At 47.2% G+C, this 72,089-nt stretch overlaps 1 protein-coding gene and 1 pseudogene across 2 annotated transcripts; one reads left to right on the top strand and one right to left on the bottom strand.

Moving 5' to 3' along the window:
* Nucleotides 1–12,372: 12,372 nt before the first annotated feature.
* LOC142574088 (uncharacterized) lies at nucleotides 12,373–69,457 on the top strand. 2 transcript variants are annotated; one of them, XM_075683256.1, is made up of 6 exons: nucleotides 12,375–12,685; nucleotides 18,812–18,918; nucleotides 58,664–58,726; nucleotides 60,560–60,619; nucleotides 62,230–62,286; nucleotides 69,300–69,457. In XM_075683256.1, the coding sequence occupies exons 1-6, from the start codon at nucleotides 12,574–12,576 to the stop codon at nucleotides 69,390–69,392; spliced, it is 492 nt and encodes a 163-aa protein (XP_075539371.1). In that variant the 5' UTR covers nucleotides 12,375–12,573; the 3' UTR covers nucleotides 69,393–69,457. The 2 variants fall into 2 exon arrangements, with proteins under 2 accessions (XP_075539372.1, XP_075539371.1); XM_075683257.1 differs by lacking the exon at nucleotides 62,230–62,286 and having other exon boundaries at nucleotides 12,373–12,685.
* LOC142573817 (uncharacterized) lies at nucleotides 37,444–38,345 on the bottom strand (annotated as a pseudogene).
* Nucleotides 69,458–72,089: the final 2,632 nt, after the last annotated feature.

Genomic DNA, 72,089 nt, shown 5'->3' with positions numbered 1-72,089 from the left:
GGAGCGGCGAAATGTACTCGTCGACGAAGTGGAGATGGTGCTGTCTGGATTACGTGCCGAACCGCAGATACGCCTGCGACATCCGCGGCGAGCTCCGTAAGAGGCGTCTCGAGGTAGGCCGGTTTTAAGCGGTCGAATGAGACCAACTCTTCGCAACCAGTCAATAGAATGGTTCCGCACTTCACCGTCTGGTGGAGGATACAATACGGTCCATCGTAGGAGGTTGTAAGAGGTGCCTTTACATTGTCTCGTCGGAGAAAAGCGTGGGTCCTCGACCCATGGTCCGGATGGACAAAGATGCTGTCGTCCGAAGATCTAGGCGGGAAGAGGTGCAGTTGGTGAATACAGTCCTGTAGGCCTTAAAGCTACAGCAGCGCCAGAGGCGAGGGGTCCGAGGGAACGAACAGGTCTCCAGGAAGCCGCAGGGGTGCACCTCGGCCGGAGAACAGCCAAGGTCGCGACGAAGGACAGCTCGCAGGCCGAGAAGCACCACAGGAAGGTGGTCGACCCAGTTGCCCCGATCCAGGCGTGCAGTGAGGGCAGCCTTGAGCTGGTGGTGGAGCCGCTCAACAATACAGTTGGCACAGGGATGATATGCAGTGGTAGGGCAGTCTTTAGCGCCAAGCAGATGGTTGAAGGATGTGGGCACTGTCAAATTGTCGGCCGCGATCAGTAGTCACGATGCTGCGGCAGCCGAAGCGGGAAGCCTATGCTGAAACTAAGGCTCTGCGACTGTTTCCGCAGTGATGCCCGGAATGGAACGGCTTCAAGCCAACGGAAGAAGCGGTCAATGTTTCTTAGAATGTACCGACAGTCGTGCGAGGGACGAAGTTGTATAACCGTATCAAGATGGTGTTCTTGTAGCGGGTCACTTTGGTGGTCTAGCACGACAGGCATGAACGTACCCACTGGCAAACATCAGTGTTAATGCTTGGCCAGATGAAGCGCTGTGTAACGAGGCGCTGCGTGGCTCCGATGCTGGCACGGTAAATGCGAAGGAGTGCAAATACCACACGACGGAAAGCGGGCGGAATGAACGGGCGAGGTACAGCCGCTGACATGTCCCACCAGAGTGAGCCAGGCATAAACGGGTGAGGAACAAGTTGTAGACGGAGGGAACAGGGATAGGTGTGCAGCGCTTGCAGTTCAGGGTCTTCCATCAGCGCCCAAGCTAGATGTTCCTAGTCAACAATTGATGAAGCCCCCCTTACTCAATGCCCCATCGGGTCCTGTGAGGTATGTTCAAGTTGTACTGGAAGAGAACGAGCAGCATACACTGCTTTGAGAAAGGCGACGACGAGTTGTTCGAAGCCTCGTGCCTGTGTTGCCTAAGCTATGTGACCTTCGCTGCGGTGCTCCACTCTCTGAGGGTTTGATCAATTAAACTAAAACGCCTCTTGTTACGTTTCGCCTACGACGCGCGGTTTAGCCGGCGCGACTGCAACAAAGCGGCAGACATTTTGGCCCGTTCGGCGTCGCCGCTACACTCCCCGCCAAGCGCGTCCAGGCATGTTCCGATGCCACGTGTCTTCATGTGCGTGTGTGAGTGTATGTGCCATTGTGCCCGACCGGCGGCGATACGACAGCAGGAGTCACCTTCTCCTCCCCATTGTGCCCGACCGGCGGCGATCCGACAGCAGGAGTCACCTTCTCCTCCCCATTGTGCCCGACCGGCGGCGATACGACAGTAGGAGTCACCTTCTCCTCCCCATTGTGCCCGACCGGCGGCGACACGACAGTATGCGTCACCTTATCCCATTGTACAGTCACGTGCTCGTCTATAGAGGGGTTCCTTCTTGCCCTCAACTGCGAGAGTATAAAAACAGCTGCCCCCGGACGCCAAAAGGAGGGCTCCGATTTCTTCTGTTGAGTAACGTGCACTCCCGTCTCTCTACTTCGGTCAACCTGACCGCCAACTCTTTGCGATGTTAGAATAAACAAGTTGTTTTGTTGTTACCAGTCGACTCATGCTTTGCCGGGACCTTCGGATGCTTCCAGTTGTACCCCAGGCCGCCAGGCCAACGCTACCCTTGGGGCTTGCGACCCAGGTGCAACAACGGGCGTCAGCGCCGAGTTCCCAACAACTCGTACCAGCAGTCCGACCACAACAACTGTCTGCCAGCGGTGAGATCGCGACAACGGAGGCCAGCAGCGAAGATATGCAGTTGACTGTATGCTGAGCAGCTCAACGACGATCCGGGAGCAGTGCAACGAGCCCTGTGTGATGACTGGTTGCCTGCAGCGGAACGACTGCGCTGAACTCTTGGCTGCGAGGTTTGGTGAGTGCGGGACTTTCTTCTTCTGAGCTTTGCCAGGCTTTTGTTAGTGTTAGAAACAGAGCTGGTAATTGTGGTTGTCGTTGCTGCCGGGTTAGTTTGCGGCAAGACAATAGTAGGCAGTAGAGAAAGCAGCATTCAGAGCAGCCATGGATTTGAAGTCGTTGCGCAAACCGAAATTGCTGGAGCTTGCAAGAGAGTTGGGTCTGGATGTCTCAGACAAACTCAGAAAACCAGAACTGCTAAAGGCTATTCTTGAGTTAGAGGCTGAGGATGACGAGCTGTCGGAATGCCTTGAGACTATTGAGGAGAGGTCAAAAAGACATGAGCGCGAACTTAAAGAGCAAAAAGAGAGACAGGAGCGCGAACTTAAAGAGCAGAAAGAAAAAGAAGAGCGCGAACACGCTTTGGAAATGAAGCGTCTCGAGGTAGAGATGGAACGCGCTCGTAATGGAAGTCAGGCACACGGTGCAGGAGAACGCGTATTGTTCAAAATGACTGACCTGATGCGGCCGTTTAAGCTTGGAGAGGACATTGGTTTGTTCCTGGTTAACTTTGAGCGAACGTGCGAGAAGCAGGGGTTCTCTCGGGAAACGTGGCCGCAGCGCTTGCTCACTTTGTTACCCGGCGAGGCGGCCGACGTAGTCGCTCGCTTGGATAGAGAGGAGGCAGAGGATTTCGACAAAGTGAAATCGAGTCTGCTAAAGAAGTACAGGCTATCAGCAGAGGCGTTCCGTCGGAAGTTTCGGGAGAGTGAGAAAGGCAAGAGTGAGTCATATACAGAGTTTGCCTACAAGCTTATGTCAAACATGCAGGAGTGGCTCAAAGAAGAGAAAGCGTTCGGTGACCACGATAAAGTTCTGCAGTGTTTCGGGCTAGAACAGTTTTATAGTCGGTTACGGGAGAACGTGCGGTACTGGGTCTTGGATAGGCCAGACGTTTGTACGGTGGCTAAAGCCGCTGAGCTAGCCGAGGAGTTTGTGACGCGTCGGGCTCGCGGAGCTAAGGACGGTCAACAGGGTGAATTTGGCTCGACGTTTGAGAGGCCGAAGTTCACACCCATGAGAGCAAAGGGGAACACACGTAGTGCGGATGCGAGTGAAAGCAGTGCGACCGAACCTAAGGAGACGGCGGCAGCCGAAGCCGAACGCAGAAAGCGGTTCGAGATGAGGCAAACGCGCGTTTGTTATACGTGCCAGAAGCCGGGTCACTTTTCGGCGCAGTGTCCGGAAACAACACCAAAAGTTGTGTTTTTTTCATTATGCAGCACTGACGAGAACATGAAGCTTCTCGAGCCTTACATGCGAGACCTCCTCGTGAACGGGAAAGAGTGCCGAGTGCTTCGCGATTCCGCAGCTACGATGGATGTAGTTCACCCCTCTTACGTAGAACCCCATATGTTCACGGGCGAGTGCGCATGGATCAAGCAAGCCGTGGAAGCTCATAGCGTGTGTCTGCCAGTAGCAAAAGTGCTTATTGAAGGACCTTTCGGAGCGCTTGAGACGGAGGCGGCAGTGTCATCTATGCTGCCCCCCCCAGTACCCGTACCTATTTTCAAACAGGTCCGATCACCTCCTGCGCGAGAAGGGGCTTTTGTTTGGTGAGGCTAGCGTTCAGGCCTTAACCAGGTCGAAGGTTCGGGAGCTCGCTGCAAAGGCGGTAGTTGCGGGGCCGACGTTATCGAACAATGAAAAAGGGTCAGAGGTGCAGCAAGCTGACGAACTGAATAAAATTGAGCCTGTAGCGTTGAAGGCGCCAGATACTGGAGAGGAAATGCCCGATAAGGGAAAGTTAGAAGAGCAATCTGCAGATTTGCTCATCGCGCCTACGTCAGACGGACTTGATAGGTTGCTAAAAGTCAGCCGGTCGGCTTTGATAGCCGAGCAAAAAAAGGATGGCAGCCTAGAAAACGTGCGCTGCAATGTCAAGGAAGGTGTCGCCAGGAAAAATGCGCGTTTTGTGGAAAGAGGTGGAGTCCTGTACCGGAAGTATCTAGACCGCAGAGGAGTGGAGTTCGATCAGCTGATCGTGCCTCAATGCTATCGTCAGGATCTGTTGCGCTTGTCGCACGGGGGTTCGTGGTCCGGACACCTAGGAGTTAAGAAAACTAAGGACCGTCTCTTGCAAGAGTACTATTGGCCAGGGTGTTTTCGGGACGCAGACCATTTCGTGAGGACATGTGACACCTGTCAGCGGGTGGGCAAACCAGGGGACAAATCGAGGGCGCCGTTGAGATTGGTACCTATCATTACGGAGCCTTTTAGACGGCTCGTTATTGATACAGTGGGACCTCTGCCGGTAACAGCCACGGGGTACAGACACATTTTGACTGTGATCTGCCCAGCGACAAAGTTCCCTGAAGCAGTGCCGCTTAAAGAACTCAGCTCAGTTGAGATAGTCAATGCACTACTGTCCATATTTGCGCGAGTTGGTTTTCCTGCGGAAATCCAATCAGATCAGGGCACAGTGTTTACTAGCGCTTTGACGACAACTTTTCTCGAAAGGTGTGGGGTAAAGCTGTTACACAGCTCAGTGTACCACCCACAGTCGAATTCCGTTGAGAAGCTCCACTCCGTCATGAAGCGCGTGTTGAGAGCCTTGTGTTTTGAACATCAAACTGACTGGGAGCTGTGTCTGCCTGGGGTGATGTTTGCATTAAGGACCGCGCCGCATGCAGCTACGGGGTTTTCGCCAGCTGAGCTGGTGTACGGTCGCTCGCTTCGGTCTCCGCTTCGCATGCTTCGAGAATCGTGGGAAGGCAGGGGCGACGACCCAGTCGTGGTGGAGTACGTGCTTAAGCTCCTCGAACGCTTAAGAAGGGCACAGGAGTTGTCAGGTGAAGCAATGGCAAAGGCCCAGCAGAGGGCCAAGGTTTATTATGATCGGACAGCCAGGGCCCGTCGTTTTGAGGTGGGCGATGAGGTCATGATATTGCGCACATTGCTAAACAACAAACTAGACGTGCAGTGGGAGGGCCCAGCACGAATTGTTCAGAAACTGTCGGACGTTAACTACGTGGTAAGTCTGCCAGGAAAGCGGAAAGCACAGCAAGTTTACCACTGTAATCTGCTCAAACCTTATAGACAAAGGGAAGCAGTGGTGTGCATGATGGTAAACGTTCCTGAAGAGCTTCCGGTCGAGCTTCCGGGACTAGGCTCAGTGACGAACAGGGAAGACACCGGTCAAGTCATTAGTGACTTAGTCAGTGGAGCATCGCTGTCGCGTGAGCAGAAAACCGAACTACACCAGCTCTTACAAGAGTTTCAAGGTCTGTTCTCTGAGAGGCCTGGTAGGACTTCTGTCCTTACTCATGACATAGAACTTACCTCCCCAGAGCCAGTACGATCCAAGGCGTACGGGGTGTCACCCCGCCAGAGCGATATTATGGAGGCTGAGGTAAAGAAAATGCTACAGCTCGGTGTTATTGAGGCAGGTGAGAGTGATTATACCTCCCCTTTGATTTTAGTTGAGGTACCGGGCAAGGAACCTCGTCCTTGCGTCGACTACCGCAGGCTTAATTCCATCACTAAGGATCAAATTTATCCGATCCCTAACATCGAGGAGCGCCTTGAGAAAGTTAGTAGCGCTCAGTTTATTTCCACCCTAGATCTTGTCAGGGGTTATTGGCAGGTTCCACTTACAGAAGAGGCTAGTAGGTATGCGGCGTTCATTTCACCAATGGGAACATTCCGTCCTAAAGTGTTGAGTTTTGGTTTGAAGAACGCGCCATACTGTTTTTCAAGCCTCATGGATAAAGTGTTGCGGGGACAGCAAGAATTCGCTTTACCGTATCTAGACGACGTAGCGATATTCTCCGCATCCTGGTCTGAGCATATGGCACACTTGCGGGCAGTGCTAACCCGCCTGCGCGAAGCGGGCTTGACAGTAAAGGCTCCTAAGTGCCAGTTAGCACAGGCCGAGGTTGTCTACCTCGGTCACGTGATTGGTCAGGGTCGTCGCCGCCCCTCTGAAATAAAGGTGGCCGCTGTGCGAGACTTCTCGCAACCGCGCACGAAGACCGATATTCGGTCGTTCTTAGGTGTCGCCGGCTACTATCAGAGGTACATCCCCAGGTACTCTGATATCGCGGCTCCCCTGACGGATGCTCTAAGAAAAACAGAGCCTCAAACAGTCGTCTGGGACGAGACAAAGGAAAGAGCTTTTAGCGCCCTAAAGAGTGCCCTAACAAGCCAGCCTGTGCTACGATCGCCAGACTATACAAAAGGGTTCGTTGTTCAGTGCGATGCTAGTGAGCGAGGCATGGGCGTTGTACTGTGCCAACGGGAAAATGGAGAAGTAGAACACCCCGTCCTGTATGCTAGTCGTATGCTGACCAGTCGTGAGCAGGCGTATAGCGCCACCGAGAAAGAGTGTGCATGTCTCGTGTGGGCCGTTCAGAAATTGTCATGCTATCTAGCCGGCTCGAGGTTTATCATTGAGACGGATCACTGCCCTCTCCAATGGCTGCAGACCATCTCTCCCAAAAATGGCCGCCTCCTGCGCTGGAGCCTCGCTTTGCAACAATATTCCTTTGAGGTGCGTTACAAAAAGGGGAGTCTCAACGGTAACGCCGATGGCTTAAGTCGAAGCCCCTAACGTAGGAATCAGCCTCAAAATTGTTTGTTACTGATGTTTTTCTTCCTGAGGCAGGATTTTTAACATATTGCTTTTGTTTAGTGTTTCAAAGTGATGACATGCTTTCTAGTGCAATTTTCCAATTTGTAGACGCGTTCTAAGTGCTGCTAGACTACTGTAAGGAACTAGGCAGTGGTATAGAAGGGGAAAGAGCCTGGCAGGGCTTAGTGAGGGTTGTGCCGTGCTTGCTGACTGAGCGGTTGAGTTTCAGCGTAGTTCTAACGCTTGCCGGGAACGAGAACAAAAATGTGAACTCTCCCGAAGTCACTTTGCAGTGTCCTGTGCGAACCTGAACGAGAGAACGAGGCCTTCTCTGTGCGCTGCGCTCAAGAAACGTCGAGGGATGCCCGACTTCGGTTATGAGCATCATCGAGCGACATCCCTCCGGACAGCGGATGCAGTCCCCTGTCCATCGGGATCTCCTTCCCCCGGCGGGGCGGTCTGTTACGTTTCGCCTACGACGCGCGGTTTAGCCGGCGCGACTGCAACAAAGCGGCAGACATTTTGGCCCGTTCGGCGTCGCCGCTACGCTCCCCGCCAAGCGCGTCCAGGCATGTTCCGATGCCACGTGTCTTCATGTGCGTGTGTGAGTGTATGTGCCATTGTACCCGACCGGCGGCGATACGACAGCAGGAGTCACCTTCTCCTCCCCATTGTGCCCGACCGGCGGCGATACGACAGCAGGAGTCACCTTCTCCTCCCCATTGTGCCCGACCGGCGGCGATACGACAGTAGGAGTCACCTTCTCCTCCCCATTGTGCCCGACCGGCGGCGACACGACAGTATGCGTCACCTTATCCCATTGTACAGTCACGTGCTCGTCTATAGAGGGGTTCCTTCTTGCCCTCAACTGCGAGAGTATAAAAACAGCTGCCCCCGGACGCCAAAAGGAGGGCTCCGATTTCTTCTGTTGAGTAACGTGCACTCCCGTCTCTCTACTTCGGTCAACCTGACCGCCAACTCTTTGCGATGTTAGAATAAACAAGTTGTTTTGTTGTTACCAGTCGACTCATGCTTTGCCGGGACCTTCGGATGCTTCCAGTTGTACCCCAGGCCGCCAGGCCAACGCTACCCTTGGGGCTTGCGACCCAGGTGCAACAACGGGCGTCAGCGCCGAGTTCCCAACAACTCGTACCAGCAGTCCGACAAGAACACTCTTGACATGCAAGATTTCGCGCCCTCGGCGGCGCTTATTCGAAGGCGTCTCAAGGAGTTCTACCAAATAGTTTACAGGAGACATTTAACTGATGACTCGGTAGGAACCCTGGTACTTGGAAACGAGTTTGAGTGATAGTTCAGGGCTGGTAGTTAGAACCCAAAGCCAAAATAAACAAATTAGGGTTGAGAGAGGTGCTGCGGGAGTGGTGTCCTTGCTGTGCGGAGTGCTCGTAGTTAAATCCAATATATAGGCCTATTGAGGAACTTCACGTGCGACATACTTGGAATAGCTTGTGCAGAAGACATACGCCTGAGGCTTATGATCCGTTAGAACATAAAATGGGTGGCCCTCCCAGAAGTGCCGGAAGTGTTGGATGGTGGAGTAGATACCGAGCACCTCGCGGCCAAAAACGCTTTAGTGAGTCTCAGCTGGTTGGAGCTTCCGAAAGAAAAAGCCCAGCGGACGTGACTCAGGGTCAATTTGCAGCTGGAGAACAGCGCCGATGGCCACACTGGAATCATCCACTGTGATGCGAGTAGGCACATTATTTCTCGGATGGATGAGAAGCACCTAATCGGCGACGGCTTGTTTAGCAGCCCTGAAAACACCTTGAGCTTCGGGAGATCAGGAAATCGCGGATGAGGAGCCCCTGGTTCTGCAAAGAACGATAGATGCAGAAGCTCAGCACCGTGCGGAATAGAGCGCCGGGAGAAAGTCACTAGGCCTACAAGTCATGCAGCTGGCGTACGCTAGTGGACGCTGGAAAATGTTGGACGCTGGAAAATATTGCATAGCCTGGACGCGGGAGGCCAACGGACAAATTCCCAGCGCCGAGATATGGTGACCCAGTAGCTTAATGTCGCGAACCGAGGGGTCGCAGCCGAGTGCCAGAACCAGAGGAACAGCGTAGCAGGCCTTCAGAACCTACTAGCGCGTGGCGTGCTTGCGCCGCGAGCACGCACCTCCCAACTTCATTCTCGCCATCGTTTTGCATTGCCGACCGAAAGTGCCAGCCTTTAGCGTTCGCGCGTAGCGGCGTCGGTGGGTACTACAACGCTTGAATTGAATTAATTCCTTAACGGGACTTCGCGCATGTTTGTTCATTATTGTACCAGTACGCGTCATCATCGCTATTGAAGATGTGCATAAAAGTAACCAGCATGGCTTCCGACCATGTCACTCATGTGAAACTTGACTCTTTGAATTCACTACTGACCTCCATTTAAATCTTGATTCTCTCTTCCGAACAGACGTAATTTATCTAGAGTTTTCAAAAGCCTTTGACCGTGTACCTCACGAACGACTAATGATCAAAGTGAACAGTTTGTGTCTCCATCCTCTAATCACGTCCTGGACCCGGTGCTGCCCAATTGGCCGATCACAGTTTACAGTGATTGGACACCGTAACTCTACAGTCACCGAAGTATTATCTGGAGTACCGCAAGGTTCAGTCCTAGGACCCCTTTTGTTTTTAATTTTCGTTAATGACCTCCCTACCGGTATTTCGTCATCCATCCGGCTCTTTGCCTTGACTGCATGCTGTCCCGCCGTCTAAACTCATACAATGATCAGTTGCTTTTACAGCGTGACCTCACTACAATTGAAAAATGGTGCACAGAGTGGCTCATCCAGCTAAACGTCAAAAAATATAACTTCATGCCCATATCGCGGAAAGACTCACTCATGTCATACTCGTTGTATTCCCTCCTTATTGAGCTGGTTCAATCATATGGGTACCTTGATATCATCTTCACTAGCAAGCTAACATGGTCAGGACATATCCAAAATCTGGTTACTGCCACTAATCGATCCCTGGGGTTCATAAGACGGTCACTATCATCATCACCCCCTGTGATCCGTCAACTAGCACATGAAACATTTACCCGTACTAAACTGCAATTCGCGTCGGCAATATGGAATCCCTATCAATAATAATATTTGGGGTTTTACGTGCCAAAACCACTTCCTGATTATGAGGCACGCCGTAGTGGAGGACTCCGGAAATTTTGACCACCTGGGGTTCTTTAACGTGCGCCTAAATCTAAGCACACGGGTGTTTTTCGCCCCCATCGAAATGCGGCCGCCGTGGCCGGGATTCGATCCCGTGACCTCGTGCTCAGCAGCCCAACACCATAGCCATTGAGCAACCACGGCGGGTCATCCCTATCAAGCGTACCTTGTTGAGCTACTGGAAGTTGTCCAAAACCGCACAGCCCGGTTTATTACATCCCAGTATGACTATCGGCTAAGTGTTCGAAACATCAAATCATCCCTCCACATCCAAATATTAGCACATCGCCGAAATATCTCACGCTTATGCCTGTTTCAAAAGCTCTATTACAATATCCCAAATTTACGCGACCCACTTCTTTTGCCACCCAACCGTACTTCACGCCGTCTCTCAAACAACCTCAGTCTTGAACGTCTTCATGGTTCTACTAAATCATTCAACAGCTCTTTCTTGCCGGTAGATATTGCAGAAAGGAATTGTTTACCTGACCGTGTAGTAATTGAACATAACCCTACCAAGTTTCGAAACATACTAACGAACTTTCTGAGTATTGATGCTTAACGTATTTCACTTATTTTTACTGCATCACACTTTCTTTAGTGCATTGGGTATTACTTTTTGTGTTTGACAGTGATTTCATTACACCTTCGTTACCCTTCTGAATGTTATTGTTTCTTACTTCAGTCATTACTGTTTCAACGTTTCTTTTTCTTAAGTGTGCCCCCCTTATGTAATTCCCCAACAGACAGGCGCCTTTAAGGGTCAATAAATGATGATGATGATGATGATGAATTACAAGTACCATTAACAGTGCGTAGACCAGCCAAGGCGTCGACATCGTTTTATTATTTTAGTGAGCAAGTACTAGAAAACGGTACAGAAAAGACAGAACAGATAGTCGGGTTTTCTGCCAGTTACAACGAAGTGTATTTGCTTAAAAACAGAACTTGATCGAGAGGTCGGCATTTCTAAGAGCTGGCCCAAAATGTTCTGTTCAAAGCGAAAAAAATATTGGCGACCAGGAAGGGGAGAAAGGAAGGGCTGGGGGAAACGTCGCAGACGGGATTCAGGAAAATGCAACTGAGATTAGAGAACCAATGATGCCTGACAAGATGTGGTGCCTAGTTGGAGATTCAAGGATTGGCTTGAATAGAGAGAAGGGGTAGAAAAGGTGAAGGCCAGCATGTTAACCAGAAACACTTCTGTTTGACTACTCTACGCTGGGGTGCGGGAAACGGGGAATATAAAGATTAGAGAGAGAAAGAGGAAGAAAAATCTCGGTGAATAGGGTGTTTTAATCATAGAAGCAGTGCTGCCAGGTGGTTTTACCTGCCAAAAAATTATAACTTCATTGTCGGCGTCTTTGCATTCCTTGGTAGCCTCTCTGCCATCTGGTATAGGCCTGGCCGATAGCGTTCCCTAACATGTTGTCTCCTATGTGTAGAATCCCGTTATGAACCCGCATCGCTCACGTTGTCCGTCGATCGTCTGCTTATGCAATTTCGTAATATGTCCTCAACTCTCATATGTTGCCACCGATCTTGTTCCAGCACTAGTCTTTGCGGACCCTAAAGTCGAGCGGCTCGCGAATTTTGTTTCCGTCACAAGTGCCAAACACACGAAGTACCAGACAAAGAAGTCAGAGAAAGCATAGGGGAAGCTAATTGTTATGTTTAATTGAAACGTAGAGATATTAGTGCGGGGTAATCTCGTACACAAACGCGCAAGAAAGTTACAGGGGGGATTGTTCCCACGGCAGCTTACTTGGTAAAGCACCACACGCTTAATGCAAAGAAGGGGTGCTCGGTCGCTACCTGCGGCAAGTTAACTTATTGTGCACTTTCATTTCCCTTAATGTTATCACTTCGTCATTTTAATTCAATGCAACTACTTTCTCCTGTGCTTTCTCTGACTTAATTAATCCTCTGTTTCTTCATATGGATGCGCCTCAAGAAAACAAAAATCGGGCCTCTCGGTTCCTCATACTCCACTTGCCCATCAAAAGCGTGGCACACAGGAGGACAGGAATGCCGACTAGCGTCCATGTCAGCCTCAGTAAACGTGGCGACACGGCACCCTTTCTTTTCCCGCTACTGTTTGCTCAGACGAGTGATGTTCCGTGAAAAAAAAACAAGTTAAAAATAAGGACTTCCAGCTCACACTACACGTTTGTCGTCTCTTCGACTCGTGTGTTGGAGCTGCGACTATGTACTCAGGTGCCGTTCAGCTGCGCCTCGTAGAAACGAGAGGAAGCAAAAGCCGACGAATGACAATCACAAACACTATCGAAATCATAATAATGGTCCTTCCGCGTGCAAGTATGGCGACAGTTACATGCCGCGAACATTAGGACCATATACGACTGTCCGGAAAGTTGGCGGCACCTTGGATGCTTCGTGTGGGCCACGTATCCGCATTCCGTTCGTGTTGAGATCACGAACCACAAAACGAGCCGTGCTTCTACGTGGAACGGCTGCCCGGTGGTAGGCGCCATGTTTCGTGGCCCCCTCCCGGAACGGAGGTGGTCTTTCCTGGTTGCAACATTATTAGTGGCCTGCGCCACAACTTCCAGCAGTGAAAAGAGCCTCTGCAACACCACACCCGGTGAGACGCAAAAGTTTCTTCTGCCGAAATCTCGGCCCTGCAGAGTGAGGCAACCGAAACACAGTCTGAATCTGAGTCAACCCCATGCACCGAAGTTGCAGGTGATGATATTGTAGACAAGCTTGTTCAATGAAATTTCACAGAGGCACAGCTTTGTTAAAGAAGCAATGCTGTTGAGAGCGAAGTTTCGTTTAGGGCATGCGAGGTCCTGTGTTTGGACATACAGTAGCTACTGTAGAGTAGAAAAAAATGCCTGCGCCATCGCTCCGTGTTTTGCACAACTCAAACGATAGATACACAAATATCAAGACTCTTCCACCTAATTCATAAAAAATTGGTGGAGGAACTATAGAGAGTTGACGTCGCCCGTTGATGATTTGGAATAGAATTCGCAAGACATGAACTGCCCAGTCTGGAGTGACTCCGCTGTGTGTGTGTGTGTGTGTGTGTGTGTGTGTGTGTGTGTGTGTGTGTGTGTGTGTGTGTGTGTGTGTGTGTGTGTGTGTGTGTGTGTGTGTGTGTGTGTGTGTGTGTGTGTGTGTGTGTGTGTGTGTGTGTGTGTGTGTGCGCGCGCGTGTGCGTGTGTGTGTGCGCGCGTGTGTGTGTCGGTGCGTGCGTGCATGTAGTTTTCTTGCAGTAGTGGGTTGGAAAATTCGTAATTTTTACAGATACTATATTTTTCGCTTCTGGCCCTTTGTTTTTTTTTTTGCAAGTCCTCTTTTTGTTTTCATGGACTATTAGTTACCTGTTTTCTGAGGCTCGCAAGATTTAAGAATGAGCAACACGAAACAGGTTGTTTTTTTTTTCATTATTCATTATGCTTGAGTATTGTATTGGGCGTTTCTGGATGGGTGGCTCTACAAAGAACTGCGTTCCCATTCTTCTACACTGTAAAAAATCGTCCGTTGTTTTTACGGGAATTCGACCGTCAGTTTTGGCTGCCAACTTGTTCCCGTAAAAATTACGGATCTCAGTTATTCTTAGTCACGGGCCTTGCTCGTGAAATTCACACCTTTCCCGTAAAAATAACGCAGACCCGTAATTTTTTTACGGGTACCGTCAGTAAAATTTACTGTTCCTCCTGAAAATCACTCGTCAGTTGTTTTACTTTGCTATTAGATACCACCGTTACGGCATCAATTCCGCCGGCGAAAATGAGGCTAGACACTGCACAACTGCATATTTAATTCCAATATTGAACATACTGTTCCTTAAAAACAATATATTTGCGTACTGTACTTTTAATCGCTTGTTTCACGCGGTCTGACTGTTCCAAATCTGAATGTTCTAGTCAGGGTAGTCGGGATGCGGAACTCTCCCTTTCCTGCAACAAAATATATCGCACTTACTGACTGAAGCTGAAATAGGCTGCAACACAACTAAGCACCAATGCAGTGCAAATACCGCATCAGAGAAAATATGCAATATACTGAGACAGCTGCCAGTAATTTGCAGGTAATTAGGGGCCCCATAATCCTGGCCACTATTTTGTAGCGATGCCTTATTCTTTGCTATTCTTATAATCCACCACAAATGGCAGTCTGATGCTATTGATAATGAGGGAACACCGTCGCTCTGACCACTGGCCAAGCACTAAAAGCCCGAAAAAGTACAGAATCGGAAAAGGCATCGCTACAAAATATCAGCGCTGTCAACGGAACAAATAGAAATAAAGTAAGCGAGCAGCTTAACTTATTGTAATGGCCAGCTCACTTTTTCAAACACCACTGATACAGAATGAAAACTTTACACTGGAAAACATCCAGTGATGTTTTATAATGAACAACAAATATTTCAAGATACTTTATTGTACTTTACGTAGCTTTAAAATAATTTCTTGTCTAGATGACTTGTTGAAAGGGAACCATTCCTGTAGTTCGCATTGCAAGGTTCTGGGCTGCTTGGCAGACGAAAAAGTATCCCTGCGTGTGGTCAACTAGTTCGTGCTGTGGGGCAAAGTAAGAAGAATGACTCAGTGGGCTTCCAAATGCTATAATGACGTGCCTACATAGAATGTGAGTGCTCTTGAAACGAGTGGTTTGCATTTTATGAAAGGTAGAATGACTTATAACATATTTTCAAAGTTAGCACAAAACAGAGAAGGCAGGTATATGGGGCAGACTTACCTAGGTGTTCAATTCACACTCAGTAATGCGCTGCACCAAGGCAAGAACTTTCTTGCTGACCGCCACATTTCCTTTTTTGCCCTTCCTTCCACGGTATGGGTTTATGCCAAAAAATGCCCTAAATGCCCCCCCCCCCAATGAGAAGGCAGGCATAATTGCAATAAAGCCTATATATAACGGCATTAAAGAAATGTTTCGGATAATGTGGAATTTTTTGGAATGCCACAGCTCACGCTGATTTCAAACATGACATGCAAATAATACGATTTTTTTGTTTTAGAGAACACCAGCCTACGAAAGGATTCAAAGTTGGACATGTTGTTTCATGAGCAAGTTGAATAGGAAACAGCGCAAAAGAAATCTAGTAACCGACAAAGCCTGCTGTGTACTTCTCGTCTTGTCCTCGATTTTCGTGCACCGTTTCTCCACCTAACACCCAGGAGATGTGACTTTTGACTTTTATCATACAGGTGCATCTGGTGTAAGGTGCACGTGGGAGGTCTGACTGACTTTCATAATAGAAAAAAGCCACAGATGGGTTTTGCTTGTAACAAATCTCTAAAGTGCTTTTATTCTGTAATGTGAACAAATTTTACTTAAGGATATTTTAGACCTGCTTATTACCTTGGGGGCTTGCAAACTGAATATAAATCTCGCTGCTATAAGCATGGGAGCAGCTTGGCCTTCCGATTAACTCCAATAATTGATGGTAGCTCGAAGCAGGAACCGGAATGCATTACTTTTGTGTAATTTGAAACTTAGGCCGCAACATTTTTCAGCTATACAGACGTGTACTGTGAAGCTGAAAAAAGTGGACTAAGCTTCAAATCGTCCAGTGTTATATTTAATTACACAGAAGCAATGTCTGCTGGTTCCTGCTGCCAACTACCATCAATTTCTTGTATCAAGCTAGGACACTGAATTTACAATATCCACAGCACTGTTAAAGGTGCTTGTATACAGTTTTTTTCTCTTAAGGCCAGTATAATATATGCTATTATTGTGCGTGATGCAAAATACATACAAGCATAAACAGAAAATAAAATATACCTTTGTATGAATTCAAGTGTCCATGACGCCTTCTCTGCATAACAAATGTGGAAGCAGAAGTAATCTGCAAATAGCATGCAGAATGGTTGCTTGAACGTCTTTGCTGCTGCCACAACATGGCCATCAACAAGCAGTAGGTACTCTTCAGGCATCCAGATGTCATCATCTAAACAAAATGAAAATAGTACTTGTCACTTTTACATGATAGGGCTGACTGCTGGATCAACTGTTCTGTACCAGTCGCATGCAAAGTATATGCATTCCAAAAGTTACGTTCTAGGGCACTTTCTAATTTTCACTGAGTGTTGTGTGCCACTTGTTCCTAAACCAGTAGGTCTTTAGCTTTCTTTCAACCACAAAATAGTGTTGCAGGAAAGAAACTATAAATGGCTTTTGAAAACTATTTTGGGCAAAGTTATGAAGAGTATTTAAATAAATAGAAGTGAAACTATAGGCATCCTCGAACAAAAAGAACGTGTACCATGTGCATACCCATTCAAAGACATAAATTTGCGACAAACTTGACCCGATTTTTTTAACCATTCCTGTATATCTGTGCTTTTAAACTTGACTATGACTCATTTGCGTACAGTTAGCGGTTTACAAGCCATTGCTATACAGTTACTTCTGAAGACTGCTGGCACATAAAAAATGCAGATACTGGCTCTCTGGCAGCATACTGAATAACAGAAAGCAACCAGAAAATGAACTGAATATTAAGGATATGTCCATGTAGTTGGCAGACTGCGTAACCCATGGAACTGCTATATAAAATATATGGAAGAACATTAAAACTGCAATTCTGGAAAAAAAGATTTGCATATTGCAAAAGCAACAGGCACAGTGATCAATGGTATGCTCTTTTACTTGTTTTCAGTCAAATTATCTATATGGCATGCTCATACTTCCCTACATGGTGCGTACGACGATCACAGTTTAAAGGGAATAATGGCACATATTGGGTGCATTTTGTTGCTTAACTGTCCTGAGAAAACTGAGTACTAAATATTAATTTTCGCTGTTGAGTAGCAAGCTCTGTCGTTAACATAATGAGACACTAACATACTGGCAGCATAGGATATTCACAGGAAGTCACTAGTTATACTTTTAATCACAGGTTTCATGGCTTATGTGGAAATTATAGAAATGGTGCCAGTGAATGTTTATTGCAAGTCAATATTTGTAAAATTCAAGAGAGAGAGCACGCGGTTTAAAACACTTGTCCTGAAATATCGGCTTCAAGTATACCAACATTCCATATTGGTTTGTAAACCCTTGCATATGGAGGTCTCAGTTGTAGAACCATATGGAATGCTTATGTACTTTGCACCAACATTTCCAGCCAAATATTTCGAACTAGGTGCTTGCGTTAGATATTTCCAAAAATGCGCCTGCCTAAAACAATAACTAGCCCCAATTCTCCGATCACTATACTTGGTGTAAAACAGAGAAATAAAGTTACATATTTTAGTTTATTACACCGTCTTAACGTTCATTTCGCATTAGATTGACTTCTTACCTCAATAACTAGACTGTAAACACTAAATTTTAATGGTCTGCCGTTCCGTAAATAAAAGAGGTCTGTACAACGATGCAATAATCACTACTGCCTGCTTTCTGTAGCATGGCAGTGTAATAGGACAGCCCATAACTGCAAGTGCGTCATGTAATTCCTCTAGGTAAATCTTCAAAACACTCTGGGCTATACGGCTGCTACATTACAACTCCTTTAAGTACTTATCCAATAAAAATTCAAGCTCTTTGGCATCATTTATAGTCAACGAAATGCCAAATATACTTTGAATGCACGTACCTGCTGCGATTATGCAGGGAGAAAGCGGTGTGTCCTCAAATGAAATCAACCTGCTTTAAAATGAGTCATGGCTGCAAATGCGTCGCACACAATCCGTGGTATGCGAGCACACCAAAGAGAGAACGTCCAGAGTTCCTGCGGTGACGGGCGGAGAAGAAAAACATAGTTTTTAGCCGCAACGTGAACCACCTCGACTTCCCCAATGGCGCTGTCACCTCCGCTGCCGCCGCCGCGCCGCGATCTGCGAACAAGGCCACAACGCTCACAACAAACAAAGGCGGCAGCGAGCGCACGAAAGCGTGCAAAAGTGACGAAGAGCACTGCATCACGTCTAGTGCTCAGACTGGATAGCGAACAATTCGCAACAGCACTACCACGTGCGTACGTCAATGAATGTGCCAAACCCGTTTAAATCAAAAGCGGGAGAAAGCAAACATAGCGAAGCCGAAGAGTGGCGCGGAAGCGTTCCGCTGTCGACACCGCGGACTTGGCATGCTCAACCGCTAGCTCAACACTCAAACGAGATCGCATACGCTGTGCAGAACACCATTGACCCGTGCATAATGACTCGACCTACCTGCACTTACAAGGCGACCAACCGTTCTTCTTTGTGTGCACTTGTACGATTTCCACTTGGCTCCAAAGCCGCGGCGCCGGGACGGCCGAAGTTGTTGTAGCATGCGTGTTGCCTGCTACAGCGCGCGCTAATGCCTTAGCGCATGCGCGTTTCGCGCGCTCCGAACGGCCGACGCGCCAATGAGCATCCGCGCAGCTCGTCCTTCTCTCTAAACTCCTCTCTCTTCGTCCCTCTCCAGGCTCTCGAAGCTTTTTAACGGCGGTGGCGCTGCCTTCTAATTTACGGTATAAATTTGGCATATTTTACGGCATATCTGCCGTAAAAAAACGCAACTTTTTACAGTGTACAATACAAATTAAAAGGGCCCACATAAATTAACGCCTGGTGTACTAGAAGCCCTTGCCTCCATCGCAGTTCGGGGAACTATTTTCGACGAAATATGCGCTCTCGCACGGCAAGGCAATCGCACCGCACCAATTACAGCGGACCGTTTCTTGCCTTACTTTTCGGCATACAAACAGTAAAATAACGTCCGCACTCTTTTTACCTTCCTGCTGCAGACGAGTCGACCATGCTGCAGGTAATCAAGCCCGTTGCCAGGACCGTCTTTGTCTGCGTAGACGAAGTCCTCCTGGCCTACAAAGTTCGTGGAGAATTCGCGAGCGCGGTGAGTAGACGAAGGCCTCGTTCACTGCACACTTCGCATGAACGGATGCGCCTTTCGTTACCCGTCTACAAGCACAGTTCGGCAAAACGCCACGGTCTCCCTCAAGCGATAAAAAAAAATTCAAGAGCATGGCTGAGAACGCGAGGCGTCATGTTGAACTGTGCACGCGGTGAGGTTTTGAAAAACTAAATTATTTCATCTACATCAAAAAACCTCACTACCATCCTGTTTACCGTGACTTGCACAGTCAGCGAGAAATGGTTCAGATACGACAAAAACATTATATTTGCGAGCAATTTGCTGTCGTAATCAGAAAGGCCGTACAGCATTATATGCGCACATATTTTATTACATGTTTCAAGTCTCAATGCCACGCCTCGGAAATAGTCCAGGTTCATATTCGCAAAACGCTCTCACGTTACGATTACCCTTAGGAGAAAGACGCGACAATACTGACGCTGGGCACCTCATTAGCGAAAGCGGCCAGCCGAGGGCAAGGAGCACTTATTGACGAAAGGTTTTGTGAATTCGGATCCACCCTTGTCCCATCCCGTGTTTCTTAAACGTTTAGCAGAGAGAGTGATTCCACAAAGCAGATTTATTTTTTAAATGCGATGCATTTCTTTGCCTAGTCACAGCCAAGGTCCAACACGAGGCCGGCCAAGATCGTCGCCGATGCGCGCGCATCCCCATGCATCCGCTCGCTCGCCGCTATTGGTTGGGCGCCTCCTCGCTGGACTCGCCGGCACGGGTGTGCGCGCCGTAAATAGGCGTGGCTCGCTTGTGCTAGGTGCGCTATGTTGCGCCACGGCCGCTCGATCATAACGCATCCAGCAGCCGTGATTGCGCGTCGGCCTATACTTGCGAGTGCAACAATTGATCCTCGAACGTGTCAAGCGGAAGAGGAACGTAAGAATACGGTCTCTGCAGAGACGACACGGACTTGCGATGTGTAGCATAAAGCGGCGAAGCAGCGGGCAAAGTGACGGGACGTCGAGAAACGCGCGGCCGTGGACCGTGAGCAAGGAGAGAAGCAGCCCCTCGCCAGGCAGCGCAAGCAAGAGCAGCGACGCGTGGCCGAAGTATAGCGACACGCCAAACGGACGGCCGCCGAGACCAAGCGGCGCCAGTCGGAGGATCAGCGCTTGCGGGATGATGACGCGTGTTCTCAGAAGCACTTTGTCGTAGACGAATTTCGTCTGCAGTATGGCGTCTGCGATCACCTCTGGTTTCAATCGTGCGTGTCGCGTCCGGCGCATGTGGTGCTCCTCGAGTGCGCATTTCCCGAGTTCATTCGGGCTGTGCGCGAGTTCACTGCGTTCAGTGCGTGAGCCACGCGCGGGGAAAGAATATTGCGCACTGACTGAAACAGTCAGCGAGGATAGTCTCTGCAGTAATCCTGGTCTGGATAGTTTCTGCCTTTTAGGGGATACAGTACTACAACGTGACTGCAGGCATTCAATTTTTTGTCAATGTATTTGAGTGAGTCAACAAACCTTATTAAGCAGACCAAGCTGTTAAAGCCCGAAGGTGAGCGGCCACCCTATTGCAGGAAGCCGTGGCCCTGTGCTTATAGCCTAGGCTTGTTCACCAGCCGTAGCTGGTCCTCAAGTCTTGAGCTTGTCAGTTGTGCCTCCCACTGGTCTTCCGTTGGTGCTTAAATGGGCATTTTCCGCGGGTTCTTTTTGAATTTCTAGACCATGTGGTATGGAGTATTTGGCGTATTTCAGAATTGGTACTACCAAAGGAAGTATATCTATTTTCGGGGCGCCCATTGCGGGGGCAATAAAGAACAAAAATGTTTACTGCACAACTCGTCTCGCGATGACTTTCGATGGCAATGAGATTAGCATTCGAGCGATGTTGCGATCACGGTATTTCCGAAATCACGTTTATTTAACGACTGTAGTGCCGATTCTGAAACTGCCGTTGCTTGGGCCCCTCATATGAGACATACTCCGGTATTGTTCCACTTTACTATGACACTCGCTTGCCAAGGTCGCTCATGACCATGGCGGCGTGACGACGACTATATGACGCCCACGCAGAGACGAAGATAGAATGACGTCGGTTTCTCGAAATTGTGGAAGCACACTGGATTGAAAATGAAAAATGCATCAGCCATCCTTCTGTTTCATCGTTGGATAAAGAAAATTCGCTTCAATCATCGCATCTTTAACGCATTTTACTGTAAGTGGTTGTTTCATGCACCATACTGTTTTTGTGTTGACCGGGCGGCTTTGGTCCACGTCTTTTTGTCACAAGCGTTATATGTGCTATAGACGTGCTCTGTCGACTAGGTCGCGCAGATCTGTGGGTATTATATGCACTATATGCGTGCTCTGTTGATTAGATCGCTCAGATCTGTGGGTATTTAAGCAGGTGGTTGTTCAAAAATGAAACCAGTTGTTCGAAAGCACTCGTCCTTGTGTTGCTCCTATTCTCCGTCCCTGTTTGTTTGCGCACAAAAAGCTTTAAGATGAAAAAGTTAATCGCATTTATCGGGGGGTGGTGTCACAAACGATCAATATTACGTTCTCGCGCTTTTCAAGTGTAGACGTTCGCATGTGCCCGAACCATGATATGCTTAATACAATCAAATGCGGATATCGCAAAAATAGTGGTCTTGCTCATACTCCGTCGATTACCGAATCTTGGTTTGTCTGTGAACGTAAAGGCGAAGGAAAATAAGCGTGAAGTGTAACTGTGCTAAAAGAAGTCGCAGTTTCGCCCGAAAGGCAACTGATCGACTGCGATAGCAGAGAGAGAGAGAGAGAAAGAGAGAGATACATAAATGCAAAGGAAAGACACGGAGGTTAACCAAAAATTGTCTACGTTTTGCTACCCTCTACCGGGGGAAGGGCAAAGGAATGCTATAGGTGAGCAAAAGAAAAAGCATGAAAAAAAGAACGAACGAACCGCACACACACGCGCACACGAACACACTACAAAACTGCTTCTCACTGTCATGGCATCTGCTAAGGCGTTCCAAGAGTTACGCAGCATCACCATCCCGTCCTACGTCACGCATTGTGCAGTCACAGTTTGTCACAATGTCCTGTGCCATTTATATAACGCAGCAGTGCCCATAAACATAAACATATTATATATGTTTGTGTTTATAAACAAATATGTTCATTTGCTGGCGATTATGTTATATATCGAAAAATAACCATTGCCTCTGATATAACTACCCTTCAATATTATTTAAAGAACATATATAATAGGTGCCTCTGTTGGTGCATGGAGCTCAACATTAATAAATGCACATCTACGCGGATTTCTTGTTCTAACGCAACTTGCCCTACCTACACCCTCAAAGACTGCCCACTTCAATCAATTACATGCTACTGTTATCTTGGCGTTCATATAACTCACGTTCTTTCTTGGAAGCAGCATGTAGAATACCTAATATCTAAAGCTAACCGCTCCTTAAGATGCTTAAAGAGAAATTTTTCGCTTGCGCCTCTTTCATTAAAACGCCTGTTGTACACAACCTATGTCCACCCCCAATTAGAATATGCCTGATCCGTTTGTGATCGTCGTCTGGTCACACTAATTAGCGAAAGCGAATGAGTACAAAATCGCTCTGTTTGTTTCATCCTGGCAAACTACAATCGCGCTGCTAGTGTTCCATTAATGAAGCGTACCCTTCAAATACCGTTATTATCTCTGCGCAGAAAGCAATCGCGCATTCCACTTTTTTTATGAAATGCACTACCAGAACGCATCTCTTCGCCCCCCCTATAGGACCCACCCTGCGCCTTACTATTCAGCTCGTCGGAATCACGTACGTGAAGTTAACGTACGCCGTCATACCACCGTCGTGTGCTCACAATCATGCCTTCCTAGGACTTCAATCGACTGGAATAATCTAATTAAATCATTAGTAAGCATCAGTGACCCTACTCGTTTTAAGAATGTGCTAATCAACATTAAATAATGTATGATAGCAAATGCTATAATTGCGTACTTATTTGTAGGCACTGTCTGCTTGGTAAAGTGTGCTCTTTGTGTATTTATTTCATATTGAGTAACTGTCTTTTTTCGGTTGTTATGTATATATTACTAGGTTTTCCAATATCTTCCTTTCTTCCCTGCACTGTGAATTCCTAGAACTAATGCTATATATTTTACTCTTGCAATGTATTCTCGTTCCTCCCCTCTGCAATGCACAACTATATACCTTGAGGGTCTCACAAATAAATAAATAAATAAATGGCGGCGCGCGCTGATTTTCGCGCTGGCCAGTTTCCAAGGATGTTGTTTTCCGTGAGTGGGCGCTTGTCCAATTGGCCTATGGTGGCTGAGAGGGCTGCTCTTTGACAGTTGAAACGACAGCGCTTACAAAGAAGGCGGGCGAATGTTTCGTTGCACCCGCACGAAGTGACAAAGTGGGCTGTTGCACATTCGGATAAGAAAGGAGTACGCATTTGAAAATGCTACTCCGAGCCGTAGACGGACTAGAAGGGTGCAGTTACGTCCTGGAAGGTCGGGCGGAGTACGGAGCAAGGATCCAGGGTACGAAGGCGTGCACTTGAGAATTCGGAAGAATCCCACTGAGCTAAGGTTAGGTCACGCGCAAGCGCCGGAAGATTTTTTCGCTACGTCGGCTCTCGAATCAGGAATGACGACGCTGGTGACACAGTCAAGGGCAGATCGGACAGCTGCGTCAGCTTGATCATTGCCCTGTATGCCACAGTGACAAGGCAACCGTTAATATATTATGTCGTGTCCTTCGCCAACTATGTGACGATGGACTTCTCTGATCTCTGCGACGAGCTGCCCATGTGATCCATGACGCAGTGCCATGTAGGGTTGCCTTGGAATACCAGAAAACCGGCCGTGCATGGAGTGGTTCCTCCTAAATGAAACGAAGAGCCGCACGCAGGGGTACCAGTTGAGCAGTTGTCGTTGATAATACATGTGACGTTCTTAGCTGTATTTTGACGGATCTTGCTGGTATAACCACAGCGGCAGGTGAACTTGTAGATGTGACTGAGCCATCGATGCAAAGATGTACGCGGCCACTGTGCACCTCATGTAAAAGTGCTAGTGAGGCCTGCTTCAGTGAAAACGATGCCATGTTAGCCATACGAAGAAGTAACTATATCGGCCGATTTAAACTCGAAAACATGCACTTACTAACTGAATTAACAAGCATGGTGTAAGCGCGCACAAGCAAGCTTAAACACATCACACTCGATGAACGCGGACAGTTACTGTCAAAACGCTTGTGTGAGCAAGCCCGGCAGCAGCAGCGAGCGAAGTGACCTTCGTGAGGTCTATCGCTTCACCACAAGAGCACTGAGAACACATTGCGCACAAAGGTATGAGCCGTCTGCAGATCCCTTTCGAGATACGACGGGCGCGACCGCGCGCGGCCATGCAAAGCATGCACTTGTTGGTGAGTGGAAGCGCCAAGTGCGCTGCCACCCGCGCTGCCCCCCCCCCGCTTTCCTCCATATATTGCGCGCCAGATTGAGTCGCGATGTTCAGTTCCCCTTGCCCCGGCGGATTCTGTACCTGTAGCAGGTCACTTTCAATACACAGCGGCCGACCACTCCGCCCCGAGTAAAACGCCCCCACCCCGCCTCCCCCGCTCTACCCACGGCGTACCTTGTCCCCGTCGAAGATGGCTTTCAAGACACAGTGTCCTGGGCGCGTATTTCCAATCACGAGTAGGTACAGCGGAGCGTGGCACTTGCGGAGACGACGGACGTTTGCGCGCATGCGCGAGTGAGAGTAGGTGCGAGAGAGGAAATATTGGAACGTTTGCTCCTTGAATATACGACTCTGCCTAGGCACTACGGAGTTTCTTAGCGTGTGTTGTATGCGCTTGTCCCTAGGCGTGCTGGCAGAAGTCGCGGTACTGCTGAACTTAGCATCTCAAGTTGGCGGCTCGACGCTATTGTACTTATTCAATCGTGTTTTTTTTACTAATTAAAACAACGTCTCATTGATTCGCATTATTGGCGGCGCCTCCAGGACACCAAAACGGCAACCGCTTGGGTGCCCCGAAGATCCTGCGCCACCTGCTTTAATATAGCCTGTGGTGCTCTCCTGAGGCCTCCGTTTGCCGGTTAGATGTGCCCCACCTGGAGCAGTGCTTGTAAAAAAAATGAAATCTGTTGTCGCGACTAAAACAAGCAACCCGCGACTTCAGAACACCATTCAGAACCTTGCGATCACTAAATAGGGCGTCCGTGCCCACTGCCCCACCACGCGGGCAGCCAGCGGTGGAGCGTAAACAAACTGGACCGCACTCTGCAATGCCGGCATATACAAGATCTGAAGTGAAGGCGCTAAAATGACGGAGGACAAAGAAACACACATACACACAGGGCGCCTTTGTGTTTCTTCTTTGTCCTCCGTCATTTTAGCGCCTTCACTTCAGATCATGCTTAACCAACACGCACAACTATCCATCCTAACGGCATATACAAGAACGGCACCGCGAGTGGCGCTGCTGCGCCGGCGTTGAGAGTGCCGCATGCGGGGCGAAATTCAAATAGCGGTTGGTACGCCTCTCCAATCTCTAGTTCGCACCGCCTTGATTGCCTCTTGCACTGCGCGTGTTTGGGCACGTTTAGTACCGCGCGCGGTGTGTGCCTACGTGTACGTGCGTGGACGTTATTCGAAGGACGATGTACAGGCGCCCAAATCTTTAACTGGCGTGCGCAAGCGGCGACTCTTCCGTGCGTCAGCGCCGTATGATGGGGCGAGGCTGGAAACAGCTTAGCAGACGATGGGCCCAGCTGAGCGCGCTTTGTCCGCATGCGCTTAGCCTCAGACTCTTTCCAGCCGCGCCCCGTCATACGGCGCTGACGCACGGAAAAGTCGCCGCTCGCGCACGCCAGTTAAAGATTTGGGCGCCTGTACAGTCTGTTTCGCACTTACGGGAAAACTAGGAGCGCATTGCATCGCGATGCGGCGAGCGCTTGAGTCAGGCGGCGGCAGCAGCTCGCGCAGGCTCAGGGGCTCGAGAGGCCGGGTCTTGAACGACGTCGTCTGCTACGGCAGCGCGCGCTGGTCGCATTGTCGGGAAACATTCTACTGTCAGTTGCAGTGCGCCGATCTCATCGTTACTGCGTGAAATGAGCCGGTATTCTTTGCTAAGCGTTGTGCGACGCCCACTGATAAGCCTGAAAGTTAAGTTCATCGCTGAAAGATGCAGGGCATTCATAGACGACGTACTGATTCCATACATTTTTACGGCTCGTTCCTGGAAGGTGACTATACATTCTAACACGATAGGCCGCCGATCCACACTGCTCGTGTTGTGCAAGAACTGCTGGAAATGCGCGCCATCACTCTCTTGGTGTGGCCGCGTCAATCCCCGGGCGCCAACATTATTTAAAATGTCTTGGCCTCGTTGAAAGTATCGCTGGCGCACCATCCCCTCTATCAATCGCCTGAGGATATGTTTCGATCCACCATCGTCAGCGACTGAGACGTGCTGCGAATGAACACATTCCTGATCAAGTCACTCTACACTTCGCTGCCTTCCAGGATGAGCGCTGTCATCGCTGAAGCTGGAGGACATGACGAGATACTAACTGAAGTTCAGAACGTGACGCGTCCAATTCCGCACCGGCGGGCAGGGTCTGTCTGGTGTAGTGAATGATCGTCGCGAAAAATCACTTCCAGCTCACTGCCTTAACTTACAGCATTCCTTTAATCGTATCCGTTTGTTTCATCGTGTTCGACCCCCATAGTTATCATTGTTGAGTGCTTTGTTTCCTTTCGAGTCAAATAAAGACTGAGCACGTTGCGTGCACATCTCGGTGCGTCTTGTCACTGCTTATTAAGGTAGCAAACACAGTGAAGAAATATACGTGCACGCACTCAGTACCCCGGCCTTTCGAAAAAAACAAACGAAGCATGCTGTCAAAAGAAGTTTGCGGAACTCCATTATCGCCAATGAAGGCTCAGAGTTTGGCATCCCACGACGTTTAGTAAAGAATATCAGCTCAGTTCCCGCAGTACCGATGAAATCGGTGCACTGCCCCTGACAGTAACACGCTTCCCGACAATGCGGCCAGTGCGCGCTGCCGTAGCAGACGACGCAGATCACGACTCCGCCCCTCGAGCGTCTGCGCCTGCTCGAAATGCTGCCACCGCGATGCAATACGTTCCGAGTTTTCCCCTAAGTAAGTACACGCTTCTATTTGCCCTTAAGAAGGTCAGTACGCTTGACGATTATTTTTATGGCTCCAGTGCGGCAAAAGAGCAGCGTCTGCTTAGCCATGTAAGTGACGCTGAGCAGGTAAATGGAAACGACATCGTATGTGCCGCCGGAAAATTCGTCGGCACTTACGATGTGGCACATACATACGGCACGTACGAGCTAAAGCCATTCTTGCAGTTTCTCACGAAATGTTTGCTACAAATCCATGTTGTCTCTGATGGCGACAACGGACCTCCATCGACACTCTGCGGAAATAAACAATATATATCGCTGCATAGCACAAGTACGACATGCGCACACAACTTTAGGTAGTACGTCCCCTACATTATATAACAGAGGGAGCAATGTATATAGCTTGGCCATTTTTTTAACAGTGCTCAAGAGACGGAAGTTGAAAGTATCAGTAATCATTTCTGCTTCAGCAATGCCGGCGCGACCAAGACGCGGACATGTACCGTCCAATAACTCGATCGATCGGTGCAGTGGTGATGCAGGAATGAACTCCGGTCATGTTCAATGCATCATGCACATATTCAGTTTCTCGGCACGCGTGAACTTCGGCCACTGCTGGCGCATACAACAGAAGTGGTTTCCATTCTTGGGCAGCGCACACACAAACGGAACACGAGAAAGAAGGTAGGACAAGCGCTGGTCGAACAACTGACAGATTTTATAGGAATAAAAGGATTATATACCGAGTAACCACTAAGTTCATGTGGGTTATATATAAAAACCGTCATACACTCAGCAATGAACGAGCTCGCTTCGTTTGCCAGTTGTTTACTTCGTTCGGCGCACCGCAGTAATCCATGTCTGTCGTCTGCTTTATCGTACCATTTTCTTGTGAATCGGCAGAATTTCACTGGTGGCATCAACCCTTTCGTGTTTACATTGCTGTCGTGACAGTTAACAACACAATAATAATTTCCGGTCAACCGAAGAGGCGCCGTCGCAAACAAGAGACGTTTCGCGCGCAGCGCAAACTGAACGCGGGCGCGATCGTGAAGGGAAGCGGCGGCGGAAACCTACACCCGTTGGAGGGGAAATCGTTCCGCCAGGGGAGAAACGAGCGCTGGCGTCTAGGATGAAACTGGGCGTGCGGACATCTATTAGGAAACAAACGCGTACAACACACGTTAAGAAGCCTCCTCCGTTGTGCCTAGGCCACAAAGCAAGAAACATTTAGGAGTGGAAACTCCGGTGTTTGCGGCGACTAGAAAAGGTCACAAGCCCGAGGAGCCACTATCATGCTGGCGGCGCGTGGCGGCCGTTTCGGTTGCCAGGGCAACGGGTCGAGCGTGTTGCTCCCGTTCGGCCGCGCGCGCCTGACTTTTATTGGCGGCGAGCTCGACCACTGGAAAAGTTAGCGCCACCGTCGGCGTGACGCGGCATGAGGGATCACGTGGACACAGCGGCCGCGTCGGCTGCTGCGGAAGCGCCGAAGCGAGCTGAAAATAAAAGTTTAAAGACCGACCTGCGCCGCGGTTCTGATTAAGTGGTGAGGGTTTACCATCTTGGGTGTCTGCTTGACAACATTTGAAAGCACTATAACAGGTAGTGGCTACCTTTGGAGGCGTGCAGCATGGTAGGCTAGTGCTCGGGCCGCAGTGCCGGACGCACGCAACGGAGCCCGGTGTCAGCCTTATTCACAGGCAGCCACCGGGCAAGGAGCTGCGTGAAGCTTGGCTCGCGAAACTTGGAAACGGCGATATTCGGTGAGTAGCAGAAAACGCGCACTGAGACGCTCGCCCAATCCCGCTGCCCGGCTAATGTCATGATGGTGTGGTCTATGAACTTGTTGAAGCTTGATACTGGCAGATACTGGTAAGACGCACATTAAAAAAGAAGGCACGGCATATGGTCATGTTTGTGTTAAGAATTAATGCACTGGATTACGAAAATCAAGCAGAGGGAAATCGCACGCTCAGAAGACGGGTAAACATACAGTGCGACGCAACTTGAGAAATAATATTGAAATATCCAAGAATTTAGAAGACAAAAAAAGATTGAATCGTCGCGACAGCTCATCACAGTCGCTGTACCTAGGCGTCGAAGTCTCTATAACGGAAATATTTTTGAACAGTTCTGATAGCGTCCACGCAACAATGGTTGCTGGTGTACTGTGAAATGCTTATGTGCTGCGGCCTAAAGCTCATGGCATGGTGCGAGAACGCGCTCACAGCGAAAGCAAAACATTGTGCGCAGACATGCATGCAGACGCGCAGTCGGTCGCTGCGAACCTGTGTGATCGCTGGGTTGAGGCTACATTCTCTAATGCCCCATTTTGTTATACAGACAGTCCACTATAAGAACATATTTCACATAGTGTACTCGCAGCGTTTGCCTACCTTTCACGCAAGAAGCCGATTCCGGAGACTCCATCGCGGCGACCGCGTGCAATGGCGTTCGCGTACTGTACGTATTTGGTGAAGAGATAGCGTCTGTAAACGATTCTGTGCTTTCAGTTTCCCCACATAATTATAATCATCATCATCATCATCATCAGCCTGGTTACCCCCACTGCAGGGCAAAGGCCTCTCCCATACTTTTCCAACTACCCCGGTCCTGTACTAATTGTGGCCATGTTTTTCCTGCAAACTTTTTAATCTCATCCGCCCACCTAACTTTCTGCCGCCCTCTGCTACGCTTCCCTTCCCTTGGAATCCATTCCGTAACTCTTAATGACCATCGGTTGTCTTCCCTCCTCATTACGTGTCCTGCCCATGCCCATTTCTTTTTCTTGGTTTCAACTAAGATATCATTAACTCGCGTTTGTTCCCTCACCCAATCAGCTCTTTTCTTATCCCTTAATGTTACACCTATCATTCTTCTTTCCATAGCTCGTTGCGTCGTCCTCAGTTTAAGTAGAACCCTTTTCGTAAGCCTCCAGGTTTCTGCCCCGTACGTGAGTACTGGTAAGACACAGCTGTTATAAACTTTTCTCTTAAGGGATAATGGCAACCTGCTGTTCAGGATCTGAGAATGCCTGCCAAACGCACCCCAGCCCATTCTAATTCTTCTGATTATTTCAGTCTCATGATCCGGATCCGCAGTCACTACATGTCCTAAGTAGATGTATTCCCTTACCACTTCCAGTGCCTCACTACCTATCGTAAACTGCTGTTCGCTTACAAGACTGTTAAACATTACTTTAGTTTTCTGCAAATTAATTTTTAGACCCACCCTTCGGCTTTGCCTCTCCAGGTCAGTGAGCATGCATTGCAGCTGGTCCCCTGAGTTACTAAGCAAGGCAATATCATCAGCGAATCGCAAGTTACTAAGGTATTCTCCATTAACTCTTATCCCCAACTCTTCCCAACCCAGGTCTCTGAATACCTCCTGTAAACACGCTGTGAATAGCATTGGAGAGATCGTATCTCCCTGTCTGACGCCTTTCTCTATTGGGATTTTGTTGCTTTCTTTATGGAGGACTACGGTGGCTGTGGAGCCGCTATAGATATCTTTCAGTATTTTTTACATACGGCTCGTCTACACCCTGATTCCGCAATGCCTCTATGACTGCTGAGGTTTCGACTGAATTGAACGCTTTCTCGTAATCAATGAAAGCTATATATAAAGGTTGGTTATATTCCGCACATTTTTCTATCACCTGATTGATAGTGTGAATATGGTCTATTGTTCAGTAGCCTTTACGGAATCCTGCCTGGTCCTTTGGTTGACGGAAGTCTAAGGTGTTCCTGATTCTATTTGCAATTACCTTAGTAAATACTTTGTAGGCAACGGACAGTAAGCTGATCGGTCTGTAATTTTTCAAGTCTTTGGCGTCCCCTTTCTTATGGATTAGGATTATGTTAGCGTTTTTCCAAGATTCCGCTACGCTCGAAGTCATGAGGCATTGCGTATACAGGGTGGCCAGTTTCTCTAGAACAATCTGCCCACCATCCTTCAACAAAGCTGCTGTTACCTGTTCCTTCCCAGCTGCCTTCCCCCTTTGCATAGCTCCCAAGGCTTTCTTTACTTCTTCCGGCGTTACCTATGGGATTTCGAATCTCTCTAGACTATTGTCTCTTCCATTATCGTCGTGGGTGCCACTGGTACTGTACAAATCTCTATAGAACTCCTCAGCCACTTGAACTATCTCATCCATATTAGTAATGATATTGCCGGCATTGTCTCTTAACGCATACATCTGATTCTTGCCAATTCCTAGTTTTTTCTTCACTGCTTTTAGGCTTCCTCCGTTCTTGAGAGCATGTTCAATTCTATCCATATTATACTTCCTTATGTCAGCTGTCTTACGCTTGTTGATTAACTTCGAAAGTTCTGCAAGTTCTATTCTTGCTGTAGGGTTAGAGGCTTTCATACATTGGCGTTTCTTGATTAGATCTTTCGTCTCCTGCGATAGCTTACTGGTATCGTGTATAACGGAGTTACCACCGACTTCTATTGCACACTCCTTAATAATGCCCACAAGATTGTCGTTCATTGCTTCAACACTAAGGTCCTCTTCCTGAGTTAAAGCCGAATACCTGTTCTGTAGCTTGATCTGGAATTCCTCTATTTTCCCTTTTACCGCTAACTCATTGATCGGCTTCTTATGTACCAGTTTCTTTCGTTCCCTCCTCAGGTCTAGGCTAATTCGAGTTCTTACCATGCTATGGTCACTGCAGCGCACCTTGCTGAGCACGTCCACATCTTGTATGATGCCAGGGTTAGCGCAGAGTATGAGGTCTATTTCATTTCTAGTCTCGCCGTTCGGGCTCCTCCACGTCCACTTTCGGCTATCCCGCTTGCGCAAGAAGGTATTCATTATCCGCATATTATTTTGTTCCGCAAACTCTACTAATAATTCTCCCCTGCTATTCCTAGTGCCTATGCCATATTCCCCCACTGCCCTGTCTCCAGCCTGCTTCTTGCCTACCTTGGCATTGAAGTCGCCCATCAGTATAGTGTATTTTGTTTTGACTTTAGCCATTGCCGATTCCACGTCTTTATAGAAGCTTTCGACTTCCTGGTCATCATGACTGGATGTAGGGGCGTAGACCTGTACAACCTTCATTTTGTACCTCTTATTAAGTTTCACAACAAGACCTGCCACCCTCTCGTTAATGCTATAGAATTCCTGTATGTTACCAGGTATATTCTTATTAATCAGGAATCCGACTCCTAGTTCTCGCCTCTCCGCTAAGCCCCGGTAGCACAGGACGTGCCCGCTTTTTAGCACTGTATATGCTTCTTTTGGCCTCCTAACTTCGCTGAGCCCTGTTATTTCCCATTTACTGCCCTCTAATTCCTCCAATAGCACTGCTAGACTCGCCTCACTAGATAACGTTCTAGCGTTAAACGTTGCCAGGTTCATGTTCCAATGGCGGCCTTTCCGGAGCCAGGGATTCTTAGCACCCTCTGCTGCGTTGCAGGTCTGACCGCCGCAGTGGTCAGTTGCTTCGCAGCTGCTGGGGACTGAGGGCCGGGGTATGATTGTGGTGTTCATATAGGAGGTTGTGGCCATGTACTGCACCAGGGTGGCCAATCCTGCTCTGGTGAGGGAGTGCGTTACCGGTTCTGGTCACCGGAATCAGGACACACTCCAGACATGCAACATTATTATATCGACAGTCAAAAACTTCCCTTGTTTTGAGAGTACCTACATAAATGTCCAGGAGGGATGCCGCATGGTGTTTTCAATGAGCGCCTAAGCGAAACCTATCAGGAGCGCGCTACGTGATTCCTCATACTACGCAAGTGAGGCGTTTCCGACAGATGGCGACTGCGTAACTCCTCGCAGCCAATATAGCGGTGCGCTACGCGTTGGTTGATCCAACGTTACTAGACTAGCTCCATTTGTAGAACTCGAAGCACACGCGCCTACAGCTGCTGTCGCCACTTCTGTGACAGCCGTCAGATGGCAGCGCCGTTCCATCGAGCTCCACTGCATACGCCTCGCCGCAGCCTTGAGCTCGTGCGGACAGGCAGTTTGCGCGTGTTTTACGCTCGCTGGCTTTCTCCCTTGTGCGAATAAATGACACCATGAGAAATCGGTATCCGCCTACAGCAATAAGATTTATCGGGCGAGTTGGTTCATACTGAAAGAAGGGTAAACTGCGCGAAAGGAAGAAACGCATTTCATTGAAGCACAGAAGCTGCATTTCCAAATGTCTTGTGTTTCTTCCTCTCGTATTAACGTTCCGCGCAGTTTAGGCTCAGGAGCCTAGAGATCTAGCCAAAGTGCGTGATTGTAGGATGATCTTCCCCACCGAAGCTTCTCATCACTCCAAAGAAGCGCTACAAAAAGAAAGATGAGGTCAGTGTTTGAACACACAAGCCATAAAAAAAGAAGTCGTCGTTTTTTCGACTCGGTGAAGATGGTTAATCAGCGAAGCTGAAACATGCGGCCCCTGTGTTTATCACTGGGTTAATCCCGAGGGTTCATTAAAGTAATTCTCAATTGTGAGGTTACACACACAATCGGATGCGACGGAGAGAACGACGTCACTGACGGTATGCCTGCTGTCCACCGTTGTCGCTTGCTTTCGATGTCGCGAGTTTGCTCGGCGGCGTGGTTGACAATGATGTTTATTTGCATCAGTACATGACGCGAGGGGCATGCAGAAAAAGCTGCCACATGGATAGCTTGACGAAGCCGCAGGCGCCCGCATTGGCGTTTGCGCGGCGATAGCGAGCACAAAGGTAGTACATCATTGTTTACAAATGTCCTTTGCACAAAATTGAGCATCGCGGGCCGTGCGAAGCAAATGAAGAAAAAAAAGATGTGCTCTAACAGGTCATAGTAAAAAAAAACATCTCTAACCAATTAGGATAAAAAAACAATGACAGGCACAACGGTATCGCAACTGTTCAAACAAACACGATGGTGAGAAAGATATAATCATAACACAAGCTGTAACAATAGCATTTCTCATACAAACCAAACAAATGAAAAACCAAGAATATAAGCTATACAATGGGACTAGTTGGTTTCGATAAGGAAAAATTTGCGAACGCCAGGGAAACAATCTAGTGCAGGCAGAAATAACTATACAGAGCTTTCAGAGAGGTATTTTCCAATCCGGTGGCTTCGTTGTGTAATTTATTCAGTAACCTTCGCAGGTTCTTGCGAATAGTTAGTAGTCCGTATGTCGCTCTGACGGTTTCTACTTTCCAAAACTCTCCTGACCTTGTCGTATATGCTGTAATGTTGATTTTTAAATCCGCTAGTGTTCTTAGAAAGCCGGCTCCATTATTTATTTCTTGTTTGCACGCTCTACAGAGTCGATAATTGTACACACTGGCAATTGGCATTACCACCCGCCGTGGTTGCTCAGTGGCTATGGTGTTAGGCTGCTGAGCACGAGGTCGCGGGATCGAATCCCGGCCACGGCGGCCGCATTTCGATGGGGGCGAAATGCGAAAACACCCGTGTGCTTAGATTTAGGTGCACGTTAAAGAACCCCAGGTGGTCAAAATTTCCGCAGTCCTCCACTACGGCGTGCCTCATAATCAGAAAGTGGTTTTGGCACGTAAAACCCCAAATATTATTAAAAATTGGCATTACGTTGTATTTTATAAAAACATTCCCGTGTATGAACATATTTTGGAACATTTTCTACGACTCGTAGGCATTTTTCTTTTTTGCAGTACACAAAGTTTTTATCAAATTTCCCTGTGTGGTAGTAGCCCAAACTAAGTGATAGTAGTTTAGACTAGAAAGAAACAGTGTGTGGAAAATCAGCATCATTATTTTTGTTGGCAGTATACGACGGTTACGGTAAACAAGCCCGATTGTTTGAGATAATTTGTCGCCAAGGAATTTACATGCATATCCCAAGATAAGTTTTCTTGAAAGATAAGACCTAAAGTTTTAAAGTGCGGAACTATATCGATAGGCGTTGAATTTAGCAATATAGGCGTATTAATTATTACGCTTTTATTATTGCTTCGAAAAATTATTCCTTTTCTTTTGCTTGTGTTTACTTTAAGACAATTTTTACGTGTCCATTCATGCAATCATTGAAGAATTAAGTTGGCTTCCTCAGCTAATTCATCCGCCGACTTTTTTATCAGGAATATGCTAGCATCATCGGCGTAACATAGTTTTGATACTAATGATATCATTAATATATAAATTAAAGAGGAAAGGGCCCAAAATACTGCCTTGTGGCACGCCACAAGAAACGGGCAGTGGACTAGAGAGTTCATCATTAATACCGAGCCTTTGCTGGCAGTGTTCTAGATAACATGTGATGAGGGATGCAGCCTTCCGCGGTAGCCATATCGTAGGAGTTTCCTAATAAGAACTGAATGATTGACATAATGAAATGCTTTTGTAAAATCTACAAACAACCCCAGAACCAGTTATTTCTCAACAATTGCCCTTGAAATTAACTCTTTCTGAGCAAGTAAGGCACACTCCGTGCTGAGGCCTTTGCGATAGCCAAATTGGCGTTCATTTAGAAGTTTATGTTTTTGCTCAAAATTCGTAAGCCGATTTAAAATTATTGTTTCAAGTACCTTCGAGAACATAGGGAGAATTCATATTGGACGATAGTTGCTCATGTCATTTTTGTCACCTTTTTTATATAGGACACTAATGCGCGCTTCTTGCATTTTACTGGGAAAAATAGCTTGACTGAGACAAAGGTTGAAAATATGTGCAATGCATGGAGCCAGAATATCAACAACGTATTTTAAAGGTTTCATCTGTAACCCCTCAATATCTTTCGCACTGCTGCTGTTTAGATTTTTAATTATGTGGCTTACTTCGTTTTCATCTACAGGTTTAAGGAAAATAGTGTTGCTATTCACTGGAATATTACTAAGATCATTTGGTAGCATAGGCGTATTACCTGCTCTTGCGAAATATGTGTGAAGTGTGTCTGCAAGCCGCTTCCCAGATAACTCTATACCATCAATATCTAATTTAAGAACTTTACAGATAGGCGGATGATGCCTTAATACAGAGCTGAGCCTTTTCCACATAATCTCGGAGCATCCAGCAGCAGTTGAAAAAAAATTTGCAAAATATTCTCGCCTACCCTTTTTTATATCTTTATCGAGGCGATTAAGCGCACTTTAAATTGGCGGAATAATTTGATATCTTTAGTTGAAATAAACTTGCCATAGAGAACATTTTTATGCGCGATTCGTCTGAGAACCTCAGAGTTAATCCATGGTTTCCGAATTTTTTTGCTTGGCTTAACGCGCACTGAGGGAAAGCTAGATTCATATATCGATTTGACAATGTGAAGAAATTCTTCATAGGCCCCATTTGCTTCGTTGGATTTATATACATCTTCCCAACAGGCAGTTTCGATTGGTTCCCGAAATATAGACAAATTGCGCGGGCTTCTTTTTTACATCTGGTGCATTGGCTGCGTTACCTTCTCCCGAACGTGCCCTTTGGCGCAAATAAATATAGGCAAGTGGTGACTGAGGTCATAAGCAAATACACCCGCCTTAACTTTTTCAGGGATGATATTTATGTAAAAATATATGAATTAAAGATGATGAATTTTCAGTAACGCTAGTGGGCAAGTCTATTACATTCACTAAACCACTCATTTTCAGTAAAATATCTAATTGTAAAGTTTGTGAATCGTTTTTCATCATATTAATATTGATTTCCCCGCCAAAAATTAAATCAGGCCGATTTTTATTAAACTCAAAGATTTCTTTTAAACTATCAAAAAATTGCTAACGCTGCCATTGGGAGGACGATAAGGCACTATAATAATGGTGTTATGCATTTTTATTGCTAGAATTTCATAGTTGTTGCGGAAAGCTCGGGCAGTAAGTGACACTCGAATATTTCTTTTACCAGGATGCAAACTCCGCCTCCGCGAGAGTATGACCGATTTAGGTAGAAGGTACTGTAATTTGGGATACGGAAAATATCCGCATCGTTCATTGACCATAATAATAATATTTGGGGTTTTACGTGCCAAAACCACTTTCCGATTATGAGGCACGCCGTAGTGGAGGACTCCGGAAATTTTGACCACCTGGGGTTCTTTAACGTGCACCTAAATCTAAGCACACGGGTGTTTTTGCATTTCGCCCCCATCGAAATGCGGCCGCCGTGGCCGGGATTCGATCCCGCGACCTCGTGCTCAGCAGCCCAACACCATAGCCACTGAGCAACCACGGCGAGTCGTTCATTGACCATGTTGCTGTTAACAGTATCTTATCAAAATTATTTCCCTAGCTGTTCAAAAAAAAAGCAAGCAGGGGTCATTTTTCTTATTAGAAACTGAGCGGATGTTTAGATGAAAGCATTTAAAGGATTGCCGAAATTTTTTCCCTAAATGCTGACTGAATACTTGTGGCAATATGCAAGTCTCCCCACTTGCACAAGCCATCGTTATCAAGAACTGTTTTTAAGCGAGTTTATCAAGATCCCTCTCGGTAGAAACAGCTACTGCGCGTTCAACGTAGACTTTCCGGACAAGAACGCGGCCGTTGCTGTGCCACACATATCTGTAGTTTGCTCGCTTCGCCCATATCTTTGAAAGAGCAAATCGCGGGTCCTTTTCGCGACACTTTCAAGCAGGAATACATCGTCTTTCGATTCACGCAACTTCTTTCTGCTTTTCCACCAGTAATCCCTATCGGCTTGTTTCGCGAAGCGACAGATTATACCCGGTATCTTTTCTTTCTTTGACGGCAGCCAGTGAACTGAAACAACGTCATTTTCTGGAAGCTGTGGAAGTGCGAGCTCCACGGCTAATTCGTTTAGCTTTTCGAGCAGGTTTTCTTTTTTAGAGTGTTGAATCCCACGAAATTCCAGGTTTAAGCGGCGGCTCCTCCATTAAGGTTGGTCAATTTCAGCGTGAAGCTGATTGACGTCACTCTCGTTTCCTTCAAGTCTTTCGGTTCTGCGTTTTAGATCCTTGATCTCATTTTCATTTCGCTCCGTTCGTTGTCGCAGTTCATCGTACTGTTCGCTCTGAAACTGTAAAGTGTCTTCAATGCCTTCAACTACCTCTCGTAGTGGCACCAGCTGGTCAACCTTTCCGTTAATGGTCATTAACAACTGCCGCACGTCTTGCGCGTCAGAATCATCACTAGATTTGTTAGGTTGCGCACGTAATTTCTGCCGTATACAGGACGTGCAGCGCCAAGCCAGGAGGTACGCACCTCCCTTCGACCTAATCGTCGTGTCCGAGATTCCTGAGCATTTCCCGGTGTGAAATTTAGAAGTACAGTCTCTACATTCAATGATAGAGTCTGAAACGGTAAGCGTTACCTCACAAGTGGCGCATATCACATTGCACGACATGGTCACAATTTGGCAGCAGCAGCAGCAATAGGAGAAAAAATAAAGTACTAAGTATAGAAATACTAACCTGCGAGAAGGCAGGTTGTTATTTTGACGATGCTTCTTCGATGCTGCGGCTGCCGCCAATGTGCAAGCAGGCCTCGATTTCCACCACTTTATAGCTTGCTCTGTCGATGGTGGCGCTTGAAGAAGACTGCGGCATGATTCAGACAAAGAAGGCTTGCAGCAAAGACGCTCGCAGAGCTACGCCCACCAAGGTAGAAGCAAGCACGGTAGCGACGCAACAGGACAGCCGGCGTTATCTGCGAAAAGGCAGGTTGTTACTTTGACGACGCTTCTTCGATGCTGCCGCTGCCGCCTTCGCCCGCCATTTGCGCTTGTGATTCTTCGAAATTAAATTTCGTCAAAATTAAATCTGTCCGTAACGTAAGGCAATGAGTGGCTCATACTTCCGTAAGCAATATGGCTCATATCCCCGTAAACGCGGCCTCCCCATTACGACGACAGAAAAGAAGTGAAATTCTACGCTGGAATGATGAACGGCAACGCAGCCTGCTGTGGAAGACGACGACGAACGCGGGAGCAGTGGCACGAGCGCGTGCCGTGGATTTCGCAGAAAGTTCCCGGTCGGCACGAGGAATCGCTCTGTTCCACGCCGAGCGAAGCGTCGCATTGCTGGGAGTACAGAAAAAGTGGCGCGCCGAAATGTCGACATCGTTCCGATAGCCCCCTATGCAGCCAGGTACGCAGCACGTCGGCATCGTCTGCTGATATTCTTAACAAACGCGACGAAGGCTTGCGGATGCAATGCTTGCTGAAATTCGCCGTCAACAACGAACTACAGAATACACCAACGCTGCACTTCGTGCTTAGTCCTGCCCGCCCGCGTAGCCGGCTAGTGAGGAAGGCGTGCGTCTATTTGTCGTACAAAAATCCCTCATGTGACCTGATCCTAGGTGCCTAAGGACAGCATCGTTTAGGGATTTTTGAGAAGGCGCGATGCTGGCGCCGAGCGACGCCGTGGCGTGTTCCTCGGCGTGATCGCTCTCTGCACCGCGCGTTGTTCAACATTGCTCATGTGATTGTGCGTGCGTTGCTTGTGTGTTGGTTGTAGGTTCTGTGTTACTTGGCGGAAAACCGTGAGTTGTGGCAGTGCGGCAGCGCGGCTTTGGCCTCGGTGAGCTCTGGCAGTACAGAAACTGCGTTGTGTGACCCGTGCTTTCTTGAGAACCCGGCGGTGGTGACAATTGAAATATCGAAGTAGCCTAGCGCCTCGGCAGCGAAGTTCTGCGAACCGCGATGTGGCGTCGCCGTGTCCGACTTTGCTTAACGGACATCGAGGGATGTGCTGCTCGCTGCAAGTCATGTAAATGCGACTGCGTCGACCGCCCACTGTTCAGCGCTGAATGTGTGTTCGGTGTGCTGTGCTTGAAACGAGTGGTGCAGCCGTGCAGCTGGGGTGGCGGCGGAGCAGAGTGGCTTAGGGGCTCCGTTTGCGCGTTCGCAGACATGTGCTCCCGTCTTGGTCTCATTCGCGGCTGTCGCGGGATTGTGGTGTGCTAGCTCCTTGCCTAGTATGAAGTTTACGACGCTAACGCACAGCATGTTTCTGCGCTATATGTCATTTGCATGACGGCCGAGTTGAAAACGAGACATATGTCTGTGTTCTTTGCGTTTGTGTGTTGTAAATTACTTTCTGTTGTGCAATTTCTGGGGGTCTTATTACGCAAGGAGGGCGAACGTAAACATAAACACGTGTGTCTGAAATTTTGAATTACCCACAATACCCTTTACGACTGATAAGTGGCCTACACGTTCTGCGTGAATCAGCTACCGTATGTTGCGACGCTCTTCCGTGTTGTAGACTGATGCATGGTGCGCGTTTATTTCTGTACGGTTGTAAAAACCGTTTGTTTATTCACTCAATACAAATGTACGGCTTCTTCGCCGCAGTACATTTTAGTTACGCGGTGAAGCATACTAAAAGTGCGAGGGGGGCCGCTATCAGCCAGCATAGTATGTCCACTTTTAGTATGCTTCACCGCAGTACATTGCTTAGGCTTCACCGCGAAATATTAGTGTATTGCGAGAAAGATAATCTTAAAAATCCCAATTATGCAGCGCTTCTCTTGTAGCTTGCTACACCGCAATACAGGAATGTAAATGAGCATCGTGCAGTAAAGCAGACTCAGAGTGGAAAGAGCACATAGGTTTACACTGTGCTCATTATTTTCAATTGTGACATAATTTGCAAGTGCATCTGTGCTCGTTGTAAGCTTCATTGACAATTCTTTGTAAACTATAAATTCATATTGCAGGGAAGCTTACTAAAGCACATTCGCCATTATGGTACGTGTTATTCACCTTCAATGCAGGAGCACAATGCGGATTCTTGCCCCTGCTTTCGGCTGGACTGCACACGCTCTTTGAGAATTGATTCATTTCATTAATTCATTCTTTGATTAAGCACGATACCTAGCAATGGGTAGACCAAATATAGATTTGAGAAAACCAAAACGAATTCAGCAGTAATAAGCTAAAGGGTTGTTTTGGTGTACACCAGTAGCCAAGTCCGGATATGAAAGAGGAGGAAGAAAAGCCGAGTCTTTCCACTTCAACACTGGGAGGCCCAACTCCCACAAATAAATACGACTCTTACTTATTTGACTTTTTTAAGGAGATTACCGACTTGCATAGGCAAGTGTTCACTTCAACAAACACTGCATGAAGTACGCTTCCTGCGCATATTTCACCAGCTAGTGCATCATTGTTTCACATTATGAGTGAAACTGCAATTTTCTTTATGCCACAACTTGCCCAATGTTGTGTTTAGTATGTTAGTAGTGCTATTAAGGTACTTAAATACTCATGAATAGTAGAGAGAAAAAAATAATAGTAAGAAAGCAATGGCTTTTTGTGCGTAGCCTAGGCATACACCTGGTGTTCTTATGGTCATTTTTCCCTATCCGCTAAACCATTCTAAACAAGAGAAGTTTATACCCACACAAGTTTACCACGGGTATCGTTGGTAAGCAAAGCATATTTATTCGGTGACATTTTCTGCAGCCCTGCTATTGGGCTTTCCTTCCTTCCTTTTCAGCTGTGCAGGAGAAGTGATGAGACAGTTTTAATCGTTGAAAGACTTAGCGAAACCTTTTTCGGGTTTTTTCTTGGTTTCAGACTCTGCACATTACATTTTATGGCGTGTTTTCTGTGTTAGTTGCTTTTTCTTTATGGGTAGGGCATGTCAACATTTTTTACACCATGTCAAGTATGTGGTGCCACAGACTGTTCTTAGATGGAGTCTTGCCCTTTCATTCTGTACAATATGATGTCGGTTGTTTGTGTCCAAGACCGTTATACAGCGTGATTGTAACATTTTGCCAAGTTTGCCTCTGCCACCCAAGCTTGAAAGATTGCTACCCACTGCTGGTGGCATGACACATGTGACATTTCTTTTTCAATAGAAGGAAGTTTGTCACTTATCCTGTGCACTGGTTGTCTTTTGTCTCTGTGAATTGCAATTTGTTGCCTATATTTGCTCTTTTGTTGCATTTCAGATTAGGAATGGCTATCATAATTGACATTTAACCATATTGCACACAATGTGGATATGTAATTACAATATATGGCCACCATAAATATAATAGAAGTTAATAATTAAAGAATAGTGCATTTGCATGAGGGTGCAGAATATAGTTCAACTGTACTATTTTCAAACATCATTGTTTTTATATGCATTTGTACAGCTCCAGTTTCTGTGAACAACACACACCTGGTGGTAAAGTGGCTTGCACCTGCAGTTGGGTCCACTGAATAGCCAAATTTCTGCCTGTTTTCATGTTATTAGCATATTAATAAAGGCAGTCGTTTTTATAGTAGCCTGTTTGCCCAGTGTAGAAGCCGCTTCAGGGTGTCAGGATCTCATACACATCTTCAGCTTTGCAGGGGACACAGCATCTGGCGCATAGTTTGTCACAGGCCATGTATTCGGGGCAAGTTGAGTTTACTCACTAGCAAAGGGAGAACCAAGCTTGTTGGATATGAAGTAAACCGCCTGTATACTCAGTGGCCTTCCTCATTTCCTGTGACATATGTGGTTATAGCGACCCTTGTTTTAAGCACTTCTTGTCCAGCAGCGGTCGTTTGCTTTTGAAACACTCAGGGTAGCTTTCAGCAAGCTGGGCAGGAATAACACTGAAAAACCAGCAGATGTTAATTGTTGCACTTATCATGCGAAGCTTCGTACAGTATGATGAGGGCGTAAATAAATGAGGGTGTTCCTCAAGGCCTTGTAGCACATGTCACGAGTTTGCAGCAACATGATGTATAGTACTTTTTTGATCGCATGCTATAGGTTTAGCAGGTGACGTAGTAGTACTGCGGAATCCCGCAAGGTGGAGAAAAGTAATGAACAAAGAGAAAATCAGAAATCCACCTTAGCAATTGCTACAAAGGAAACCCATATGGGTTCCTCGAAAGAAAGGCCTCATAGTTGAATAAAAATTCGTCCTGGTCCGGGACTCGAACCCGGGACCACCGCCTTTCTGGGGCAGCCGCTCTACTATCTGAGCTAACCAGGCAGCTAGCAGATGGCAGGGCGAAGTTGAATTTGTCGACAACACGAAGCAAAGTCAAGTGTTTGACGTAGTAGTTCTACGGAATCCCGCAAGGTGGAGGAACCCGTATGGGTTTCCTTTGTAGCCATTGCTACGAACGGGTGGATGTCTGATTTTCTCTTTATTCAGGTTTAGCAGGTGTGGCCATGGTTTAAGTGCAGTGCAAGGTCAAGAAAACATCTATGAGCAGAACCCTGGCAAAGGAGACCCTGGGAAAACTTGTGGAAAGCCTGCTGAACATCTCGTTGACCCACTTGCTGGCTCCATCAGGCAAAGTATGATAAAGAGAAGGAAGTCATCAACATATCAGAAGGTTTTTACATATAAACACTGTGCTAAGGTCATAACATGCCAACAAGTCTTAGTGCGCAGGCTATGCACGACCAACTACATATGCCGTCTGTTTGGACATTGCTCATTGTAACTAACCAGAATGGAGTGGACAAAAAACGAACAGCAGCTCCATTAATTTGGCTTCACTGGTATCAACAATGTTTTGTAAGTGTACATTGCCATGCTCCCCAACGCCTTCTTGGGTGACATCAGCAAGGACCAGCTTGAGGCAAGGGGTAATAGACATCTTTATAAGCTAAAAATGCATGCATGCATGGAGAGCACATTGTGTCCAAAAAGTAGGCACTTCACGGGGGCACTGGAGAAGGAACAGATTATTAACAGTGGGCAAAGACAAGCTACTAAACACCCAACACTGTTGCCATGTAACGACCTCTGAAACAATCCCTCTTAAGGAGGAAATCATCTTTGTGAATCCATAAAGAGGGCAGATGGGCAAAGCCGCTTCAGTAATGCTGCCAGCTTCAAAAGCCCACTTTGCACATCCTGAATGCTTCCTTCTGACGACTTTGCTGGGTGCAAGTATTCTACTGTCCAAAAGCTGTCATTGAGAGCACTGTTAATTTGGTGGCGATACAGTTCAGAAGTGATTGCAACAAACCTCCCATCATAGTTGGCCTGGATGCTCACGGTGCTTATGAAGCAGCACCATGAGGCAAGCAAGGTGAACGGATGCCTCCAAGCCCTTGTTCGTTTATCACACTGTTCTGTTAGTAACAACCATGAGACTTTAAACCAACAAGCTCAAGTTCAGCACTCGCGTGGTTACTGCGGAGGATCCATAAAAAGCACAAAAACAGAAAACTCAAAGGACAGGCTAAAGCACCATTTAACACTTAGTATTGCTGCAGCCCACCCCCTGGTGCCTGGAAGAAAAAAAAAAGTCTGACAACTTCCAAATCCGAAATATCCAGCCCTTTCAGCATGGCTGAACTAATAGCGGCGATTGAAACTTCAAAGCAACGAAAAACACCTGGTCCCGATGGTATTCCTTATGAGATTTTCAAGAACATGGAAGGAGCAGCTCTCAACGCACTTCTTCAGGCTATTAATAAAGTATGGGAGACTGGAAACATTCCACCTGATTGGAAGCATTCAATTGTTGTCGTGATTCCGAAACCAGGAAAGTCTCCAAATAGCCTGCAGTCTTTACGCCCAATTTCGCTAACCTCAACTGTCTGCAAGCTCGCTGAAAAGATGCTGGCCACACGTGTTTCCTGGTGGCTTGAACGCCACGATGAATATCATCCTGCTCAAATTGGATTCCGTTCTTACTTGAGAACTGAAGACGGACTTTGTATCTTATCAGACGATGTTTTAAAGGTTTCACCACACAGTCACGATGTGCGCACGGTAGTAGCAACAGACATAACGAAAGCTTATGACCATGCAATCATTATAGCCAACCTCATCGACCTGGGACTTCCACCGCGGGTGATAAGATTCATCTACTCATTCCTTCAGCATCGCACATTTGCGATTAGAGTAGATGGAAGGCAAGAAAGATACTTCACATTGAGCAGAGGAGTCCCACAAGGTTCGGTTTTTGCTCCTCTTCTCTTCAACGTTGCTCTAATACCTCTAGCCTGGCAACTACATCGGATTCCAAACAGGAGGTTCTTGATCTATGCGGATGCCGTCACTTTGTGGTCCGTGCATGAAGATATATCTAGACAAACTCAACAGCTTCAAGAAGCCCTTGATGTTCTGAACAACTACGCTCGGAAAGCAGGGTTGGACATTCCCACCCAAAAATCAAGCTATGTTGTGGTGGCCAACAATAAAGGACGCACAAGAATCATGCAGCACCCCTTTACATTTAGACTGGGCGCAGTGACTATTCCTGAGGCTTCTGAGGTCCGCATACTGGGTCTCAATATTCACCACTCCAGCAGTGGTGCCCACTGGCTCCGTAAAACCAGACAGAGTTCGACAAAAACACTTCACCTTATTCGTCGCATTGCAGCAAAACCAGCTGGAGCTCGTACTGACGTAGCTCGACGGTTAGTGCGTGCAGTCTTGCAGCCACGAATTTTATATCAGGCACAATTTCAACGGCTGACTTTGGCACAGCTGGCACAGTTGGAGACGATTAATCGCGATGCTATGCGCACAATCACAGCACTGCCCCTCATCACTCCGATACCAACCTTACAGGAACATGGCCAGCTCAACACTATTACAGAGCTAATTTTGCAACGTGAAATAAAAAAGCAACTTATTCCGGCTGTCGCCGAGTTGCATGCTCATTTTCAATGCGGCTCTCGGATTGACAATCCGCCCTATCCAATGCCTCCCTGGGAATCCACCAGCATCACAACTAATAAGCCAATGAAGCTCCGACGCAGCGATACAACAGGTATTACTGACGAACACAATTTCCTCGGTACATCATGCGCTAACACCTGCAAAGTCTATACGGATGCTGCCATTCTCCCAGACGGCGGAAGGACATCATTCCTGAGTACTACGCATAATTTCATCAGCGGCCACCAGTGCTATTTATCTACGGAAGCCAGTGCTCTAGTAATGGAACTTCAAGCATTCCACAACGCTGTGCAAGATGCGACATCTAAGCTGCCTACCATCAAGCAACTAGATATCTTCACTGATGTTTAGCGGCTATTCAGGAACTCAAGAAGGTTGATAAGGCGATGGAACTCTGCGAGACAATACACATTATGAATAGTAAAACAGCTACTTGCGTCAGGGTACACTGGGTTCAAGGCCATTCAGAGAACCTTCACAACATTGCTGCTGACCAGCAGGCACACTGCCCTCCTAATCCTGATCTTCCGCCTATTCTGCTCCCAGCTCAACCCCTAACTCGCTCCGAGCCCGTGAAAATTTTCTCCGGCAGGACACACGCGCTCTTATCCCACCGTGTGTCTGGTCCCTCCCCCTTCACCTTACTAGGGCGGAGAAAGTTGTGCTTAGGAGGCTTCCGGCCGGGGTGGACTTTACACCGGCCGTTATCTCAAGGTGGAACTGGTCGCATTTACCACTGTGTGCTACGTGTCCATACTGCTACGTTCCTGTGATGGAAGCAGATACATACCACCTAATATGGACATGTACTGGTTTAAAATCGGAACGCTTGCGTCTTCTACTGCAAGCCGGCCTCCGCTACAGTGTGACAACCAGCTATGACCACTGGATACATGACAACAGATTCTACAAAACACTGCTTCAATTCATACACAGCAGAGGCCTTCATACTAGGCAAGGAGCTAGCACATCACAATCCCGCGACAGCCGCGAATGAGACCAAGACGGGAGCACATGTCTGTGAACGCGCAAACGGAGCCCCTAAGCCACTCTGCTCCTCCGCCACCCCAGCTGCACGGCTGCACCACTCATTTCAAGCACATCACACCAAACACACATTCAGCGCTGAACAGTGGGCGGTCGACGCAGTCGCATTTACATGACTTGCAGCGAGCAGCACATCCCTCGATGTCCGTTAAGCAAAGTCGGACACGGCGACGCCACATCGCGGTTCGCAGAACTTCGTTGCCAAAGCGCTAGGCCACTTCGATATTTCAATTGTCACCACCGCCGGGTTCTCAAGAAAGCACGGGTCACACAACGCAGATTCTGTACTGCCAGAGCTCACCGAGGCCAAAGCCGCGCTTCCGCACCGCCACTACTCACGGTTTTCCGCCAAGTAACACAGAACGTACAACCAACATACAAGCAACGCACGCACAATCACATGAGCAATGTTGAACAACGCGCGGTGCAGAGAGCGATCACGCCGAGGAACACGCCACGGCGTCGCTCGGCGCCAGCATCGCGCCTTCTCAAAAATCCCTAAGCGATGCTGTCCCTAGGCACCTAGGATCAGGTCACGTGAGGGATTTTTGTACGACAAATAGACGCACGCGTGAGGAAGTGAAGCTGGGCGCGACTGCAGCGCCACGAAGGCGCGGGTAGGTGGCGGTTCCGCGCAACGGCGCCGAGTTTTAAAACTGAAGCTAGTCTAGTAACGTTCGGTAGATCAGTCTCGCCGTGGATGTTGCCGACGAAGAGTCCATATCTGAATCTAGTTGCTCTACTGCTTCGCAAAAGTTAAATTCTAAGGTGAAACCTAAGCAAGCTAGGAAGAATAAGAGAAAGAGGTTGCAACGTGGCCAGGAAACAGAGGAACAACGAGAAGAATGATTGCGAAAACGACGAGAAGCCGAAGCAGCTAAGCTAGCCGCTTTAGAAGGTGAGCCTGCTCGTGCGAGACGGAATGAAACTATGAGACCACGACATGCCGAGGAAACAGAAGAACAACGGGCCGAACGTCTTCAAAAGCGGAGGAGGAAAAATGTGTGTGTTTCTACTGAAGAACCTGCTTTCGCAATTCAATCAGGTTTAACCAGAGCTAAACCACAGCCAATTTTTTTGTCATGGTCAGCTAGTCATGGAGCCCGGTGGTGAATGCTTTGTACCCGGAGGTTTCTTCAGCGTGACGAACGGCTGGAAGAAGAGCTTCGCCAACGCTTTACAAGCTCCTCCTTGTCCTGAAACCGCTGAACGTCTGGCGTAAAGGGAACAAGTAATAAAGCGGTATGAGTACGCACAAGAACGCATGACTCGAATAGGGCATGAGGCGTAGTTTTTAGGGCGAATATCAAGTTTTACCACTACATGTCTTGCTTTATGGTGTGCCATAGTGCTAGGCGTACATACTTAAACAGTCAATGGAGAGGCCAACAAAATGCCAATTTGTATACGTTATTTACCAACATAAAGTGTATGAACATCAACAAAAATGCAAAAAAATGGTCATACTGACCAAAATCGGCGATACGTCCTGTTTGTGGGGAGCCTGTCTTTCGTCTTAGAACACGCCGCGGTACGAACACAGCGATCGACCGCGTCCTTTTTTCTTTGTGGTACGTTTACACAGACAGCGTCGGTATGAAGTCCAGATGCCTGGGCAACAGCGAAGGCGCCCCTGATATGTGTCAGTTACACAATAAGACGCGCCACTCGACTCCAGAAGACGCCACACAGGAAAACTAGCCTTAGTGCATACCGTACTACATCCTGATTCTCTAAATGAACATAAAAGCCTTGTGCAAGTAAATATTACTTTACTTAGTGCCGACAGGAATGACGAAACGACAACTAGCAATGACTGCTAACTAGCACGATCAGATACTTCCACAGTGCACGCTGTTTCCCGCGTCAGCCCGGCAGTACAGGTGAGCTTGGATCCGAGAGGTTACAACGCCGACATCACGAGCATTCGCTGAGCGTTTATGAAGCTGCATGTGTGGACGGTGTGAAGTTGCGAAATGACGGCGTTCTAACGGCCGACGCACTGAAACGACAGATATATATCTGTAACGCACATGACACACGGTCGTGAGGGAAGACGCCCTCTCCCACTTAGTTTATATATACACGGCTGTTGAATAAACGGAGACACTTTCCGCTCTCCTTGCTTAGAGCCTCTGGTCATGTCTCGCCTGCCGCACCACACGATACATCTTCGTCGAGATTATTCCTATGAGTCAGTAATGACAAAAACAGAGAGGTAAACTGCATATGCCAATACATACATGTCACGAAGTCCTTCCCGCGCAGTCTAGATGCTGCTGACTGCTGCCATGGACACCCTTGCGCACCTTGCCGCTTCACAGCCCTAATCAAGGCTTCACGGCGTTGTCGATCGCGTTTTACCGACGGAAATCGGAAAATCCGCACTGCTGTGCTGGGATGGTCACCGGAGGTGCAGTCGTAAGCGAGACATGACATTGGCATTTCGCCGAATTTCGATGGCGATAATCTTCCCAAGGGGTCCCATGCGCGCGGCAGCGAGAATGGCAAGGCTGACAAGTGAGTGAAAGAGCTTTATTGGAGGTCTGGCGAGGACGTGAACTCGGCGCGCTCCCGGTTAGTTCCAAGTCGGGACTGGCAGATCTAGCCTACCGACCGGCCCGGTCAAGAGCATGCCGGACAGGCAGGATTTGCTTGTCTAGAGCGGAGCTACGCAGAAGCGAGTCCCAATCCTCCTTGCGGAACTTGGAGTATCTCCACCCGCACTACCAGAGCATGCGCGCTAGAGTGGAGGTCTGCCCGCAGGACGGGCACGCATCGTCACGATATACGTCGGGGTAAAACGTGAGGACGGCAAGACGCGGATATGTGCCGGTCTGTAAGAGTCCGGAGAAACGACTGGCGCCCTATTCCAGTGTCAAGTGCAGCGCCTGCCACGGCCGGGCTCCACTCACTTGGAGGAGAGAGTCGAGTCCGGCCGTACGCCTTCCGAATTCCTCCGGTCCTCATCCGCTAGGGCACTGCGCATGCGCAGTTCGGGATCGCAAAAGGCGGATTGTAAAAACACGTCCCGGACGGGCTCACGGGCCGCCCGGAGGAGAACGCGCACCCCCATCCCTACCCTCCCAGCGGAGCTTTGCGCATGAAGGAAGACGGCGCGATTAGTCTCTTTCGTGAGCGAAATTGAGCAGCGATCGGAGGCTCAATCTCGCACGATTTCACTCGCTCATTCAGCATACGGCGCGCGGTGCGTGGCGACGAGTTCCTCGCCCTTGTACGTTATATGGAACCTCACGGTAATGCCGGCGGCAGGATACGCTTAGAGTGTCCATATAAGTCCTATCACAATGCAAACGAAACTTCCTTAGTTCCTGGTGTAAGTGTAAAGCTGCATAAAAGTTCGTACAACACAGCAGATTTCAAGTAAGCAAGAACATAAACGGTCACATTTCCTGGCTTATTTGCGAGCGACGCTACTTGAGGTCGCCAGTTGTCTGCGCGCGTGGACTCTCTTCTAAAGGCCCAACCACTGGTACGCGTCGGCAAGCTTCGTCACGCGCCGACGAGCGAACGCTTCGCTTCACGTTGGTCGGAGGGAGAGTGCACGCAACCACTGGACAGAAGCTCCGACGCGCAACGAAACTAGCTCCTCGGCTGCGACACACTGTTGCTGGACTATTTTGTCTTCATCCGTCAAAGTCCGACCTAAAACAGCTTGCTGTAAACTAAGCTTGCGACAGTAAGATAGTGATCCGTATGCTCTTTCAGATATGAAAACCACGTTTGAAGAATGATGTACACCTGCGCAACAGTTTCTTTTTATCTTTGAAGTAACAAAAGTGCACAAAATATCGACATCAGCGCTCGCGCGTCGTCTGTATACAAGATCGCTTTGCAAACACCTACATGACGATGCCATATATCAAAAACTGTTGTACCATTTCATTTTTTGGAGGCTCATTGCACAGCCAACTACGTGAGAATTAGGCGTGCAAAGTATAATTGAAAACATCTGTGTTGAAACTATTGTCACGTAGTGGTGACTTTGAAGAATGATACAGACTCAATCGCAAGGATAGCGGCGAGCAATGTCGCCAATCGTCGGAAATCTCATCTGCGGGTCAAGCGCATCGGTTTGCATGCATCAGTCGTCGAAAGTTATAGTGCCCGCGCGCCTTCCAGAAAGTGATACACAATTCGTTTCGCGTATGCAATCAGATTATACAAGGTTCGTCGAAAACAGGCAACTGACAGAACCATCGATAATATTCGCGAAACGTCCGATACGTTCCGGCGCATCTGCGCTGAACGATAACCTTTAGCATTCTTTTGCCGGTGAAATACGGTCACCGGATACAGATGAAGTATCCGTGTCTATATAATTATGCTTGTTGCTGCATGAAAGAAACGTGAGAAAGTAGTTCTGAGAAAATCAGCAAAAAAGAATTGAAACACCTGCAGCACTCACAAAAAAAACATCTAGAATAGATAAAATTTACATAATTTGTAGCTTGTCTCCTCCCTATTCTTGATTCTGTCATATCTTGCCCATGGAGCACCTCATTTATTATTCTAGGTTGGTTCGATGCAGCAACACCGCATACGGAGGCCTTCACATTGAATGTATTTCTAGAAAACATTTTCACAGTGTAGAGGCCATGGCCTATTGTAACTGGTTTCAACATGTGAAGTTTGTCTTTCTGGACATTAATGAATTGACATACCTTCAGGTAATACAAGCTTGAGAATTAGAGGGTTTTAATGGGCTCTTTCGTTGCCCTTTGCCAAATCGTACTATTGAAGCGCTTATTCGAATGTATGGGGGCAGCTCATTTGCATAATATAAGTAATATATATATAAACAGGTTATTTTCACAATTCATACACTTTGTCACCACAAAAAAAAAAACGGTTTATTGTTTTCAGCCTGCTAAGATGTTTTGACTGAGAAAGATATATTCAATTTATTCTGTGAGGCGCGCAATAATTGCTATGGCATAATATTTTATTGCGCAACACTGGATACAGTAGCCAACCATTATTAAAACTAAGAAGAAATTAATAGCACAATGCATATGATCAGGCACAAAGCATATTCTTGCATTTTCTTAATTCATGCCATTTTAATTGCACAAAAGCTACTGCACTGAAACAATATACTAGTACATACTTAAAAAGCACGATTTTATACTACGATAACAATCAATCATTCAAATGTTTGTTATAGTGCCCAGGAACACCTAGAGAGCATTCCTACGGGTGCATTTGACGAGCAATATGTGAGACAAAATGTACAGAAAACAATAATGTGGTAGACAAAAAGTGCTATAGAAAAACAAGTATGGAAAAAAGAAAACGAGGAAGAGTAGAAGAGACTTAATCATACATGATTATCTACAGATACACAAAATACAGAAAATGAACTCTAAAGTATGTCAATACAGGCACAGTTCTTATTATGGGTTTTGTAGTGGAGTCATATACAGCAGTCTTGCAACAAGGCCAGGCAAGGAACGTGTAATGCTGCCTGGTATAGTGGGAACGTATAATGTCGTGGACCACCTTATACAGGAACAAAAGGTGTGATTTCTTAAGTCTTGGATCTTGAGATAGGAGTTGAAGTATACTTGAGAAGGCTCAACTATGGTCGCCAGAATGGCAAAAGTGGTGCTTGAAAATAGATATCAATTTATTCTGGACGCGTTCATTGAGGACAGAATTAGGTTTTCATGTTGCACCCCCTCCTACAGTGGCATACTCTAGTAGTGGAAAGCACACAGAATAATTTCAGAAACACAACAGGTGAGTGGAAATCACAATATACGACATTCAATTCCAAGAGCGTGAAGGGCATGTTGTGTAATTATCTATGCGAAAAGAAGCTTAGCATTTTGTCGAAGTGAACACCAAGATATATAATTTCATCGACCCTAAGGAGTGGAGCATCCAGTAGGGTGTATGAAAATGTCGCATGGTGTGCTTTCCGCATATAACTTAATGCCATATTAACTTAATGCCATAGTATTCGAAGTATTTAAGAGCACCTATTGTTTGTGAACCAGTTTGAGAGTGAAAAATGTCTTTTTGGATGTTGATGCATTGGTGAACACTGTTGACAGTCTCAAATAGTATTAAGTCGTCGGCACACAAATACATGATGTTCATTTATTAAAATTCTCTTAGCACTAACAGAAAGCAGGGAGTTCAATGCCGATTCAAACACATTTCACGCAGTGCAGAGGATAGATGTAGGCCGGCAGTTAGTAGTGCTGCGCATGTAACACCCGATTTATGCAAAGGCAATGTCCATGCTACCTTCCGAGTGCTAGGAAATGTACTAGACTTTAGAGAACTATTGAAGATTCTTGTGAAAACAGGGAACAAGTATGCTTCCATACGTCGTAAGTTTTGAGGAAGAAATGCCATCAGCACGACAAGAAAGGGACGGTTTGAGGCACTTCATGCACTTGGAAACAAGGTTTTCATTGACGGATAGTGTACACACCGTGCTACACTGAGATGGAAGGTCACTTGAAGCATATTTGACACAATATAGCGAGAAGAAACGTTGTGCATAGGCGTCAGCAGTGTTCGAGACATCACCATTTTCACCAAGGAGACATATATCTTTGGCGCTCTTTTTAGACGAGTGAGAGCGCACGAAGCTCCAGAAATATTTTGAATTATGTGTCACGCTTGCTTCAACACAATCAATGTGGTCGTAGTGATGATTCTGATAATAATAATAATAATAATAATAATAATAATAATAATAATAATAATAATAATCTGAGTAGTAACATGGCACTCTAGACTAAAGAAACTGATGCCTGTACGCTAGAGCGTCTGATAGCCAGCCATCTAGAGCAGGAATTTGCAGGGTGCAGAAGATACCCCCTTCCCCTCAAAGTGCGCGCGCACACACACGCATACACACTTGCTCAATGGCAGAGCACGGCACACACGCACACAGTCGACGGGTGCGCAACACGCAGGAGTGCCAATTCAGTCTGGTCGCAAGGAAGGGGAGTCCAAACGGACAGTGGGGGGGGGGGGGGGGGGAGAGAAAGCTCTCTGGGCCATATAGTCATGGAGTTGTGGTGTCAGGCCATAAAGGGGTGATGGGCTTAGGCTGTGCTGACCACTTGTTCAGACGGACTGAAGAAGAAAGATGAGGGCTGTCAGAGAGCCGTCAAGCATCCCGCAGAATACACTAGTGAAATCTTGCACCGATATTGCAGGGTGTGCCACTTGAGAGGTTTGAGGCAATCCTCGTAGGCTGGCATGAATGAGCTTGTGACAACCGAAAATACGGGAGTAGAGGGAGTATAAGGTGAGCAGTACTCAAGTCGTGACGGATTCATAGAGGTGTAGAGTGCTAGGAAAACCTCAGATCATCAGGGAAGGGAGACACGGAACACAAACCCAAGAATGAGCTGATGCTTTGATACAGTGCTGGTGACATATGCCGAAAAGTTGAGAGAAGTGCTGAATGTTACACCCAGAAGGGGAAGCGCCGTGACAGTCTCTATAGAGGTGCCTCCGAGGAAGTAGCTTGGACACGCAGCAGTTTTGTTGTCGCTGATACGCATGGCAGCACTTTTTGCAGTGCTACTACGAAGTTTGTTATTGTAGGCCCCGCCGTTCATATTTACAGAATGTATTTATTACAAGCACATAAGTTGTGCACCGGCATAAGGTTGCTGTGGAAGTATCATATTGTTAATAAAACACATTCTACGCAGATGCATTAGTAACTTGGTTTTGAGTAGACCTTTGTCCTGACCACAGTTTATAATATCACAGCGAGAAATGTTTTAGTAGAAGCTGAAGAGATTTGAGCAGTTTAGGCATACCGACTGCACAAAGCACTTATGGCACCTCTTCACCTTCCCCTCAATGCACTTACACCACCTACACTTTCCATAAACAAAAAGTGAGATAAAAATCAATTGCCGTTTCGTTGACTCAATACATCCTGCTTCTGAAGCAGGCATCGAAACAATCCTGGTATGCGCTGCTACATGCATAGGTGTTACATTGTGCAGGTCTTGCTGTGCAGTCCACATGGTGCACGTGTTGCAAGCAGATCATTTCCTTTTGCAGTGCTCAAGTATAAGGACACACTAACTCAAACATGACTGCGCTTTCACGTATGCTTCAGTGCGTCAGTGCTCTTGAGTGCTGCACCAGGGATTTATTCCAAACTAGCCCAAAAGGAGTACAGTGGACTTGTACTGAACTGGATTCACATGCCGAATGGAAGAGCGTACTGTCAGCTGAAACGGATGGCATGACTGATGATGTATACGTACTGCCCATTGTTCGGCTACTAGTGTCTTTCGCTTTAGAAAGTTATCTTTGCCCTTGAAAACAGTGCAGAGCTCGACCCTTAAACTTGAGTCACCTGAGACTACACGAAACACGCCGCGGTTGACCACCTGAAGTTCCGCACGGTTAATTCACCACATCACACACCACACGAAGTCAGGAGTGCCATATTTTAAATCGCTGCAGCACCAAACGGAACTGAAAATTAATTTCCTTCGACAGAGTTTCTCAGCTAGGCTCGTGCATTCGCCATTTGCGAACTCGATGGACCCGCTAGGCCTACGCGTAACGTAAACAACATGGGTGGTAGGCGAGCGCTGATTATCCAGACTTCGGAGTACAGGAACATGTTTCCATTCGTTTTGAGCACAACAAAATGTACATACAACAAGCACAGACATTAGGGCAATCGTGATTCGGTTGGCTGTTTTAGCAGACGATCGCACTGAGGCCGGCGGAACCCAGTGGGCAGGTTGGATTAGTCGGCTTAAGGCTTTTCAAAGGCGACGCAAGAACGTTAGTAATCCCTTACAGCGTAGACTTGTCTAGACCTGTCCGTGTACTTGAGCTCTTGTCTACACGTGCACAGCTCTAACGGCGTCGTTGCTATCACGAGAAGCAGATGTCTGTGCTGATCTGTCCGGGCTCCAAATTGACAATGTTTCAATGCGACTAGGATTATTTTGAAAGCTCACGGACTTTGCGGCATAAATTGTGCGTACTCTCCATATTTACCCCTTTGACGCGATGGTGTCAATGGTCCTGTGTTGCAGAAAGTCCTGTGTCGGTATCGGCGTCGGCAAAGTTGTCCGTGAGCGAAAATTTCTGTATATATTTAGGTATATGTATATGCCACACCTTGCTATATGACAGTACCACACCACTCTACCACTAAAGTTGCTGATACCTTCTCTTACATTCTTTGTCTTTCATGCATTGTCTTAGAGTCAGTTATTCCTCGGAATCCTGAGAATTCAGCACACAGCCCACAAACAGATGTCATGAAACGAAACGCTGACAGCGCATTCCTTTTAAGTTAAATCTTCTCAGACTGAAATATTTAAAGTGTAAAACAATATCAGGAATCTGAAACAGACGTAATTCTCTTGGCGCGTTTGTGCACTCCCTCAGGGATCGGGGCAGAAAAGAGGCCGCCTGTCCACCAGAAAGCTCGCCTTCGTGCATAACATTTCGCCGCCAGCGTTTCCCAGTAACCATTGTGGTTACATAAGCTTCAGTTTCCGGGAAGCGTGAGAAGCAGTTAGGGACCATTGAATGCTATCACATTCATAAAAGCGAAGCGTCAGCGTTCTCCAATTTTTTGTTCCAGTGTCCCAGTTGTCTTCAAGCTTGGGCCACTAGGTATGTGTGCTAACTGCCGTCTGGCCTCGTAGATAACTTGGGTCGCTGGGTATGTGCCACTGCGGATGTGCCCGAACAGATAAGTTTGGCACTGTAGGCGAACGCCATATTGGCATGAGCCAATTCTTAACTAATGCCCCAGAATGGATGTATCAAGGAAAAGCAAGACCCCCATATATAACCTTAAAAATATTAAAGTGATAATGAATTCTGGGGTTTTACGTTCCAAAACCGCGATTTGATTATGAGGCATGCTGTAGGCTCGCTACTCCGGAATAATTTTGATCACCAGGCAACGTTTAACGTGCGACAAATGGAGGGGACTCGGGCGCTTTTCGATTTGGTCCCCATCGACATGCGGCCGCCGCGGCCAGGATTTCATCCGGCGACCTCATGCCTAGCAGCGCAACAACATAGCCGCTAAGACAACGCGACGGGTTATAAAAATGACAGCGCCCCATCCGCGTCGAGCGCGACCGCTTGAAGGGTAGTCATTGCGATAGATTCTTCGCGTCCTGGCCGCCTGTGCAGAGGGAAGAGGAGCGCAGCTGTAGTTCTAGAAACCTTGCGTAAATGCCGCTTTAGCGTCCACAGAACAACGATTAAGGACACGTTGTTAGTGTGAGTTCTTTTTCGAGTGAACATTCGTTTGAAGGATATGCCTAAGTTGCTGTTCATGGGAGGGCGAGCCCATGGGGCACATACGTACTCATCCTGTTGCTAAAAGCAGTGGCACTGAAAAGGACCGCAGACGCACTACGACGCCGCAGACCTTATGCTACATACGTCACAGTGACTGTGGCCAACCGCTCACGATAAGCAACTGCTGTTTCTCAATTACGGACTCTGTATCGGTTCTTATTTTCGTATTGTGATCCCCTTTGGACGGAAGTTTAAACGGCACTTACGCGGTAGCAATGCGTGTCGTCCTCCGTGGTACTAGGCAAGCGCACACTATAAGCAAGAGCTCCAAGAGACCCCAGCAAGAAGTTCACGCAGCTTGGAAAGGCCTGCACAAAAGCCACCAGATTCCTCTCTCACAACTCACGCATGCGCAGGACGCTCGGCAAAATACGAGAAAGATCGGGTGCTGCAGTACATGCCTCATACATGAGGCCACTGCGCGTGCTTGTTTCGGCGAGCCCTTTTGCCATCTGCATGCCTCTTCCCAAGAAGCTGCTTACCGCTCGGTAGCTTCAAGAAGGCAAGCGCCGCCGCTATAGGGCGTACCGTGCGTAGGCCGACGTGGGGTCGTCCTTCTTTTCTGCTCATTTCTTGCTGTACTTTGAGCCATGCCCATGCTCACTATTGCAGCACACGCTGGCGACATACTGAGAATGGCGTGCCACCAAAACGGACGTAGAAAAAACAAGATAATGACAATAACATATAAAACATATCTCACCAATCGCATACCCCTTGTAAGAAATATTGCTAATCGCATTCATGTTGTCAATCATTTCCAAAGGGTGCCTGCACCGCCAATTTCTTCCGCTCGTAAGGGCTCTTCGCCATTGTCATTGTCTGCCTGCCTTCGCTAATGCATTATGTCCAGCATGAGCACTTCTTGTTAGGCTAGTTGGTAGCTGCTCATTATAAAATATAAAGTCGCCAAAAAACGGACACACACAAGAGAAGAGAACGGGACAGGGCGCCCTGTCCCGTTCTCTTATCTTGTGTGTGTCCATTTATTTGGCGTCTTTATATTTTGTAATGTCTAGCATGAGGCCTGGCTAGCAATTACCCTAACGAATAATTCTAGCCTAAGACAGTTTTCCCGAATGCGAGCACAGTTTTGGTTATGAAATCTTGTGTGCATGCATGTTTAAAAGTATTGTCGCGTTTTTATTCAATTAGCAAACTTCATTATGTCTTAGAAACCAAGGACACAAATGAAGTAAGGCAAGCCCAAATACTATCCCAGTTCTTTGGCGTGGTTCAAAGAATTTAAACTGTCCTACGCGAGGCAGAACGCACTCAGTAATACGATGCAACTGGAACCGAATGCACAAGGCTTTGCGTTCGTAAGTGCTCATTGTTATTAGCCGGCCGCCTTCACTAAATGATATATCCAGCATCAGGACTGGCTGCAACGAAGTGTTCTAGCGTAAGGAATGTTTGTCAATACTCGCCAAGCTTCATGGCACTGTTAAATAACACCAGAATTTCCATCTTAGCATAACTGCAGTGTGGAGGTATAAACACGATTAAGACATCCGCCACCGATTACTCACATGAGCGCAATACTTTTCGGTGAACGTTCTCTCATGTGAATCACGAGTTCCCACTGGCTTTGCGAATTCGAACATGGTTCGCTCTCAAGCGTGCCGGCCATGTGAACGATCGGACATAATTGTTTTTTTCTTGTGAACGTAGGTGCTACAGTTATTTTGTGAACAGTACTACAACTGCGTTGGAAAATTCATTGGAAAAAAAGCTGTAAGTGCACTATCGTTTATTTTATTCGGTTAGTTAGTTAGTTAGTTAGTTAGTTAGTTAGTTAGTTAGTTAGTTAGTTAGTTAGTTAGTTAGTTAGTTAGTTAGTTAGTTAGTTAGTTAGTTAGTTAGTTAGTTAGTTAGTTAGTTAGTTAGAATTTAACAGCGCAACTCATTCATTCCGTGCTGTCCTTACATTTCCGTCAGTATAGACAGGTTGCTTCATTGAGTTGACTACTATTGGTTTCAAGCGAATCGAATAGTCTGTTGTGAATACGTATGGATGGATGAAAGTTAATAAACACAGTGTGGAAACAGACCAAATATGTCACTTGCAACGTTCGCCCAAGGAAATAGTGCTGTTTATTTTTATACTTCTCCCACCTCGACTGACAAGTCGCTGCTTCAAGTAAAGGTTTCATTCTATACGTACTAAAATTAACCAACCTCATGACAGTAGAATGGTGAAGAAGCGCGCCTCATGTTAAAAGGGCGTTGTAAAAGGGCGCCCAAATGTTCAGCATGTGGCGATTTGGAGAATTCGACACGCCATTGCGCGTGCGCATTCCCCTGTTCTGCCGTCCCTACGCCTCACTCGCTCCTCGCTCAGAACCAGTTATCAGCGGTGGCGCTCCACTCGCGATGATTCGCCGTGAGGGCGGCGCTAAGACGTCACGAAGGGCCCGTGGCGGCTACTCTCGTGGCGAGCAGAAGTACATGGTGCGTCGACGTGGGTTAGTGCCTTATGGTGGAGGTTGCTGAGTCAGGACATTTCCTTCTAGGCAGCCCATGCGTATCGCACTGTGGTCAGCAGAACGTCACTCGAGGCTATAACCTACACCTTTGATCTGCGATTTCAGCACTGCAATGGTTCATGATGCTACACAGTTCTATTAGCTCATACTTCTGATTTAAGCACGGAAAACAGAATGCATAACCTGTAGTAGCGTTACTGATTTTCTGGAGGTAGTATTTATTGGTCAGTATTTACACAATCCATTACAAGTTAATAATTTGCTATTCTAGAAGCGTACTAGTTTGGGCTAGTTGGTTACAAGTCATGATCAATGCTATTTGCGCACCACTTGAAACGTGGACTGGGGGAAGACTGGAGGGCGTTCCGTAGTACTCGTTCCGAGTGGTGCGCGAAAAACATTGACCACGATTTCCTATTCTAGGTAGATTATAACTCAAATAGTACTTCAAGTACGTGCACAAATGGCTACAAAAAAGGGGAACAAATTGTTCCCCTCTTTCTCTCATGTGGAACTGCGTTCGGTCCGTATAGGGTCAACGTTCCCACGCATTTACATAAGAACATACTAGGATTAGTGATAAGAGCTAATGAGCTCTGGTGGGTGGCCTAAGAAATAGGCTCGCCATACACTATGCAAGAAAGAGGTGAGGCGTGCGGACAGGACACAAGAGTAGAGAAGAGTAGAGACAACACGAACAACAACACGTTCTTGTCCACTTCTCTACTCTTGTGTGCTGTCTGCAAACCGCAACTCTTTCTTGCATAATGAATCCTTACCAACTAGCTCAGCTTTCTGTCGTTCTAATCGCCATACACGCCAATTACGTGGTGGCGGATGACCTTTCGAGGGAACCGTCTTGCAGTGCACTTCGCTGTTTCAAACTCGATTGCCTGACGGCGTAGATACTTAGATGTCAAGGACATCCCGCAGCAACTGTGCCCGTGTCTACATGCTTTAGCTTTTCAGTGGAGCACATAAAGATTTCAAGTCACGGCGTCACGTAATTTGGAACGCTGCTATTTCTCGCAATAGCCACGTTTTGACGCCTGTGCCTTTTGCTTTCCTTTTCTTTTTTTAGACTAAGGAAGGCCGGAACGAATCCCTTCACTGCATGATACAGTACATGGAGCAGAACCTCGTAAGTCGTTGACGGAATCATGTATCTGTAACCCTCTCTCGTTTTTAATATCACTGCACAAGCGCTGTAGCAGAAGAGAAAGAAAGGATTGGGGGACTGGAACAGCATCGATCTATAAAGCTGCGTCGGAGGATTATCATCTAATCGTGGGATGCCCTGATGCTATCACACTAGAAATCAGGTATGCCGTGTGAGGACATACATTTTTTTTGGATACACGACAAAAAAAAAGAAGGTTTTCTTTCAGCTCCTTTAGTAAATAACCCTGCTACAATACCAAGGAAGCCGCTCTTACCGCCAGTAGAAACTTGGTTAGCCATAAAAGAAACAACAGCACAAGACATGTGACAACTTCAACTGGAAGTTCCCGCTCCTGCTCGTCGTGAATTTTGGCGGCTTTTCTTTATTCTGTAATTCCTTATGGTGAAATATTCAACACGTCTAATTATAAAGAAGCCTGACACTCAATTCCGCCAGCTTTAAGAACATTTAGTGAGCCACAATGGCCCGAATAAAAAACGATGCTTTGAAATCCCTGACGTGACCGAGATTCAAACGCAGATCTTAAATAAAAATTAATATTACGCCACAATTCTATTGTTAATTAATTGACCTATTATCATGAAAATAATGAAAGTTTCCAGCGAGAGTATTCTATCAGCCTAAGATTATTTAGTGTTTCTATCTTGCGTCCCTTTAAGAATCGCGCGGCATTTCATCCCTACCGGTAGTGTTTGGTTTATTACGTTTCCTTGTCTGTTCCGAGCGAAACTAGTTGCACGTACAGCCCCCGTCATTTCTGTCTGGGACGATGGAGCGCTGCGTTGTTGCACGAAGAAACGCATACCTGAGGACAGATTTAAGGTTTAAGAGATCCTGCTCAAGCTCACTATCCCAAGGAAAGTCACACGATTCTAGTAGCCGTTCCTTCAACGATTTACTTTCTCTACGATTGATTTCTTCAAAGGGGTACTGACAGGACATTTTCGACTGTTCAGCTTCTTGCGTTAAGTGAAGGTCCTAGACCCCTATACTAAACAAAGAAAAAGATGACACAAGCCTCAGAGAGCCGTAAATCATTTAATATCACAGCCTTCATAGCTGGTTTCACTATAGTTTCTCAGGAGTACAGTTTCGGGACGTCATGACGTCATAACGCAGTATGTCGTGACACGGGAGCAAAACATTGCGGCATTCTGACAGTCGTGCCGGTTCGCTCGGTCGCCTCGTATGCTGCGAGCCAGACCGAGCGAGCCAGAGCGAGTGTCAAAATATCGCCGCGTCGTGACCAGCGTGCCTACATACTGCATCGTGACGTCACGACATAGTAGAAACGTAGCTGAAACTGGCCACTGAAAATATATTATAACAAAATATTTTAGCATTTTGTCGGGCTTCAGAGTATTTTCGCTGGGGTTTAGAAGAAGTGCGCTTTTATTCAAAGCAAAAACAAAACACAAAAAGGAGGACTCTAAAATATTGTGTCCGTATCCCATTACCGCTTCCTTTCATTTACAGCACCAAGCTACACTGCCCTAGACACCCGTAACGGAGACTGTACATTAGCCACTGTAAAAAAAATTTTGCTAGCGTTTCTTTTTTATCGACAGCCACCTGACCTGCCTACCGGCGACCACGAGCCGCGAGCACTGGTGGCGCCGTTTATGGTACGCATCCTGACCTTCACACATTGCCTCAGCGTAGAACAGACAATTGTGTCATTGGCTATCAAGTCGCGTAAATAGTGAATGAGCATGCGCGCAAGCTTCTACTCCATACAATGTATGAATAATTTTCACGACTCCTTTTGCCGCGCTTTGCGCTAACTCATATCTTTATTATACCATTCTATCTTCAAGGTCTCTATAGCTAACGTTTAGGCCTATGTGAACTGTAATCTTAGAGACCGACTGGAATACAATTCCTAGAGTGCCAAAATCGAATGTGGTCGATTCGAATGTATAATATTATATTAATAGTCTCCTTTGAATGAGCAGCTTCTTCCACCGTTAATGTAAAAGAACAATGACATCCAAGTACTGGTCACATTAGCAAGATTCCGTCATTACACTGCCTGCCACGAAGTACGCTTGATCAAATGCGCGAATGTAGCATTATAAATAAATAAGCTGAGTTCTTCAGGGCATACATGCGTCGTAGTAATTTAAAGCAGAATTAAGGTTTGAAAGACAACCTTGTCAGGCCGTTGCCAACTGAAATAAAACGGACATTCTCGTTGAGTCTAGTAATGGCAGGGCGAATAAAGCACTATTTCTCTGTCGCTGTAATTCGTACCACGGTGATATCAAATAATGTTGCAATCAAGCGTATTCGTGTTTATTCCCAAGAGAACACAGTTGCAGGCCGATAAATAATGCCAGACAATGCCCATTGCTGAATGTCATGTCTGAACGAAATTGGGGGGAGGGGGGGTAACCCTATAACGTGCATAACTATTCCAATCTCGACGTCTAATTTGCGTAGCAGCCGACGCAAGGATTGGTCGGTGACCCGATCCTTGCGTTGTTTGTACCACGCAATCAAACGCTCTCCTCATTTATAGGATGCCACTTGTTTGCTTTGAAAGCGAAGGGCATTGCACGCCTTTACATGTTTTTCTTACCTATTTGGCTGAAAAGAAGCGTGGCGCGCGCAGAGGTGGGAAAAGGTTCCGTGGCGCCGCGCTGGCCCAGTGACCATAGATTGCCTGATGAGGAGGGTGGTACCGGCGTCTGCGATTGGCCCGCTTTCCCGGCCTTAGCTTGCCGTGGCTGCCGAACATCACGGAGCTCTACAACGGAAGGCTTTAAATGCCACGGAAACGTGTGTTCATCGAACACGAATTGACAGAGTGATGTCGTATACATGCTGAAAACATCTCGACCAATCGCAGAAGCCTTATGTTGATGAAGGCATAGAATCGAAAAAAAAAATGGTTTCTTTAGGGCGAATTAATCTTGCATAATCAGTGTGCACACGCTGTATCAGATGGGGAGTTTTCGCGGTTTTCTCATTGTCGCGTGACCGACACGCGAAGTGAGCGTGGCCCCAAAAATGTTTGACTAATCGTAGAGGACTGATTGCAGAAGTGTAACACAAAAACGTTGGAAAAGCTTTTCCTTGTAGCTTCTGTGAGTGCGAATGATTCCGCTTTTATTCGAAAAAGTCTCGCTCCAAGCTTGGACGACGTAGCACACTTTGTGTAAATTCTCCTTCACTATATCGACTGTGGAAGGGTTGAAATTTGCTTTATTTTTGCTTCAGTTTCATGTTCGAGCCTGCATAGCTAGCAATGGGAAGTATTCGAAACAATTCTAAAGATACTCGTCATTGCGAATAACGACTATTCGATTCGACGACTGAATCGAATAGTCAATCGAAACACGTCAAAAATGTTCGGATTGACGTCAATTTTTCCCGGATGTCCCTGTAAACAAAATAAATCAATGGCTTTGAAAAGAAATGCACTGTAGCAGGGAAGAAGTTTGGGCGTGTTAGTGAGATACATACAAACTGGAATACATAGCGCAAGAATGACACAGGGACAAGCAGAAACACGGGACGAGCGCAAACTTTCAACAATTGATTTATTGCAGCTGGTGAGCATATATATACTCACTGGGACGCCATTGCAACAGACACACTGAAGGGAACGAGGAAAAGCAGTCGTGTGACTACTATGCCCAAGAATTCAAGCTCTTTCTTTGATAAAAGAATAGACGGCGTGCTAACGCAATCGTCACCTGCTCTGGCTATCTCAACTGCTTCGACAATTTCCCTCGTAATCTTATTCCTGTGGCGATAGACAACAACAGTTTGTTTTAAGAGAGGGAAGCATGGTGCCTTCGCGTCACATTTTCTAAAGTGAGCAGCCAGATGCCCATCTATTGCGATGCTCTCCACTTTATTACTATGCTCCGCCAGACGCACGTTTAAACATCTGCGCGACTGGCACACGTAGGCACACGTTCCACACGAAAGTGGAATCTTATACACCACGTTGTGAGTGCATGTAACAAAATGACCCTTGTGCGCGGTAGCGCCACCAAACTTTCGTTTCCTCATGGGACAGCTCAACACATTCAACCTAAAGAGTTTGTTAGGTGCTGTAAAAACAACGTTTGCACCAGAACGTTGCCCAACCATTTTTAGGTTGTGGGAAACCTTACGAAAGTAGGGAATTACAGCCACCTTTAATTGGCCCTTTCTTCTTTCCCCTCTCTTTCGTCATCCGCTCTCTGCTCATCGCTCATGCGTGAAGTTAGCCTCCTTCGACGATGCATGCCTTCAGGAACCGAGATAATGATATGTGTCGGATAGTTCGCTGTTCCAGACGAGCCACCTCCTTACTAAGGCCCTCATCCAGCATGCGAGCACATGACTTGGAGAGAGCGCATGACAAGAAAGAACGTACCATACTTTTCTTTATGAGTTTTGAGTGTGCAGAACTGTACCTCAAGGGCGGCTTATTAGCTCTGGGCTCATATACCCAACACACGTCTTCAGCTTTGAAATGCAAACGCAAGTCTACAAACCTGATATTGCCCTGGGCAGGAAATTCAGTGGTGAACGTAAGTGGCCTATAATACTCATTCATTGAGGCAAGAATACTCTCGAAAGCAGGGTTTGAACAGTCAAAACAGCAATCTACATGAGAACTGGTGGCCGGATCAAGTAGTGATCTATCTAAAAATACCAAAAAATCATCTACCATATCTAAAAACCTTTACAACGCCCAAGCGCAGCGAGTATATATATGCTCACCAGCTACATTAAATAAAGTGTTGAAAGTTAGCGCTCGTCCCTTGTTTCTGCTTGTCCCTGTGTCATTCTTGCTCTATGTATCCCAGTTTGTTTAAAAAGAAAATTTGATAAACTTCGGTCAGGGCGGGAACCGACTCAGGACCTCCGGGATGCGGGATGAACACTCTTCCCGGCTCCACGGCGGCTCTACCGTTCGGGTTGACTAAAGGTGCGCTTAGTGTGTGCGTCATTGTACACGTGACAGCGCAGCCAATGGGGAAGAGATCACGCCACGTCCCGAGTGCGTAAAACTAATCTATAAATACGAAGCATTATTGTCCTATTGAACGCCCCTGAACGGTCCTTCGCGTTATTAAGGCCTCGCGAGTAAGCGAGCGTGTTGAGACGTCTGACGCGTTTTAACGCGATAGCGTTAAGAGCCCCTTGTCGTAGAACATCTGGCGTTGGTGTCGGCGTCGGCGCTGTAGGGGTTGTCTGTATGAGAAAAATCATCCTGAACTACGCATCCCGATCGACGCAGGCCCTCCGCGTGGCACATAAGCATCGCTGAAATAATTGAATTTGTCAATGCAAAAGTGGTCAGAAAACACGTTAAGCACGACTCACACACAACCTGCAAACATGATAGGGTCGGATTGTAATTTGAGTATACGTTAAAGCACGCTTCCGTTACGCAGAAACTTAAACACAATCTCCTTTTCCTGCTGCCGTTTAAGGTCTGTCTTAGTAGAAGCGGCGCGACCCACTCGGTTCCTTGCGACGCCATCTAGTGACGCGAAAGTGTCAAACGGCCCAATGCGAAGAAATGCCGGCGTCTCTAATATATAGCAGTGAAACGGCACCGAAATTGCCATTGGCTGCGACGCCACGTCGCGAGCATGCCTCGACGGAACAGAGTGGGCGAAAGGGCACTCAGAATGGCAACAGCGCGAGCAAGACGACGACGGAGTGAAAGGACACAGGACGAGCGCTGACTCACAACTAAGTTTACTGAAACACACATCAGGTATATAAGCGACACAGGTGATCACATGGTCAATCGAGGAATGCACAACCGGGCCGCGTGTGTACAGGGCGTCCGTTACCGTATCGAGTTATCTAGGTAAGTGCATTCCTGCTGAGAAAAGCGTGATCGAAGGCTGGTTAATGCACCACGTGCCATTTCGCTCAATGTGGGCTGCTTCCACGACTAATCTGGTGGACGCATCAGTATGCTTAAACAAACATTGCCTTATGCGCATGTGCACACACATGCGCATAAGCATTGTTGTCTAAGGACAATTCATGCTCTCTAAGTCTTACACTGATGCACCGGCCGGTTTTCCCTATGTACACTCGCCCGCATTTGAGCGGGAAAGAGTACACCACATTGGAAGTGCGGCCTACAAACTTACTAACATGTTTCACTTTGCACCTTACGTTAGAATTACGTTCTGCTCGACTTTCTCGCCTTTTGACCACCGGACAAATAGCACTCATTTTTCCAGGAGCCGAAAAGGCAACAGGCACCCCATAACGAACTGCAACGTTCTTCAGGCCATGAGACAGGTGATGTGCGTAGGGTACAACTACCACGTTATTCCTCGTCTTTCCTTCGGCCTCCTGCCTGCTCGAGTTTTTTACCCATTGAATCTACTTCTCAGAGCAGCCCGTTATTAAGCTACCCAGCTACCCAGCTTCCTCCAGCCTGACGAAGTACGCAGATGCAAATGGCATCTTTTACTACTTTAGAATGACCTGAGGTGAAGTTCAACAGCGACTTGGCAGAAGGGGGGAAATATTTCCAACAGACATGATCGTCTAGGAAAACGTAGTCTAAGGTCAAGGTATTGTAGTTCAGCAATGGCTCGAAAGTCGCCGTCTTCTTCATTGGCGCCCCTCGGCGCAACCGCGCAAACGTGCTCGTGCCACTTCTCGCGCGTTCGTCGTTGTCTTCTTCCACAGCTGGCTCCGTTGTGTAAAAAGCTACCTTCGCCAATGGCTCTTTAGAGTGTGGCTGACGCCGCGCTTCTATATGTGAACGACGTAAATGGTCTCAGTTAAGTTCCGCCGGTGCGGTGGGTAGGCCGCGCGTCGTCAAGTCTGCAGTAGACCAGCGCGCGTGTGAATAGCGACGAAGGGAGCAGCGACCCAAGTGTGATCGTCGACGGCGTGCGGACGCTAACGCGGCGGCCGACGAGCATGCCCGCGAGATGGTACGTGAGCAGCTAGCGAGAACCGACGACGTATTCCGTGAGTCAGAGAATGGCGTGAAGCGCATTCGGTGTCAAGGGGTCAACGTGGACGAGTTCAATCTTCCACGGCTAGCTACGTTGTTACAAAAAACTATCAGCATCAGCAATGTCTCGAACGTAGTCTTCTTCCACAGCCGGTTCCGTTGCCGCTCGTCAGACCAGCGCAGAATTTCACGTCTCCTCTGTCGTCCTAATGGGGAGGCCGCGTTTTACGGGGCTATGAGCCGTAGCTCGAGTACTCCTATCTAAATACATGTAAAAGGAGAATTCGTTTTTCTCGGCAACCACTGCACCAAATTTGACGAGGTTTGTTGCATTTAAAAGACAAACTTAAAATCTAGTGACTGTTGGTTTCGAATTTTTGAGTTAGATTGTCAATTTTTTATTAAAAATTGGCAAAAATCGGAAATTTTCAAAAAACGAAACTATCAAGTTTACAACTCTGTAACTTAACCACTAAAAATGATAATACAATTCTGTGAATTGCATCTAATAGTACATCTAAAGCGGACAAAATTGATATGTTACACATGAATATAAAAAAAATTTAATCATAGGGAAATACAACTTTTGCAAAACCGTTGTAACCAACGTAACAAATTCACGTAAGATGTAAAATGACATATTGAATTTGTCCGCTTTGAATGATCTAATGAATGTCGTTTACAGAACCGCGATATCAGCTCTTGATGCAAAGCTATGAATTTATAAACTTCGTGATTCTATTTTTTTCTAACGGTCAAATATTTGAAAATCGTTTTAAGAAACTTCAAGCCCTAAATCGAAATTCCGCTTCCAACAGTCACTAGAATTTAACTTTCTCTTTCAAATGCGGCAAATTTCATCAAAATCGGTCCAGGGGTTATCTCATAAAAACGTTTTTGCGTTTTACATGTATTTGAATAGGCCGCGTCGGAGTTGGGCCCGAGCTAAAGCTTCCTCTTAAGGAGGTGTGAGCCACTCGCTGGCTCGCGTGACGGACAGATTTAATAACGGAAGTTATACGCGAATGTGCGCGCGTACCTGTATCGTCACGATGACTACAGATCAGGACAATAAATATGTTCGTACCTTCCTTCCAAATTCTCTGTTACCTCTGTATTGTGTGCTAAACATCTTCGCTGGTCATGCACCATGACAAAGTGGAATGGATCAATAATTCTTTTTTTACTTGTTCTTGCTAGATCATTTCATATAGTCAAATTGTTCGTTGCACAAGTACTCTTCAGCAAGACCATGTTTTTCATGGCCGCGATATTGTCGCGACGCCTTTTCTGGCTTTTTGTGGTTCTTCAGGAGTCAGAGCCCCGTTCTAGCAGATTTGACAATGGCATCCACCGGCTATGAACGGTAGATGATAATAGGGGCATAGTATCAAGCACAAGGTGTCGCTCCAACATCACTGCCATAGTTTCGTACTACCTCTTCCCACTCCGCACAAACAAATTATTTCCGAGAAACACAACGTAAATATAGTCGTACTGGAGCTCCATGGCACCCAGCGTGGTTACATTCCTTGAGCACCTTAATTCTGCTCTTAATAAGTGAAATGAAGGCACCCTCACTTCTATTTGTCCTTTAACTTGCTTGCTCGCTTATTCTTTTGCTCTTGAGTTTTATCTTATTTCGAAAAGCTCGCCTAACTATAAAGAGATATTCATAAAACTGACCCTCTCTCGCAGGCCTGCTTCATGAGGCGCCTCGACCTCCCATGGGAAAACGAGAAAAAAGCCAACGCAGTGATCCACTGGTTCTACGAGATCGTACGCCCCTGAAAGTTTCCGTGCAGGAAGGATCGATTAATTAAATGAAATAATTCCTTTCTGTAGATACTGAGAAAGTGTGCAAATGGGTCTTGCTGCTGCTGTCGATTTATTTAACAGTCTCAATAAAAGGAGTAATATTCTTATGTGGAAGCAGCGTAGGGATACAATTTACAGTATGTACCTACAAGTGTAGCAAGCACTGGCCAACATGAAACCCAGCAAACATCAAGTAAGGCACATCGTCAACAACAGATCATGCTTATGGTTGCGTCCCTCTAAATTCAAAGGTCAACATCAGCATGTTCGAGTAGCGCGTTGCATGACCACCGGTGGCAGAAGCGCAGGCTCGGTGCCATTAAGGACCCACAGCAGAGGAAGGGTGCTAACGCTTGAGTATCGAAACATGGGCGACGTCAATGAAGAACGGAACGGAAGATGTAGTGGGACTGGCGAATACAATCTCATACGTGACGTCAGTCACTTGTCGAAGGACGCGGTATGGGCCTGTGCAGCGAGGGAGGACCTTTGCTGAAAGCCCCACATGTCGGGAGGGGTACCAAACTCGCACCAGTACATCCGGAGCAAAGGTTCTTTGCGGTGCCACTGGTTGTCAAAGCGCTTCTGGGTGCCTTGGGAAGCAGCAAGTCTACTACGGACTACCTGCCGCGCGTAACGAGCCCGTTCAATAGCGCTGCGTGCGCATCCACTAGTCGGAAGTAGCAGGGACAAGAAAACAAATGAATCCGACTGTAAAGTTGGTGCAAGTCCGACCAAAGGTAAATCGCAGAGTATCCATCAGTGTCGTGGCGGGAAGAATTGATTGCGAATGTCAAGTATAGTAGTTCAAGGTAGTGCAAGGGCACTACCTTGCACTACTGTCAAGTATAGTAGTGCATAGTAGTGCAAGGGCGGCTACCCTCAGCGGAGCCCTTGACTAGGGGAACCGACCCTGAAGAGAAGATGGAAGACTCCATCTGAAGCCGCAAAAATCACTGTAAAATAGAGCAAATAAACGTTTTTCATCATCATCATCATCATGCTTTTACTTATAGGTAGGAATACTGACAGGTCCTACAGGTAGTTACACAAAACAAAAGTTCTGACGACACCTAAGCACTTATGAGTTGTGAATGCGAAAGCATTAATGTCCAATTGAACGCCGCTGAGTGCTCCTGCGAGTTATGATGAACTCCTCAGGGGCAAGCTAGCGTGTTGAGACACTTGGCCAGTGCCTCCTAGATAGCACGAGACCGGCGCACTTCGATCTATGACGTCATGCTACCTTCCCCGACTGCCATAGGATCTAATGGGGATGCTACCGACTAAGCCGTGGTGATTGTGACGTCACTGTATTCGTCACGCCGGGCTTGGCAAGTGAAATTTCGGTTCAAGCAGCATGATGCCATAAAGCAGAGTTCACAGGCCCTCTATCTAGGAAGCGCTGGTTTAGCACAGTGGGTAAGACGGTTGGTCTTTGAGCGTGGGATCGTAAGTTCGAAACTCGCTATCGCCAAAGTTTTCCTTTTCAAACTTCGTGTTTTTATGCATTGCTTTCTGTATAGCGATTACCAAGGCAAAGTTAGAACGTAGGCGAGAGCTTGCACAGACAAGGAACGCGTGGGTAACACTGGCGTAGCACAGCAAGAGCGAGGGTGACGTGACATCGCGGCGATGAATCAGCAAGGCCGCTTATGGGTACGTCCCATCAAATTCAAGTGTCGACATCAAGTGTCTTTGAGTGGCACGTATCAGTATGACGAGACATTCTAAAATAATAAATATATATCAGTATCTGGCACGAATGACTTGCAGGCACGGTGACAGAAGAATAAAAAACTGGATTCGCGCAATAATATTCGCGCGTATGCAACGCCAGTCTTGCAAAGAGCCAGCTTCCTGCTTATTGAACGAAGAGCTCTGCTACCGTATCTTCTCTATACACAAGCGAACGCAGCCAGTACCATGAACAGAAAGCGGATTAATTCCATGGTTCACCAGAAAACTGAGAGCTGCCGCGCTAAAATTTATCTGATGTTCCCGATTCACAAACTGACTCACTCTCTCACTCACTGAACGACCGACCAATCTACTGAAACGAAGCCCTACAGCTGGTAATTATGTGCGTTTACCGCTGACTTCTCGCTGTCTGGGAAATTGAATTGAATTTTTATTAGACAACGTAAGATAATACAAGCAACAAGTTGAGAAGCATCTGGATCCGTAGCACCGTACTTTGAACCCATACAGAAATAGTAACAATACAAGCATAAACGTGCCGACAGCAGACACCGTTATACATCATTTTATAGGAGTGCAATCCAGCAGAGCTCTCGCCTCCTTAAGCTTGCCGCCACAGATACCACAGCGGAAGGGTATAGATCATACAATTTCTCACGAATATTTTTATCAACTCAAGCTATTACCTATACAAGCGCAACAGGAATTGCCTGCCCCGAGCGACTGCACTCACCGCAGGCATGCGTGCGTGACATGGAGGAAGGAAACTCGGGAGAGGCCCCGAAGTCACTCTTTGTGATGCTAAAGTGAAGCCGGAGGTTGGCATTGGTCATGGCGTTGCTCCGCCTATCAGGCCAGCTCTCCTCTGTTTAAATTTCTCGCGAAACTACGCCGCGCTGCGCGAAACCGGGCTGCTCGGACGCGCGCTCCGCAGCAATACTAAACTTTCACGATGTCTAATTGCTTTAC

This window comes from Dermacentor variabilis, chromosome 3 (genome assembly GCF_050947875.1).
Source record: "Dermacentor variabilis isolate Ectoservices chromosome 3, ASM5094787v1, whole genome shotgun sequence".
NCBI lineage: Eukaryota > Metazoa > Arthropoda > Arachnida > Ixodida > Ixodidae > Dermacentor > Dermacentor variabilis.
The sequence above is the reverse complement of the archived record's forward strand: the minus strand, read 5'-3'. Positions and strand labels throughout refer to the sequence as shown.

Coding starts and splice junctions, on each gene's coding strand:
- LOC142574088 (XM_075683256.1), top strand. CDS start 12,574: ATGTTTCGTGGCCCCCTCCCGGAACGGAGGTGGTCTTTCCTGGTTGCA. Junction 12,686..18,811: donor CCTCTGCAACACCACACCCG/GTGAGACGCAAA, acceptor TTCCTGCTGCAG/ACGAGTCGACCATGCTGCAG. Junction 62,287..69,299: donor CACTGGTGGCGCCGTTTATG/GTACGCATCCTG, acceptor CCTCTCTCGCAG/GCCTGCTTCATGAGGCGCCT.